This window comes from Panthera onca, chromosome A2 (assembly GCF_046562875.1).
Source record: "Panthera onca isolate mPanOnc1 chromosome A2, mPanOnc1 haplotype 2, whole genome shotgun sequence".
Lineage (NCBI taxonomy): Eukaryota > Metazoa > Chordata > Mammalia > Carnivora > Felidae > Panthera > Panthera onca.
In genome coordinates, this window is record NC_138340.1 from 89,196,310 (window position 1) to 89,268,398 (window position 72,089).

The window sequence follows — 72,089 nt, forward strand, 5'->3', positions numbered from 1 at the left end:
AAAGACAAGTAGGACCAATTCTCGATATGTGTCAACTCTCTTTCTCTTCTCTGATTCTCCTCTACTGATCGCTCATCTCTGCTGAAGGCCTTTTCCTGGTCGAATTCACCATTTCCCTCTGTCAATATATTTTAGAAAGGATTCGTGCAGCCCGCACCATTTTCTTTTGTATGATACTTGGATTCTTAACATCAAAGCACTTCAACAGAGCAAGGATTGTGTTTGCTGGAAAACCCCCAGCCTCCGAACAGCAGTGCATGCCTGTTAAACTAGTATTTTTGAAGCAGACTACAGGGCTAAGCGGTCCTCGAGTCTGGGAAATATGGCACCTGTGTGGTCTCTCCCAGTTTTCAACTTTGATATGGGCTTAGGCTAAAAAAAATAAAATCGGGGCACCTGCGTGGTGGCATCTGGTTGAGCGTCGACCAGCTCAGGTCATGATCTCACGGTCTGTGAGTTTGAGCCCCGCGTTGGGTTCTGTGTTGACCGTTCAAAGCCTGGAGCCTGCTTCGGATTCTGTGTCTCCCTCTCTCTCTGCCCATCCCCTGCTCATACTCTGTCTCTCTCTCTGTTAAAAACAAATAAACATTAAAATAATTAAAAATAAAATAAAATAAAATAAAATAAAATAAAATAAAATAAAATAAAATTTGTCTGCCTGCAAATTGGGTGTGCGTGCATGTATGTGTGGTTGTGTTTATGTAAACACACGTTTGAAAAATATTTCTCCTTGTAATAAAAAAATTTTAAACAGTTGGAATATATTAATCATTGTTCAATGATTTATCAAAGATAACTTTTTTGATGTTGAAACTTCAGCTTTGGTAACAAGGTTTTCTTCCAAAATCTATAATTATATAATTATTTTCAAAATATGCACTATTTATTATTTATTTTTAGATATTTTTCATTTTCATTCTATTTCTAGCAACTTTTCACCACGTGATTACATTTTAGGCAACCTATCTGTTAAATAAAAACTCATGCAGTAATGGTTTGTAGAGTGCAGAATCATAGAATTGCTAAAATTTTGCCCATAAGAAAGCTTATTTTGTCAAATATTAGAACAACTATTTTGTATTCTTGCAGACTTATTCTAGAAGTTATCAATGTACAATAAAACATATCATAATGCATTTAAGGGTTTTAATACTAATATTATTCCAAGATCAGTTTTTCTAAGATATTAAGCAATGTCTAGTACTATTTTTTTTTAATTACAGTTGTCATATGTTGGACACACCAGATACAGTCATTGCTTTCCTTATACCTATTTTATCAGTAAGAAATTTGTTAAATATAGTGTGCTTAGTTTATAAACACACATATAAAGAATTAAAAACTATTTGCAATAGTAATATGTGAAAAGACTTTACCAGACTTTTGCATAATTTCGACAAATGTCAAAAGCACCCGAGAAGATATGAAGGTTTAACAGCTGGAATTTCTTTGAAAGTATAGTCTCCGAAATTCCAATATGACACTTTTCACTTCATTTGTATGTTGTCAGGTGACTTACATATAATTGCAAGGGGTGGGGGACTGCCTTCCAGTAAGTTTCAGGTAAAGGTTTTGTTATTATTGTAATTCTAGAACATGTGTTTGTCTTTTAAAAAGTCACCCTTTAAATTCTGGGAACTATTCACTAATTAATGTATCTATAGTTCCCTGTACCCACCACAATCTAGATTTCTTCACAGATGGATAAATGATATTCTTCTCTTTAGTGCCATGTAATCCTTTAAGAATATTAGAGAGGACAGTATTCTGGGTCACTGGACAAAAGCTACTCTCCTTTTAATCACTTAATGTAAGTGATGACATTTTTAACCTTTGTGACCTTTAGTATTTGATTAGTCATAAAACTGCATTTGATACATGTGTTTTCTTTTCCATTTTTATTTTGTTTGCACAACATTATGCTCAACTTAATTTAGTTTACATCAGCAACATTTCTAGATGTGGCTCTCTTTGGCTGCCTTTCAGTCTCATGGGCTATATAAAAAAATACATAAATTATTAAGTTTAGCATCATTGAAAACATGTGCATCTATGTAAATGTCATACATTCAGTGGCTCCATCTGTGGCTGTGGTAATACAAACCCATAAACGTGCACAATCCTGTATATTGATTCAAATAAACAAAATCCAGTTGGATTCATAACCTGATATTGTGGTTTGGGTAGGTACCATTTTATTTGGTCAAACATCAAATGGGAAGAGTCATAGAATACACATATTGTTTGGGTTAGTTGGCACTTTCTTACTTTAATGAATTTGACCCACCCTTGAGAGTAAAATCACTAATTCAGTGTTGTGGATCGGTAGCCACAGGACCTTTCCCATGTTCCAACATTTGTCATCATTAGAAAATATGCTTTAGATGTATACATGGTATAATAAAAGGTTTGCATTGTTTTATTAATTGTTCCGAGGGTGACAACTCTTGCATCATTTGTTAGGGAAGGGAAGAAACAGTGATAGATACAGAGAAATATATTATTTAATTTTGGTCTGGTGAGAATGAGATGTTTGTTGCTCTATTAAATTCTTTTCATTTAACATCTGTTTTTTATAATGACAGTTTAAATGGTTATTTCTACGTATAAATCCCAAATCAAGCATTCTAAGGACTGGTCAGACTGTGCACATATACATACTTTCCTATGATTGCCTTTTTGGCCTGTTCCTATGATACGAATTTGCATTATTTTTTCTACAGAAAGAATAGGGAAAAATCAGTTTTTCTCTCTCACGGATATTTTCAATTTGTATTTCATCATTGATACTTTAGGAAAGGTCCCTTCAGTCTCATAACCTGTTATAGCTAAGGTCAAATAAACATTTAGGGTTGTCATCAAATTGGAGGATAGTCTCCAATAAGTTTTGTTTTGTTTTTCATATAAAAACTGTAAGGTTTCAGGACATTTCAGATTTTTCTTAACAGTGAAGAAGTCACCGCTCTCCATTGCCCTGCGCTCATTAACTAGGGCCTTGAAAGGTGCCTGTGCAAACCACAGGGCTTTCAGCATAAACCTTATTAGTTTCATGTTACATCTACCTCTCCGAAGACCTATGAAATAGGGTTATTGTTTCTTGCATGCCAGAAATAAGGATGCCAAGGCTTAGACACATCAAAAGATTGCCTTCTAGTATCACAGGTCAAGTAATCTGGAGCTTCTTGGATTCAGTGCCAATTTGTTTAATCGGATACCTACCTTTTGATTCTCCTCCAGTTACCTACATTTCTTTGGCTCTAGTGCTGTGATTTCTATTTATTTAAAGGTCTTCCAAACTTAGACTAAACTAGTATTTATTTTTGCTCTGTCCAGATATCACTAAGTGATAGTGGCATATGCCTGTTATCATGCCAAACTAATATGTTCAGTCATTTATTCATCAAATATTTATTTGGTATCTACTAAATGTTTACATACTCCTAGACTCTGGAAAGATAAAGATGAGTGAGAGCGATAGGACCCTTGCTCTCACACATCTTTTAATCTAGTGAAAATAATGATGAGAGATTACAGACAAATGAGCAACGAAGAAATGTGTTCTGGGGCACTTAATTCAATAGACAAGGAAGGCTGATAAGTGGAAAACGTCAATATCACAAAGAAGTGCAAGACTTAGGGAATAAAACAGAGGATGGATGAATTAGCGTGTTCTAGCTCCCAGGAATCAATATGTGAGGGCCCTTTTTGTTGTGGTGTTTATTTGCCCAGAAATGTCCTTTCCCGAAGGTGCCAAAGCAAACACCTGCCAAGGGCCAGTAAATATGTTCTCTCTTATGAAGCCTTTTTATGACCCTGCCAAGCAATTAGTTTCCTTGATGTAGCTGTTTTCTTATTTCTATATGGAGATAATTGCCTTTGATGAACTTTTAGCACACTTGCCATAAAGCTGTCATTAAATTATTATTGAGATCAGTTACTACTACTACTCTGTGTTCTCACCATTTTCATGATGCAATTGTAGCTGAGCCATAATGCTTTAATAATAATCATTAGTTAGCTAATTATTTTGCCATTTACGGATTTGTCCACAAAAGAGGAAGTCATTCCTGGGCATGACTAGTAAGTGCCTGAATAGTGCCACGTGGGTAGGAGTCCCAAAGAATCAAAAATTGTTCATTTGAGGTAAAAGGATAATCAATTATTTTTCTTTGAATGAGTTTCCTACATAAAAAAAAATGGAGACTTTTTGAAGGACCATATACTTTAATTGGATAAAAGAAGAGGTCTCTAGTCTTTTCTGATTGTACACATCTTTGAGTAAAAACTATCCGAATGCAATGTATGTTTATTTATATTTATATTTATGAATGCGTATTGTTTATAAATGATGTACATTTACTATTGTACTAAGACATTATGCACATTATAAAACATTCATGAAATAAGACTTAGGAATAAAATACATATTAATAAATAATATTTCCATATAATTTCACTTTTTCATTAAAAGTATGCCATTAACTCTCTTTGATGTGACTCCATATTTCAAACAGTCTTAAAATTTTTGATATTTTTATATGATATCGTGGCCTATCTGATGACCTCATCATTGATTTTTACCTCATGATGCATACTTCAAAGAGTTTATACTTGGGGAGGACAAGCCAGCTCTGCCTCTTTTTCTTTTGCATTTCATTTGTGTTTGTATTTGTAGTATAATCTTCAGTCAGAGCCTTAACATGAGATAATTCAATAGTCCATTTAATTTAGATTAAGATTAATATTCATAAATGTTGAAATACTATATTTCTGTCATGATCAAGCCAGGATCGTTAACCTACTTTGGAGATCAGTGTCCTAGAATTCTACTTACCAGATATAATTTGGAACTATATGATTATATTTTAAAATAGTTTTTATCATTTAGGAGGCTTCTTTGAAACACGGGAATTGCCTGGTCCCAATTACCATAGATTTGGTTCCATAGATTTAACTCAATTTTTTTTTTTTAACGTTTATTTATTTTTGAGACAGGGAGAGACAGAGCATGAACAGGGGAGGGTCAGAGAGAGGGAGACACAGAATATGAAGCAGGCTCCAGGCTCTGAGCTGTCAGCACAGAGCCCGACGCGGGGCTAGAACTCACGGACCGCAAGATCATGACCTGAGCCGAAGTCGGCCGCCTAACCGACTGAGCCACCCAGGCGCCCCATAACTCAATTTTAATGTACTCCCCAAGTGATTAAAACACCTTCGAAATTGAGAAGTAGAAAATATAGATTCTAGAATTTTCTATGCACTTAAAAAATCTCCCTCTTTCTTAATCATAGTTCATTGTAGAACTGGTAAGTAGAACATGGCCCACGTTTACCTTCTCAGTGGTAGTAAGTAGTGTACAGCCTCTAGAAGCCCAGGTTTATGTGGTGAATAACCCTAGGGGAAGGAGTTTGTAGTGGCAGCCGTCAGAGAAAAATAATGTAGATTGTTCTCTAGAGCCCAGAAAGAAAAGGAAAGGCAGAAAATCGAGGAGCCCTTTGGGGTGTGAAGAGATTCTTACTAATGAATGGCAGAAGTGGTTATGTTGGCTTCTCTGACATGTCCTCAAAATATTAGAGCTCAGAGTGTGCACTGATCACATTTTATTCATGTTTTTACTCCAAGTACTTTATTTATACATGGTACCTGTTAACAGTAACGTAAGATGGAGAACACTTTGGTTTGCTCAGCAATACATTACTAATTCTATAGTTATTCTCTACCGTATAGTAATGATATGTGAGTTCAATTTATCTCATAGATGCAACATATCTAGAAAAAACAGGTAGATAATTACATTTCAATATTTATTTTTAAATAAGATTCCTAATAGAAGTATACAGAGTCATAATTCTTGCCCCCACATGCAGCATGCACTGGTGGGAAAACTATTCCAGAAAGTAGAAGTCTTTCAATGATGTGAGTATAATCAAAATATATACTAATTATTGGAGAGATAGTAATCCTGGGAGACTATTTGCATAATTCTATAATTATACATGCAAGTATCACCATATTATTCCTAGCAATATGGTTTCACAATCTCAAAGACATAAACAGAATTTACTGTAAATAAATAAAAAATATTACTGTCAGACATAAAAATTGTTGAATGAGCACAGATTTATACAGAAATGGATAACAGACTTAACATCTGTCATAATTGGTTCATAATTTTTTTCATCAGTATCATTCCAATTTTTTCAATAGGAAGTTTCAGATCAACAAGGCTTAACTATGTTATCTAATATGCCATTAGCAAATTATCATTAAACTCCCTCTAACAATATATTTGTTTGTTTCTGACTTTAATATTAAGAAATCAGTACTTGTATTTTTTTTATTTAGTTTATGTCATCTTATTTTTTCAGGTATTATGTTCTTTATATCAACGACTGGTAATATATCCTAGATGTTCTGAGTCAGATCTGGGCATCATGTGCTGTGACTATGTACCTAAACAATTTACTTTTCTAGTGGCCTTTTGGTTTCTTGGACTATATCAATTAAGTAGCCTAGAGACATTTTGATAAAAAACAAATATGGGTGGCAGAGTTTCGGGATCCATTTTTTTTGCCGTCCAGGCAAAATTTCATTTGTAAATTTATGCTCAATTTATCATTATGCTATTTCTGGCCACACTTCTACCCCTAAGGGGAAACAAAAATTGTTTATTGTTTCTCTGTCTTCCCTCATTTTCATTCACATTTTATAAATGGCTCAAGTCATCGATTTGTATAGATTGAGCCATATGATTATTGGGAGAAAAACAATTAATGTTTTCTGAATCAAAAACCCTGAGATTATATCTCAGTTCGTCAACTTGCCTACTGTGCAACTTTGGGCAACTCATTTAACCTCTCTGGGTTTTAGTTTTCTTGTGTGTAAAATTAGAGTGACAGTAACACCCATCTTATCTTCATTATCTTATTGGTAGAAAGAGTTAGAAAGACAATAGATATATACGGACTTTGTGACACCTAAAGATGACTACAGTCTTAAAACTAGTGTTTCATTTTTGCCTAATAAAGAGACAATGCTGTTTGAAAAGCAACTATTGAGTTGACAGAGAACGAAAGGAACTCTCTGCTTCTTTGATCCAAATATAGTGATCATTTAAACCCATGATACAATCAGTTGGTTCATGTCAGAGGGGCCAGGACCTGATTATAGAGAACCATGTTGCAAAAACTGTAGGACAAAGAATTCAACAGAAAACTGCATCAGAGCAGTAAAGAAGTTGAAGCAGTAAATGCCTCTTTTAAAAATATATATGAGGGTCAAGGTCAGGTAGAAAAGGGATGGGGAAGTCCAGGGGGCCTTAGCTTAAGATCTTTTCAAGCAGACCTGTGCTCCTACGTTGTGACCCTAGCAGAGAAACAGGCAAAATTAGCATGGATCCCATTGAAACATTAGAGAAGACATGATGAGTCCATTGTTCAACTAGACAATGTCATTTTGGACAGCAGATGCCCATGTTGGGGAGAGAGGAAAACCGTAGTAAAAAGCAGCTTAAAAAAAAAAAAAAAAAGAAAGAAATGATTAAAATGCAAGCTAAAATGCCAGAGAGGTAAAAGAGAAATTCAGGTAACACTCTATTCTTTGAAGTGGAAACTGTTTTAAAGACTAAGACTCCAACACACCCTCACTATGCAGCTGAGAAAACCAGGGTTTAAGAGGATAGAGCATATGGCAAAGTTCACACAGACCAGGATTTGGATATAGTTTTGTCAGGTGTCAAACCCCGTGTTCTTGAACCCCTACATCATACTCTCCAAGATGATTATGAAATGATTTGGTATCATTTGGTCACCAATGATAGTTTATTACATTTAGTGCTCTCAAAATATAAGTAAATATAAAACAGATCGCTATGTATGCAATAGCTCAATTTATCGTGTTGTCGTCACTCACATAAAACATATACACAAACATATACAGACAAATACGATGTTTCATGGAACATGTCAAACAAGGTTATGGGTATCCTTAGGAGAAAGCAGGAGGGAAAATTTATATTAAAATAAACTTTGCAATCAATGTTATAAATAGGACCAAAAAAGCGAAGGAATTGACTTATGATATTATTATTAAGGTATTGACTTAGATGTCAAATTCTCCTTTCATAAAAGCTACATTCTATATTTATAGAATTTCAACCTGGATTATTTTATGCCACTCAGTTTCATCACATCTAGGTTAATAGCCATCAAACAAGTCTTTCCTGAAGGCAAGAACAGAGGCAAACATAATAATCATTGCAGATAATAAGACTGCCAAAGGTTGCAGTGAGGTTTAGAAATCCCCAGTCAAATTTAACTATCTGTTCTCAATATGTGTACATTACCAGTCCAATTATCCTAATGTGTATCCTCATTTATAGAATACACACCCTTGAAACTAGGAGAAAAAAAAAAAAAAAAAACATCTGAAAGTCTTTATCTCTCAAATTTATTTTGCTACCACTTTCACCCCTTGAGAAGCTAAACATTTCCTTGTGTTTATACTTTTGACAGTGAGTTGACATTTTATTTAAACAAAGCCCATTTCTAAGTAGCAAGAGATAAAATGGGAATTTTGTATTTAAATGTCAAATTACGTTAATGGAAAAAATTACCTAAGGTAGGTGTTCGGAGATAGGTAGAAACTAACCATTCCAATGTAATACACATATTAGTTTTTAAAAAGACTCCCTGTCTCTCTTTCTCTCTCTCTCTCTCTCTCTCTCTCTCTCCCCCCCACACACACACACACAAATATACAGACACGTGGTTGTGTGTTTGTGTGTGTGTGTGTATCTATTAATGGCTAAGAGTTAAGTTCCTTTTTTTTTAACATGAATTCAAGTGATTTACTTTTCTGTATATGGAGGATCTGAGCTGTTTTAAAGATATAGACAGAATTAAATGATGCGTTCAAAGCCTAATTTGAGGAAATTTTCGTCCTCCTGCCCTTGACTAGTCATGGCATTAGCAGTCTTTTTTTCTGTCTCTCAGAAGGAAAGGCATTGCCCTACATTTCAGTGTCTCTTGGAGCTTCTGCCTGAGAGTACATCATCAATGAGGAATGTGACTCTGGCCTTGGGGCTAGGAGCTAACTTTAAATTTGCACTTTTGCTGCCCCTGCTATGCTGTTCACAGAGAGGTTCCTTATACTACAATGATAAGTGAGGAAAGGGATGGGGAAAATGTCATGGTCTCTTAAAAATTATTTATGAGTCAACAGGTTTGTACCTAACTTCTTGATAACACTTTATAAACGAAGTTTTATAGAGAGAGATTGTCTATGCACTTTACTTAGACTGAAAGACTGGTGATGATCGCTTTTCGTGTCTATAAAATGTACACAGGCTGGACTGTTTATAGAATTGCTGAATATTAGGGCTTAAAGGAAATCTAGAGATAATTTTGCCTTTGTTTTAACCTTAAACGTGAGGCAGCTGAGATTCAGAGAATTTAAATAACTTTTCTGAATACCTTCCACCATCTAGAGTCAGGGCAAACCCTGGACCTATGGGGGGGGGGGGGCACTCTCAGTGCTGAATTCTTTACTCAAATGCATTCATCTTAGATGAATTAGTGCACCTTGTAACCTAAAATGCATCACTTCATGTGTTAGTGGAAATACGGAATGGGGATTTTATAGCTGTCAGTGTTCATCTGGTGAAATTTCTTATTTTGCAAGTAAGAAAACCAAGGCCCACAAAACTTGCATAAAGCAAGAGCAGATTTGCCTTGAGCAAGAGTGATAGATGCGAAACCAGAATGTGCATATTTTTGCTACCAGTCCAGTCTGATTCTATCATGGCTTAGTGTAGCACTTTGTCCACACATTAGCAAAACCCCAGTCACATCTACGCTCGTTCCTTTTCCTCTTCTCTTCCTGTGCTCTATTTTCCCCCTTGCTCAAAATCATTATTTGAGTAGTATATGGAGCTGTATCGCTAAAGTAATGACAATTTCTTAAATAAACTCCAAATTTCTGTGCCTTAGCACAGAAAGTAGTAGTATTAGCAGCAGCAGCAGCATGTACATTTGTATGTGAACCTGAATAAGTCAAACTGCCATAGGTAATAGAGAAGAGAAGTTGGAGAAGGCTTTTGGATTCTCTGCAGATGGGAGGGGCAGCGGTCAAAGCCCAGTAAAACACATATTAGAACAATCTCACTCTAACATTCATTTCTGTTGGGTTGAGGACAAAGCCTCGCAAAGAGACCTCGGGGTTTTATCTGAGAGAGTCACAGCCTCCTACTACAAAATTTCATGGTTATAGCTCATAATAGAAGTGTACAAAATTATCTTCTCACAATTAAAAGTAGTAATTCAAGAGAATGTTTATTTTAGTAACAGTTCGAGGAAATATAATGAATGTTAGAGAAAATAATCGCTTAAATCTCACCTCGTGTTTACTGACTGTATTCCAAATTTAGAGCAAAACAAGAAGGTAAATAATACTAATATTGTTTGGGGCTGTTTAGGCACCTTAGTATTCTGGATCTAACATACAGAGGGCGTGGCTATTTTTCATTAAGTCATACCCCTTTGTCTGTAAGTTAGAACAGCATTCTTAACTCCCCTTGATAATGTGTTGTTGTTTATAATATAAACACCTAAACCAACTTACAGAAATTAAATGGAACGGAATATAGCTATTGATTTTGAAACTGTGCTCACAAGAAACATTAAAATAAAAGCTAGTGTATACCAGTATACATGAACATGATTCTGTATTTAAAAAAACAAATGAATGTCTGTATATATTTGTGCACACGTAGATAGCAAAAGGTCTGACTGGGTACAGATGAAAATGTCTTTATGTTCTGGGGTTAGGATTGGTTTTATTTTTATTTTTTGTCGTTTTCCCCCAAATTAACTTTTGCTCATTTTTTTCTCCATTTCTTCAACAAATATTTATTAACTCTATCTTATTCCAGGTTGAAAGAGAAAATTTTATTTCTTTTCTTTAAATAAAGGTAGCATATCGATACCTCAATATTCTTTCTAGCTGAGTACATTAATGCCATGTTTTCTTATTTGTTCAAAAAGGCATCTGACAAAACATCCTACAACACCTCAGTTTATATGCTGAGTGATTTAAGACTTGAAAAACATTAAAAATACATGAAACACTGAGGGAGTCTTTTGAATTTTACCTTTAAAAATAAGAAAATCTAGGCAACAGAGAGGGAGAACTTTTATCTCTGAGCATATATACAATTCTCGGTCCAAGAAATGGTGGCACGTATTAGCTTGAACTGTAGATACACTGTGGATCATTCAGCAAATCAACATCTCTCTTTAGCTAGACCTTGATTTCTAGCATAAAAAATTGTCATCACTGGAAAAATGTTACTCTGCCTCGCCAGACCAATTTGAAACACAGTACACTGTAAATTTTTTACATGATCAAGTAGATTAATTTGAAATATTAATGCAATGCTTACTTGTATATACTAGGTTTTTACTCAAGATGATAAAAAACAGTTATTTCCTAATCAATATCTGAAATTGTTTTTAATATCATATGATATCCCATTTTGTGGCTATGAAACAATTATTCATCAATCTTGTATTGTTGGACATCAGGTGTTTCCATTTTTTAAATTTTATATGGCCCAATTATCTTTATTACCATAACTAAATACTTGCATATGTTCCAATTTTCTTAGGAAATTTAAAATAAATTCTTGAAATTGATGACTCAAAAGACATATTGTAGCTCTTAAAAGCTTTTTTTTCATTTTTTTAATGTTCATTTATTTATTTTTGAGAGAGAGACACAGAGACAGAGACAGAGTACAAGCAGGGGAGGGGCAAAGAGAGAGGGAGCCACAGAATCCAAAGCAGGCTCCAGGCTCTGAGCTGTCAGCGCAGAGCCCGACGCAGGGCTCGAACTCACGGACGGTGAGATCATGACCTGAGCAGAAGCCGGACACCTAACCAACTGAGCCACCCAGGCACCCCTTTTTTTCATTTTTTTAAAGTAATGTCCAGTGGCACTCAAACTCAAAACTCCGAGATCAAGAGGTGATATTCTACCAACTGAGTCAGCCAGGTGCCCCTCAATTATTTCTTAGCTGAAGCAAAGCATTATGATGTAGCCTTTTGTTGGAGTTTTTATATGTGGAAATAGCCACAACCAAATGCAGGAGCAAGGTTCCTAACTAATGTGTGAAGAAACTCCCCAACTCCCAAGTTACTCTATTAATAATAATCTACTTTAATAATGGAGGCATTGTAGCTTTCCATTCTGTTCATTTCTGATTTGTTCAAGTATTTTAGATACATACATTCAAAAAAAATAAGAAAACAAAAACAAGAAAATGACTTTCTAAAGGTACCCAGATACCTTCATTATAAAAGAAGCTTTATGATATTAAACATTATACATATACACATACATATATAATGATATTAAACATTATGTACAGTGATGTTAAATGTGTATATATAGAGACAGAGATTAAAAGGGAGAGTTAAAATTTAAGGGAATTGAGGATTTCCTGGTAGTGAATTATTTAAGGATCATATAACTATCTTTCACCCTACAATGCTAATAAATATTGGGTGGAATAAAGCCAGCAGACAGGTATTCCTTAAAAACTGAGATGTGTGTCCTCTATGGCAATATTTGAAGATCCATTCTTCATTTGGATAAATACAAAATTCTCACTTCTTTCCTCCTCAGCACAAGATTCTATCCTTATCCAAGAAAAATTTGTCTGGCTTCATTTTGACTAGTTTGTATCTTGAAAACAATATATTTGTTTCCGACTCCAAATACAGAATTATATATTGGCTATGGTTTTCAAACCACAGAATCTGTGGCGTTTCCTTTTTGAGAATCACCGCTCTTGATTTTGTAGTGGAAAAAGAGCAAGCTGTGTTCTTATGATGTGTGACTCTTGCTCTTCCCTTTTTCCCTTTCCCTTTCCCTTTCCCTTCCCCCTTTCTTCTTGTCTTCCTGAGCAATTCAGCCCTGTAGCCTTTAGGTGGGGCAGAGCATGGTTAAGCAAGGTAGGTATGAGCTCACCTGAGGGTGGGGGCCTGGTGAACAATGTGAAGAATCAAAGCTTACAGAGGGTGTGGGGAAGCCTAGTGTGGGACATCCCAGTGGAGGGATCTGTTGTGGGGTTTCAAAGGCTAAGTAGGGTGGGAGGTTGTCTCTATGTGGGATGGATGAATGTAAGATATTCAACCCTGAATGAAGTGAAGATGGGGTTTATCCTGGTACAAGAGTTGCTAAACAAGTTGTCCACACAGGGGATGGGCGGTTGTGGTAATGAGAGATCGGTCAGTGTAGAGGGTGAATGAGACATATTAATAAATTAAGAATAATGGGACTTGGTTTCTCACTGTGAGAGAGGCAGTTACAAATACAGAAAGGGAGGAAACTAGAAGGAACCCTGAGATGTGATTGGAAGTGGGCTGTGAACTCATGGATTCCAGTAACTGCAGATACAGAAATAAATTTAAATTGGGGCACCTGGGTGACTCAGTGACTTAAACGTCTGACTCCTGATTTTGGCTCAGGTCATGATCTCACGGTTCGTGAGATGGAGCCCTACATGGGGCTCTGTGCTGACAGCACGGAGCCTACTTGGCATTCTCTCTAGATATCTCTCTGTCCCTCCCCTGTGCACCTTCTCTCTGAAAAGAAATAGATGTTAAAAAAAAGAAATAAATTTAAATTAAATATATAATATATATGATATATATACATATAAATGTAATTATAGTTATAGGAATGACTATAAGTATGTAAATATCAATGTAGTTAAAATACATATATAGTATTTATTTACATACACCCTATATATTCTCGTGAACAGGGCTTTGGAGCAGTAAGCTAACTTCCATCTTCCATATTATGAGATTTTGAAGTCTGACAGCAAATGTTTTAGACTTCTCATTCCCTTGTTGGTCTGAATAATTCTCAAGGGTCCTTTAAAACCATCACAAGCTTCACTCTCCCTGGGAGCCTTCTTTGATATTCTCCAGACTGTCAGTTGTCCATTTCCACGCTCCCTGTGCCTGCTTCTATCAGACCATTTATTACTCTGCTTACTCTGTCCATTTACTTCTCTGATCCCACACCACTATGTTCCTCCCTTGTTTACTTTCTCACACAGTGCTAACGTAGAATGGACACTCATCAGAGTTTCTTCAACACAAATTTGAAGGTGCATGAGAGAAAAAACACATTGCAGGTGAAAGAGCACAAGCTTTGATACTCCTGAAATCTAGGCTGATATTTTTATGCTGTAATTCACTGGTTTTAAAACCTTGGAAGCATTTCCTAATTTCTCTGAGCCTGAGTTTCTTCATCTGCAAAGTTTCAATAATAATACTTGTCTTATTTTACAGTGTGTGATTTTTATTTTGGGGAATGTAGAAGAGGAAATATATAATGAATAGATACATGAAATTTACTCTCAAAGGTTAATTGTTATGTGAGTAATGGTTACTATTCCATACATGAAATAATAACTTGCTTATGACTAGACATTCAGTGAAATGGTGGTTGATTGACTATAGACACATACACATTCAATAATTCTTTATGCTGTAGCTTTGTTTTCATTTACTCTTCTCGTATTTTGAGAATTCTCTCCATTTAGTATTATAAATACTCTTTGGAGTATGAGCATTTATCTAAAAGGATAAATATTTTATAAGAAAGAGAATGAAATATACTGTGAATTACATTTCCTGAAACATGGATCTGTTTTTCACCCTCTATGTCATCTTTATGTATACATATGTACCTTCTACTTGAAAATTCATTGAATTGGCTATCAACAAGTCATATTTAGCCAACGGAAAGTGTAAAAGTTTTTCTGGATAACAATCAGCAATTTTGGTTGAGATAATTATTCCCTCTAATTAACTGAAAATTGCGGTAACAACATCAGTTGTCTTAGTCCGCTTGGGCTATCATAACAAAATACCAAAGACTGAGTCACTTAAACAACAGAAAGTTATTTTCTCACAATGCTAGAGGCTGAAGAATTCTGAGGTCAAGGTGTCAGCAAAGTTGGTTTCTGATGAAGGCACTCGTCGTTGCTTGTAGATGGCCAACTTCTCACTCTGTCCATTTATGGCCTTTCCTCAGTGTGTTGTGTGGGAGGAGAGAAAACAAACAAATGCTCTAGTGTCTCTTCTTGTAAGACACTAATCCTCTTGGAACAGAGCCCCACCACTATGACCTTTTCTAACCCCAGTTACTTCTTCAGAGGCTCCATCTCCAAATAAAGCTAGTTTAGTGTTTAGGTCTTCAGCATGTGAATTTTGGAGGGAGGGGACACGTTCAATCCATAACATCAGTATTAATAGGTGTTAATTTCTTCTTTAGCTGTTCTTATGTTTTTTAGTAATTAATTAATTATTTTTAAAATATGATTTATTGTCAAGTTGGCTAACATACAGTGTATATGGTGTGCTTTGGGTTTTGGGGGTAGATTCCTGTGATTCATTGCTTACATACAACACCCCACGTTCATCCCAAAAAGTGCCCTCCTCAATGCCCATCACCCGTTTTCCCCTCTCCCCCTCCCATCTCATCAATCCTCAGTTTGTTCTCTGCGTTTTAAGAGTCTCTTATGGTTTGCTTGCCTCTCTGTTTGAAACTGTTGTTTCCCCTTCCCTTCCTCCATGGTCTTAAGTTTCTCAAGTTCCACATTTGAGTAAAAACATATGATATCTGTCTTTCTCTGACTGACTCTTTAGTCTACGGCCATACCACCCTGAATGTGCCCAATCTCGTCTGACTGACTCTTTAGCTGTGCTTATTAAAAACAAAATCTACCAACTGCATAAATTTGCAGGTGATAGATTGAATAAATCTGATATGTCACTGAGATGTGGACATCTTTAGTCAAATTTATTTTTACAAGCAATAGTTGTCAATGATTTTATTTCTAGAAATTTATCTAATATATTCTAACAAGTTACAATGACACTTATGCTCAAGGATTTTCATTTCAGCATCAAAATGATAAGAAAAACTGGAAGCAATTTAAAGGTTTATTTCTAACTAAATGATTATGTAAATTTTAATATATCAATATGGTGGAATAATATTGATATGGAAATATGGTTAATTTATATTTTTACTGGAAAACAACATAGTTGAAGAGAATTATTTGTTTAAAACAAATGATTTGTGTATATACATTGACAATACTAAATATTAGGAAGAAAATGTATGTAAATATATATCTTAGAGGGAGACCCTGGAAAGAAGGAGTTAAGTGACAGATATTTTGCTTTTTAGGCTATACTTTTCTGTAATTTTAAAATTATGTTTACCATAAGTATACATTATCTTTCAAATAATTTTTTAAAAGATTTTCTCTAAATGTCTAGTATAAGTAGTAGGGAGTAGGATCCATGAAGCCCGTTCTATAAAACCTACTTTATTCGGTGGCTTATTTAGGTCTTACACACAGATCTATTATTAAACATATATTTAATAGCTACTTCTTTAAAACTTTGCTTTGGGGCACCTGGGTGGCTCAGTTAAGCTTCTGACTTTGGCTCAGGTCATGATCTCAAGGCTCATGAGTTCCAGCCTTGCGTCAGGCTCTGGCTGACAGCTCAGAACCTGAAGCCTGCTTTAGATTCTGTGTCTCCCTCTTTCTCTGCCCCTTCCACGCTCATGCTCTGTCTCCTCTCTCTCTCTCTGTCTCTCTCTCTCTCAACAATAAATACAACATTAAAAAAAACTTTTAAAACTTTATTTTGTCTAGAAGATGTAACTGTGAAGTTATAAGATTGGCAAAATAAAAAAAAATTGTAAAAAACAAGAATACTATTAAAAGCACAGAGAAACATCAGCCATCTATGCATTTATGCTACATCGAAGTTTATTTCTCTGTATAGACTGAATTGAAGTATGTTGCAATGGCTGTATGTTGCACTAGATGCATGATGTATGTTTTATTGATGTATGTTGCATTAGCATATTTTAAGCCTTTGATGTTAGCATGTGTCTTTAACAAGCAAAAATAGATTTATGATTTCATGTTGCAAACATAATTGCTTAAGAAAGATAGTACCTATATTGCCTTAAAATTTTTACTTACTAGTAAGTAAGCATTTATACAAATGCAATACATATACAAAACTATAAAAAATAGATTTGTAAAACATCCACATTGCACTAATTTTGACTTAAAAGCAGAAGTTTTTCCTAAATTACATTTCTCTTTTACCAGTTCATCATTAAATTGTCAAAATCCTTATTTAGCCCCTTCCCATCAAATCCCCATATTTTTCTATAAATGTATTATTAATACATTTCCTTACAGTATTAACTCTGTTTAAAATTCCATGGTTTTCATATGTTTTATTCACTCTCTTGTGTAAATATTCTTTATCAGCTTGAATTTGAATTTACATGACAGTCTATTCAATATAAAGCTTTTTCTTTTTTCTTTTTTCAAAGTGAGATCAAGAGTTCAGTTTCAAGAAAACCTAAGACATACACATTCCATTCTTCTTCTTCTTTTTTTTTTTTTTTTTTTTTTTTTTTTTTTTTGACTTCACAAATTAAAATAGCAACTTCATGCTGCCGGTAAAAATTTTAAGCACTGGGAATTTTTTCACCTCCAATCCATTGGCTATTCAGTACCCTTATTTTTATACAACTAGTTCACATTCTTATTAAATGGCACACTTGTATACTTGGTGACCTCTCTTTCATTACTTAAATATAGAATTAAACTATAAATGATGGCAAATATTCCTTCAATTTCTGTGGTTGTGGAAGGACATCAGTTTGCATATTTGCAGGTTTTGCGGGATAGTGTTGGTATGAAGAATGATTTTGAACTCACAGTTTGCTTTGATGAAATGGTTACACGACGGGAAAGGCAGTTTTCCAGTTTCAACATTGGAAGCCTAGACACTGATTTTTTTTTTCCTCTTCCTATCCAAGAGAGATCTTTGTGCCATAAGCCAAAGATTTGCATCAAATTAGTTATTATTGTTTAAAGAGAAGGTTGAACGCAACCTCTTTTTTGGTATAGAAATATTGTAGATGGCAAGTGCAGATGTTTTCAAAGTGCATGCCATGTAGCCTTTTATTGAGTTTATATTGTAGAAATTTATGATACTGTAAAGATTTATCTAGACATCAGTGTGTAACCAATAGCAAACGAAAAAACCGTATGGTTCCTTATAAGGCATGTGCATTAAGCACAATGACCTCTGTGCTCTTTCAAATAAAAATAAAATAGAATCATAAAAAGAATAATTGAGATGCTTTCCTACAGTCAATTTTTTTTGAAAAATGATTTTGAGTTAATTGACTCTTTATCCTTTGTATTTGTCTTTTACTGACAAGTAGGTATCCTGCTGGAAAATATTTCTTTAAAATCGTAAGTGTTCTGTGTATAAAGTATAAGGATTAGGACTGAAAATGTTTGAACACAATAAAAATATACACATCACTATCTTTGAAGTATTGTCAATTTATATGACATTTAATTTGAAACATATGTAATATATGTATGAATATATGTAATGCAAATATACCCATAAAAACTTTGTATTCTTTTAGCAGAAAGCAAATATATGATGATTTCATGAATTAGAGTTCTGTGTATAATTTTGTCGTGAAGCAATTTTAAAGTAAGTTACCATATAGGTAAAATCTCCTTCAGATTCTTTGTACAATAATACAGTAGTTTTCTATTTGCTTGTGATAAATAATGTGTTTTTCCAAGGCAAATCCCATTAAAAACAATGATTAATATTGGCAATAAATATGTGAATCAAATAATTTATAAATGAAGAAATTGTTCTGTCTTGCTTGTTAATATTCCTACTAATCAACTTGGCTCACAGACATAGGAAAACATTAGTTTCTAAAATTTTATTGTATGTATTAAATTTTAGTAGCCATGATACTGTGCTGTACTTTTATATATTTTACACAGGTCAGCAACATATATTTTCACTTAAAACTGTGACTACTTTCCTATGTACCTTTGAGCTTTTGATGTTTGTCATGCTGATAGGTATGTTGGGGGGTTCTATTTGTGTTTTTCTTGTCAAATGTTGCCCCATAAAATGTCAGTATGTATCCTGCATACTGTAAATTTGTGACTAAGTAATTTCAATATGCCCAGACAATAAGAGAGAAAAAAATGATCATCTAGATATTTTTCTAGACTGTATATCAATTTTCTGAATGATGATTTTATTTTCAATTTTTGATCAGGTGCTTGTCATCTACTAACCAATATGTTTATTCAGAAATGAAACAAACCAGAGATATCTCTATTCTATCCTATCCTTTTTTCTTCCTTCCTTTCTTTCTTTCTTTCTTTCTTTCTTTCTTTCTTTCTTTTCCTTCCTTCCTTCTATCATCTATCTACTTATTTTGACAAAAATCTATGGATACACAACGATCTAATATTCACTTCCAGTGTAAGATTTGATAACCTCCTCAGATAACCTGTGTTAATGCCTTTCAGGCTGCAAAGTTGAAATTTTGTTTTTTCTTCACACAATTTCTAGATTCGGTTCTTTCTTTGACCACCTGTGTGTTTCAGAAAGTTATTTTTCAAAAGGACATAGTGACCCTTTATTTTCTTATCTTTCATTTTACCTCCTCTTTTTTTTTATTGTTTTGCCATCTTAAAAACTGCCATTTCTGTGATTTCATTTTTGTGATTCCATTTTCTATGAAATATGGGACAAAGAAGAGATGGGCGAAGAAAGAGGAAGGCAGATGACTGTTTTGCAACCCATTGTTCCAAGCTAAGACGCAAAAACAACAATCTGAACAGTGTCAATGTCTTGTCACCTGTTTACAATGTTGGTAATCCTTGAGGACACCTGAGTTGTCCAGTTTATACAAAGCCTTGTCTAGCACAGCATAGTGCCGTGATATACGCTGTAAGACATCCATAAAGTAAAAAAAAAAAAAAAAAAAAGGAGTACCTGAACTTGTTTCAATGTTTTTTTTTCCTTTTAATTGGTTTACTTCCTGAATAAAATGAAGCCTCAAATTTTCAGCTTCTCTTTGAAAACCGCATTTCTTATCTCCATTGTATTTATTGCTTTTCTTATCCAAGCATTATTCACTATAAAAAAGAGGAAATGTTCAGTTATAAAATAGAGCCTTTCCATGTTGGATAGAAAGAAAATATGTGTCATCTTACTTAGAAATCCTGGAATCACATATAACCTTAAGCCTTCAGAAGGTAAATATCTTCAGAAGGTAAGGGGGAAAAAAAACCACACATTAGTTTATTAGATAATCCTTTTGTCTTAGAGATTTCACTCTCAAAGTATGCAAAATACTTTTCAAAATCTGCTTGAAATGCTGCATTATTCAATAAGTGTCTTGATTCATTGCTAATTTTAAAAATGTCTCCTACGGGCACCTGGGTGGCTCAATGGGTTAAGTGTCCGACTTCACCTCAGGTCATGATCTTGTGAATCAGGGGTTTGAGTCCCATATGAGGCTCTGAGCCAACAGCTCAGAGTCTGGAACCTGCTTTGAATTCTATGTCTCCCTCTCTCTCTGCCCCTCCCCCATTCCTGCTATGTCTCTGTCTCTTTCTCTCTCTCTCAAAAATAAATGAACATTAAAAAAATAAATAAATAAAAATAAAAACGTCCTCTAATAACAACATTTTGGTTCAATAAAATCACGTAAAAATGTTTCCCATATTCAACAAGAACATTTGATGGAAATAGGATTTACTCCATTGGATCTTGTCCACAAAAATAGTCATTGTTTTTAATAAAAAGCATTATTGCTGAGTTCCAAATATTTGTGGCATGAATACTGTGTACACTTGTTTGGTAACATGTCTAACTTTAATATGAGTATATCTTTAAGTGTCTTTGATGAAAAATCAAAATAAATGAGTAAAATTTTATAGTCCTATTTTCTCCTGCTAGCATTCCAAATGGGACACTGGAAATGATTAATATAAAAACTCTTCCAATAACAGAATTTTACGTATTTAACATATTTGGGATTTCCCCTATGACATGTCTCATCAAGCCTATTTCTAAATCTTTTAGTCCCTTATTCCTTTTGATTATTCTTTCCCAGCTACCTGCTTTGCCAGCCTACTACTTGTTTTCAACCTCATCGTTTCGATCCTGGTTTAAAATGTAAGCCTGGTTTAAAATGTGCATTTCCTTTTCAAAAAACAAAACAACAACAGAAAATGAACCTTTTAACTGCTTTAAAGGAAGCCTAGTTACCTTGAAATGCAAAACTCCGACATTGTCGGTTTCTGTAGTTCATTTATTGACATTCAATCAGTATATTTTTCCTCTTCCTCCTACCACTTCCAAATCATTGCACAACCAAACAGCTTTGATTGTCCATCTGTGTCTGTACATCTTAGTCAGTGTCCTTCTTTCCACATTGCTTACTGTCTTCATTCTCTTAAACCTATTTTTGCCACTATGAGGCTCTTTGTCTCATTCAGAAAACTTCGATCAGCCATTTCAATAATGATATTGCGCAAACTCTAAAAATCTCTTATTTCCTTCACTTGCTTTGCCAAAATCAAAACGTTAGGTATCGTTATACTATATTTTCTGTGTTGTTAGTTTGGGGTTGCTCTTTGGGTTCACCAAACATGCATGGAATTAATCCTCCAAAGATCCTCGATGTTGAAGATCCACCAAATTACCTACCAACAGTGTTTCAGATCATTTTTATATTCTGTAACTGGGCCCTACCTTTGCTAAAGCAGTCAACATATCTCCTTTTGTATAGTATAGAAATTAAGGTAATCCAATGTGAGGTGTTTTGAAATTCTCCTCCTCAATGTCTATTTTCTAGTTTTTCTTATTAAGATTGTTGCATTATATGTTAACTAACTTGGATGTAAATTAAAAAAAAAAAAAAAAAGATTAAAGGCCGAGTTAATGTCCAAGCTCCCCTTTCTCATTTAATTTGAATTTAATTCATTAATGATCACACTTCTTCCATGGTATTCAGGTATTCTCTCTTTCTTGGCCGTTTGCTTGCTATTTTTCATGCATGCTTAATTAATTCACCCCTCCATCAAAATGCCTTCCTTCAAACCTTCTACTTTCTCATGTAGTCATTAAACCTCTCTTTCCTCTCAATGTCAAAGGGCACAAAGGAGTAATCTTTACTTGCCTCTTGAATTTTCCCATCCCCACTCAGCTTTCCTTTCATCTCCTGTTGCCTGTTTGAACAATCCCAATAAGTATACTAGCTTCCCCCTAATAGTGTGGTTTGGTCCCAGCCTTTGAGCACTTTGAGTTCAGTTCCCGTGATATTTTACACCTTCCCTTCACTAAGGAGTGTTCTTTCATTGATATATTGGTTGTTTCTCTTATAAATCTTTTCTAATTCTCTCCCTATGCTTTTTTTTTTTTTTTTTTTTTTTTTTTTTTTTAATTCGTGCCTTCGTAGGTTTCTTTCCTTTCTCTGCCCTAAATGTACACATTCCCAGGATTCTATCCATGGCTTTTTCTCCTTTTCTCTCCAACCCCTTTACTATGTTATAATATTTACTACATTGTCCATATCCATCACTTCTGTGTAGACTTGTTCCAAATATGTTTCCAGGCCAACTTCTGTCCTAAATTCCAGAAACATTTTTCCACATGGCTGCTAGAATTATCAATCTTGGTGTGATGTCGGCCCTGAGAACTCAAACTCTGTCATTCCAAGCTAATAATTAATTTCCCTGAAGCAGACACTCCATTTTTTTTTGTTTGTTTTTTAAAGAATACTCTAAGTTTCCTAAATATCTAAGACTTGTAATCTCCAGGTCATTGACTTCTTTCAACCCCCATATCAAAACTAGCAGTAAAGTCCCCTTGTATCATCTTCACTGAGTTTCCTATGTAACAAGATGATATGTTGACATTTTATTTTTTATACTTTTTCCCTCCCTTATTTTATTACATACATCCTTCTTCAACTGATTCAGAGGCTTCATGTTGGCAGAGGGAAAAGTGGCACTGTCACAGGCAGAGCAAAAAGAGGGAAAAATACTTCCACTTTTTCTTTAAAAAAAAAAAAATGAAGCCTCTGTGTATCAAAAAGAAGGGTTGAAAAAAGCAGGAAATAGGTTAGAAAACAGTTGAATTGGAAAGAAAACGAAGAAGATTCATCCACTCCACTTGGTAGATTAGGAGATGATAGGAGGACTATGTGGGCTGGGTCAGGGAAGGAAAATAGGAATGGGAAAGTGGCCTACAGGAAGGAGTGCCAGAGACAAGAAAAGGGAGCAGTGGGCATTGGGAAGAGAAGCAGAGTAGCATCACATACTGCCCCTCCTGCTGTCAGTACTGGCAAATCATGTGGTAACTAGGCCAGTATCTGCTGACCATATGTCATTGCTTATAACCTCTGCAAGACTAGTTGTTGTGGAGTGTGAGTTCATGACTTGGAGTCACCATTACACCATCCAGCAGAGCAACCAAACACCCATCCCCAAACACTTGGCTAACCCTCATCTGACTTTTCCTATTTTTCTAATGACTCAGGACATTTGTACCAACCTCCAAAAACAGGTGAATGCGCTTTACCCCCAGAGGGGTGATGGCAGTGTGGGAAGGAAAAGCTTGGTATCTATGCTTGAGTAAAGGGAGACACTATCCTCTTATATATGACCCTTGATACAGACCCCTGAATTAACTTAACTCCTGAATCTTGCGCCACTGAAGTTGCCTCATGCATAAACTTTTACTGGCAGGCAAAGAGAAAGTGCATACATATACAATGTGGTTGGATAATCTGATGAGAGTGCACAGTCCAGAGAAATATTAGATAAATACTCTGCAAGGTTAAATCTGGGCTCCACATTATGTTTACTTAGACAGAGCATCTCCCTCTGCAACCTTCACTGTTACTAATCTTGTTCAGTTATTGATTTTAATGTGGAAAGGGAAGAAGGGAAAGATATGTGCCATCATCATGCAGAGGCACCAGCGTGGGAGTGGGGAACTGGTTCTACCAGAGCTGATGGCTGCCATAGAGGAAGAGATATCAATAACAACAATAAGAATAAAGAAAACAATAATAGAAGCTTCTACTCCTACAAAGCAGTAGGCTTGGTCCTGAAAAATACCATGGTTGTTTTGGGAATGCAAGCTGGTGCAGCCACTCTGGAAAAGTGTTGAGGTTCCTCAAAAAACTAAAAATAGAACTACCCTACGACCCAGCAGTTGCACTACTAGGTATTTATCCAAGGGATAGAGGTGTGCTGTTTCGAAGGCACACATGCACCCCCATGTTTATAGCAGCATTACCAACAATAGCCAAAGTATGGAAAGAGCCCAAATGTCCATCAATGGATGAACGGATAAAGAAGATGTGGTATATATATATATATATATATATATATATATATATATATACAATGGAGTATTACTCGGCAATCAAAAAGAATGAAATCTTGCCATTTGCAACTATGTGGATAGAACTTGAGGGTATTATGCAACGTGAAATTAGTCAGAGAAAGACAAAAATCATATAACTTCACTCATATGAGGACATTAAGAGACAAAACAGATGAACATAAGGGAAGGGGAACAAAAATAATATAAAAACAGGGAGGGGTACAAAGCATAAGAGACTCATAAATATGGAGAACAAACAGAGGGGGTGTGGGAGGGGGGATGGGCTAAATGGGTAAGGGGCATTAAGGAATCTACTCCTGAAATCATTGTTGCCTTATCTGCTAACTAATTTGGATGTAAATTTAAAAAAATAAAATTAAAAAAAAATAAAAATATTAAACTGTCAAAAAAAAAAAAACACCTCAGCTTCTACCACTCAAAAAAAAAAAAAAAGAAAGAAAAAGAAAAAGAAAACAGAAAAGAAAAATACCATGGTTATGAAAGACAAAGACAGGTTGCAGAACTCTCCTACATCAAAGGAGACTAAAATAGCATGGCAACCAAAGGCAATGCAAGGGCCTGGAGTGGATCCAGATCAGGAAAAATATACATGAAAGCACGGAGCATCTGTCAAAAAACTGAATGAAGAAAGTATATTAGATAGTAATTTCATCAATGTCAAGTTTCTTAATTTGATCCTTTTACCTTGACAAATGTAAGAAAATGTTGTTCTTAGATGTTGCAAACTGAAATTTTTAGAGGTAAAGCAGAATGCCATCTACAACTTTTCTTTTAAACGTTTCAGAAAAACATAAACGCTTCCACGGAAGCTTTTCAAACTTGCGGAAGCAGAGTGAGGGTGGTTTGCTGAGAGACCCCTGGAGGGCCACCACCTGGGAAGATAAAGGACTTGGTATCTAACTCTTATCTGTTATCTTTGTAATGGCCCTGGGCATGCCCTGCAGATTATGATAAAGAAGAGAAAGCTGAAACCCTTCGTGAAGTGTTGGAGAAGGGCAAAGAGATTTAAGCCCAAACCTTCTGTGAGATGAACCAGAGTAGATTCATATCATGTGGTCCAACAGAATATTTTCCTTCAGGGCTTCTGGGCCCAAAAAGAGGCAACTGTGAAACAGAAACCATTGGAAGATAAAGGAGAGATTATGCTGAAATGAGCAGTCCTGTTGCTGGTGACCACGTCATTGGAATCACTCACTGGCAAACACCTCAGCCATCTCCAAAGACAATTGCTGGAGGGCTGCACCTATATAGCTTAAGCCTTGAAAGAGCTTATGAAAGGCTCAGAAGAACTCTTGAAAGGCTTACAAGTTAATGCCTTTCCCTCTTAATCATGTATAGACAAAACCAGATATCGAACATAAAATGTATTTACACAGAAATCATGTAGAAAGGGAAGATCGTTGTTCAATAAAAAAAAAAAAAAAAACTAAAATGATTTTGGCAGCTCTCGGGGGAAAAAAAGGCATCAATAGTATGATTCACTTTGATTTTTAGAATTTATAGATTGGTAAAACAAAGTTTGAAAAATCAGGGGAAGAGGGGAGGGTCCCTTAACATCATTGTCCGGTTCTCTGTCATAGATCTGTCTGGGCAGAGCCCCCCTCGCCCAGCCCTGGTTAGCAGCCTTCAGGCGCTCAGATAAACACTGATTACTAAGAAATTTCTCAGCTGTTTGGGGAGTGAACGGAGCTTGATAGGAGCTGACACAGGTGTGCATGTCATTGACCTGGGCAAGTTCTTTAGACAGTTTAGGCCATAACTGCCCAAGGGCTGCTCAATAGCACCTCTGGGCATATTAAGGAAGAGGGAAATAACAGTGGTGATGGAGGTGTTATTTTTCTTCTGTAGAAAAATTTTCTGTCTGAGATCATCACAATTTATATATATATATATATACACACACACACACACACACACACACACACACATATGCATATATGTACACACACATACATAGGTATACACACATACACATATTTAATATGGAAATAATATAGGAATAAACATATACATATAGTTAATAAAGAAAATAAAACATATTCAATATATATGCCTTCCAAATTTACTTACTGTTATGAGTTCTTTGGGGTATATGAAAATTATTCTCGTCTAGCAGAATTTGAGTGTTCTAAACGTGTTAGAATAGGATATTTCTAAACCAAAGAGTGCCCCAATCATCATGTAAAAATTTATTTTTTTTCTGAAAACAAATCTAAATAACTGAATAAACATTATAAACAAATAAATCTGCTAATTTTACCTTGTACCCAAAGCATTTCAATTTTATGGCGATTTTTCAGAAAGCAAAGGAAGGCAATGCTTAGAAGAGGATATATGTTCAAGGGAAGGATGTTTCTTTGCTTTTTTTTTTTTTTTTTTTAATTTTTAATGGACGAGACCTGAGCAGCCATCAGCTCAGGATAAGGAGGCAGGAGAGTGGGTTAGATGTGTGATATGAACGAAAGAGAAAATAATTCAGATTGACAGAAAGTTTTTCAAAAGAAATGGAGTTCATGATCTTGAAGCTGAAGTGAAGGAATCAGGCTGGAATAGAGCAAGATAGTTTTAATTGTATGCCAAAAGATGATAACGGTGACTGTAGGCACATTTCTATGGGAGACACGTGTTTTCTGACAGAGTAGCAAGGAGTGTTGCCGTAGATGGGGACGCCAGCATGAGGACAGCGATAAATGAGGGGAACGGGATGTTATAGGGATGTTGTAATTCCTTAAAGCTCTAAACGTTAGAATGATTTGTCCTTACTAAAAACTCTTGGTTTAGGAGTTTCTTTTGTACAACTAAGATTTTGTACGTTTCGCGTCGTTCTGCAATATTTACCCTGGGTTCATGTAGGACACCTCACTTGTCCGCAGTTGCACATTGGCACCTCAAACTGGCTTTCGTATACCAAATTCAAACTCCTATGAGCAAATTCATAACATTTCAAGCTACTTTCCTGATATTCTGCAAAGCGAGAGCTTTTTACAGTATCATCATCTCTATCAGAGCACTTTTCATTCGTTTGTAAAGATTTAAATATTTGAATTTTTCAGTGCTTTGAGGTTTATGAAATGAATGGAATATAGGTAAATAAAAGTGATAACTCTAATATTAAACACAGTGACTCATTAATGAATATAAGGAGATAAAGTGGAAATAATGAGGTGTTTTGCAAAGAGCAAACCTTTGACCAACAATTGCATTACAATTTGACTGAAGCCAGTCAACTTACCAATTTTGAGTAAAGTACTCAAGAGAGAAAAGGCACAAAATACTGAAGGTATGTAATTAAAAATTGTCTAAAGAAGGAGGCTGAGTTAATGGGTTTGTATTTTGAGATAATTTTATATTCATATGCAGTTGCAAGAAATAGAGAAACAGTGCATTCTTCACTCAGTTTTCCACAGTGCTAAATATTGCCACATTCTACTACAGAATTAAACCAGGAAATGGACATTGGCACAGTTCATTGGCATTATTTAGATCTCACCAGTTTTACATGCACTCACAGTTACTGGATTTTGTAATTTTTTTTTTTTAACTGAATAAAAATGGGATCCTTCCAATGGAATATATGTCTATGGAAAGTTTTAAATATTTGACTTGTATTTCTTTTCAGGAATGCATTGTGTATGAAAAGGTATAATATTGCTTTATCTTTGATTTATTCTAACATCCCTTATTGAAGACTGGCATTTCAGAATTTCTTTTTTTTTTATGTTTATTTATTTTGAGAGAGAGAGAGAAAGAGAGAGAGAGAATGAGAGTGGCAGAGGGGCAGAGAGAGAGGGAGAAAGAGAATCCCAAGCAGTCTCCTCATTGTCAGCACAGAGCCCAATGTGGGGCTCCATCTCACAAACCGTGAGATCGTGACCTGAGCTGAACTCAAGAGTTGGACGCTTAACTGACTGAGCCACCCAGGCGCCACAATTTCAGAATTTCTTATTTTGTAAATCACATCCGAGCAATCTCCTATTGGGAAAAAGAATAGTCAGCAACATTATAAGCTTAGAATATAACTTACTTAATTACCTAACGAACTTTTAGGGTACACTTTCTCCATTCTTTGTAATAACTTTGTGTTTATATGTTTATGGTTATAAAACATTCTTTACTTTGGTGCAAGCCACATGTAAATGAGTATAAAGTAAATTGTGAAACTACTTTGGTATGGTCCAGGGAGATATCTGGCTGTCTGGGGTAGGAAGTAACAAATAACCATGGGGGTGGAGTGGTACATTTCAGAGAACATTCAAACCTACGCTTATAATCTTCCAGGAGAAATCCTGAGCGATATACACAATCTATTACATTATTGAAGTGAAGCATGAAAAACAAACCTTCCTTTTTAAGGAATGTTGCAGCAATTTACAGTTTACACAGTCTGTTGAACATGTATATATGACAGATGGAGACACTAAACCTAATGTTCAAACTTTGGAGAAAGAGAAAACCCTGATACAAAAGCGTCGTGATTCAGCACCACGGAGTTAGAATATGGAATGGTATGGAGTTAACAAGAGGGTCAAAGGGCAACATAGAACCGGAAGGACTATAGAACGACCAGATCCTCTGAGGCTGAGGGTAGAGGTTCAGTGCCTACGTTGTGAGATACAAAATAAAAGTCCCTTACAGAATAGTGCTTGAAAAAGTACTGGTAGAAATTTGAATATAGGTTTCCATGAAAGGCATTATGTAGTCAGTTCAGGTGTCCGTATGCCTCGTTTTATGATACAACACCAAGAAAGAAAAAATCCTAACAGATTTAATCAGCTATAATGTTTGACTTCCTCAAAACAAATGTTGTCTCCACACTAGTTGAATACCTTCATTCTTTGTGTTTATTTCACAGTAAATCAAATTGAAATTGCTGTAACCTTTGTTTTCCCATCTTCTGTACACACATGAGATTTACACATTTGTCTTACCTAGGACACAGTTAAGCTTTGAATGAACTCGAACTAAAAGAGGTGGACTGATTAAATATGTCAGCAATTATCTTCTTTTGCAGAGCACGTTTTTGTTTCACAAGAGAGAAATAGGTAAAAACAAATACTACTTTAAAAGCTATAGATTATTCCTCATTATATATTCTCTTAAAAAGATTTTTTACTTAAAGTATAATTCAAGTACTTCTCACAGAATAACAAAACATGCATATGTTGTCTAGACTTGTTACCTTGCCTTTAGCTACGTCATATTTTGAAACAACTAGGTGAGATTGGAAGAATAAAAGATAAACCAGTATATCTGCTGAAAATTAAAAATTAAATTAACGTAATATGAATAACATAAATACCTGTGATGTAGAACATATGGGTAAAATCCAGAAAAATTGGAGATGTTAATAAATCCATTCATTATTTGTTCTCATAGTAATATGCAAAATTCAGCGCCGCCTCTGTATGTTATAATGATGCAGTGAGAATGGTGCTTCACCTCTGTGATCTTCCTTCCCAAACCAGCCTAATAATGAGGAAACATCAGAGAAGTATCATCAGGCAGACATCCTACAAAAATCTGATTAATAATTTTCACAATTGTCAAGGTCATTAAAAAAAAAAAAAAAAAACAAGGAAAATCTGAGAAACAGCCTCAGTCAAGAGGAATCTAAGAAGAGGTGACTACTAAATGTAAACGTAGGTGGTATTCTGGATGGGAGATCCTGGAATAGAGAAGAACCTTAGGTTAAAAACTATGGAAATCCGAACAGCCTTAAATTAATAATAATGTGTCAATATGGGCTCATTAAACGAGCTGTACTAATGTAAGATGTTAATGATAGGCATCTTCTAAATCCCTCCTGCAACCACTCTCAACCCTGTCCCTTGAAAGTGAAAACATCACTTTCTTTAACTGCTGATTTTGAAAAGCAATTGCAGATTACCAATTTTCTATTTAAGATGATTCTGAGGGCACCTGTGGCTCAGTTGGTTGAGCACTGACTTTGGCTCAGATCATGATCTCAAGGTTTATGAGTTCGAGGCCCCCATCGGGCTCGCTGCTGACGGCAGCATGGCGGAGGCCACTCCAGACCCTTTGTCCCCTTCTCTCGCTGCCCCTCCCCCACTTGTGTTATCACTCTCAAAAATAAATAAACCTTTAAAAAGAATAAAAATTAAAAAAATAAAATGATTCTGTGTACTCATATGAACCAACATGTGTCAGTACATGGTTTTAGGGAGAACCCAGAAATAGCTTCATGACTTAAAAACACCAAAGTCAAAAATATAATTTTCTCTGTTGGGTTCTTAAGATTCAAGACTCATTTCTCCTTCCCAGAAAAGTTATTCTCTCAAATAACACTCAGAAGAAATCCTGGCTTTAGTAAGTTAAGTAGAAATTGAATTCTCCAGTGGGTTATATAAAGAAATAATAGGTTAATTCTGTTGGTTTGAGAGCCAACAAAGTTAACTTAGTTAACTTGGTTAACTCTCAGAGTTATAACTTTTTTTAAATGTTTATTTATTTTTGAGAAAGAGAGAGCAAGCAAGTTGTGGCTGAGGTTATAGATGTTTCACACTGGAAATGGGACTCAAAATCACCTCCTTTGTGGTTACATCTTTACAGAAGATGGAAAAAGCTAAGAGTTAGCTAGGGAAATCAGGTTCCGTATACTGCTGAGTATCTCACCAACCCCTTCACTTTTCAATAGAGTATCAACAACTTCTAAGGAATACATAATTCAAATGAAGCTTGAGTAGGCCTAATATGAAGGTTTTACTTAAGAAATGTATTGGACTCCTGGTGGCTCAGTCAGTTACATGTCTGACTTTTGGTTGTGGCTCAGGTCATGATCTCATGGTTCGTGCGCTGACAGCACAAAGCCTGCTTGGGATTCTCTCTCTCTCTCTCTCTCTCTCTCTCTGCCCCTCCCCCATGCTTTCTCCCCCTCTCATAAAATAAATAAATAAACATTTTTTAAAAAGATATTTATTTTTTCAGAGAAGTTTCGTGTTCACAGCAAAATTGAGCAGACAGTACAGAGTTCCTATATATCTTTAGTCCCCCCAATACATGCAACCTTTATCGCTATCAAAATCTCACATCAACATGGTATGTTCGTTACAGCCGATGAATCTACACTGATGCATCATTATCAACCCAAACCCAAAGGTTATGCTAGGATTCACTCCTGGTGTTGTCCATTCTTTGGGATTGACTGATACGTAATGGTATGTATCCACCGTTGTAGTATCTATCGTACAGAATAGGTCAACTTCCCTAAAAATCCTCCATGCTCTGCCTCCTCATTGTTCTCTTCTCTCTAATTCTTGGCAACTACTTGACAACTTTTTACTATCTCCATAGCTTTGCTTTTTCCAGAAAGTGGGAATCATAAACCTTTTTAGATTGGCTTCGTTCACTTACTTACATGCGTTTAAGCTCCCTCCGTGTCTTGTCAAGGCTTGGAAGGATTAATTTTTAAAAGATTTTGAGAAAAAAAAAAAAAAAAAAGGTAATGTGAGAGAAGCAAGATAAAGGAAGGCGTTTTACAACTTTTACCCAAGACTGTCTCCACTTTGTCATAGAATCTGCACAGCAATCCTTTCTTCCTAATTTAAACACAGCTCACAAAACAAGTGTCAGAGCATAGTAATGTGAAGCTTGAAGAAAGATCAGTTCACATTTCATTTTTGTTTACTTGGCCTAGATAATCAAATAAATCAGATTGTGTTAACTCTGAAAATATCACTGTGTGCATACATCAAACTTTGCTATGGAATCTACTCCTATTGTATTCCCTACTTCCGTTAGTGACATTACCAGTCACCGATATCAGACACCTGGTATTCATCTCTGTTCTTCTGCTCTCACCCCTCCCATGTCAAATGGTTACCAATCCTGTCTCCTTTGAGCTATAATGTGGTGTGAAGGAATGAGGTAGCTTATTCATTCAGGCTTTATATTTTGCAGTGAAAATGGCAACATGAGGTAAGGCCCCTATAGGGCCTTGCATAGTAAACTCAGCTCAACAGTTCTCACCTACCCCTACGCTCTGCAAAATCAATTCAATGGCTCCTTCTTCTTTGCTTTTGTAGCCCCTCCAATATTACAGGTATCAAGGGTACTAATTATGTTTTTACTTGTTTGTACAGTGATGCTGTGTGCCAGTTGAGGGCAGGGACTGTGCCTGCTTTCCATCTTTGTAACCTCAATGGCTAGCAAATGAAAGGAGTAATTGAATCTTTTGCGGAGTGCCAGAAGAACACAAAATTGTGCTAATTGTTTTAAGAAACATGAATAAGACACTGTTTGTATCCGCACAGATTTTATAGGGCAACTGCAAAACCACCAGAAGGGCAGCCAAGAAAATGGTAACACGAACTGGCCCAGAAAAAAACCTTCTAATTCTACACAACAGAAGAAAGAAACACATACTAATACTGAGGAACCCTGAGATTCCAATTCACAAAACCCGATGCCTAACGCTATATGTGTCTGGAGTTCCCATGACGCCTCACACGCCACAGGTCACCCCTAGTTCAGCATGCCCTGTTTTGGACGGTGTATTCATCGTCCAATTGTCTGTAAAAATAAGAACTTGGCAGTCACCCTGGATTCTTCCACCTGTCTCATCTGTAACCACTCAATTGGTTACTGAGTTCTGTGATCTATACTTTACATATATTTCATAAATATGTCCCTTTACTATCTTTTGCTGACACCATTTGTTTAATTCAGGCACCTAATCTTTTTCCTGTGGGTCATTTCACATTTCTAGTTTTTCAGTCTCTGTTCTTTGCCCTCCAAACACCTCCCCAAATTAATTTCTCACGCTATCCCAGAGAGTCATCTTAAATGTAAATAAGACCACGTTGTTCCTTTGCTTCGTAACTATTGCTAATACTTGCCATGTTGACATGATGATATATAAGACCCTCTGTGATTTAGCCCTTGAATTCAACTTCATACACTCTAAGTATCCCTGTCCAATTTTTACATTTCAGCATTACTGAATTGCCTCTAATTGTGCATCAGGTCCATGTGATTATAGCTTTTGTTCTATCTCGACCTGAAACTACTTCCTGTTTGCAACTGGCTTTCTCATCATTCCTATTCTTGGCCCGCCTTACTCTTCATTAAGAATCTTGTATTCCTGAATGGCTTCTATGTGCTTCCATAGTATTCTATGCATCTCAGTACTTACTAAAATGTAACTGAAATTATTTCATTTTAGATAAACTCTGTAAAGCATGCACAAAGTCTATTCATTATTTAAATATACCAAATAGGTGTTTAAATATTTGCCCAATTGTAACGAAATAACATAAAAAGTCATCAATGAGAAGAAAAGGAAGAGATCTGGTAACCAGAAACTTTCTTCTAGGAAAATTTTCATGACTTTAATATTGATTAAGATGTTTACTTGGGGGGCGCCTGGGTGGCTCAGTCGGTTAAGTGTCCGACTTCAGCTCAGGTCACGATCTCACAGTCCGTGAGTTCGAGCCCCGCGTCGGGCTCTGGGCTGATGGCTCAGAGCCTGGAGCCTGCTTCCGATTCTGTGTCTCCCTCTCTCTCTGCCCCTCCCCCGTTCATGCTCTGTCTCTCTCTGTCTCAAAAATAAATAAACGTTAAAAAAAATTAAAAAAAAAAGATGTTTACTTGCTATAAAATATTCAATAAATTGACATAAAAATGTCTTCCTCAGAGTTAGTCTTTGATAAACAATTATCTTTTTTCTTAAAAATTTTTTTTAACATTTTATTTATTTTTGAGGCAGAGAGAGACAGAGCATGAATGGAGGAGGGGCAGAGTGAGAGGGAGACACAGAATCAGAAGCAGGCTCCAGGCTGTGAGCCATCAGCCCAGAGCCCGATGTGGGGCTCGAACTCACGGACCGCGAGATCGTGACCTGAGCTGAAGTCGGACGCTTAACCGACTGAGCCACCCAGGTGCCCTGATAAACAATTATCTTAATGCCTTGAAACTTCATTCAGTTTAAGGGTATATGCACTTTAAAAGTAGGCTTTCGGGGCGCCTGGGTGCCTCAGTCAGTTAAGCACTCCACTTCGGCTCTTAGGTCATGATCTCATGGTTTGAGCCCCTCTTGGGGTTGGGGCTGACAGCTCAGAGCCTGGAGCCTGCTTGGAATTCTGTGTCCCCTTTCTCTCTGCTCCTCCCCCACTTGCGCTCTGTCTCTCAAAAATGAATAAACGTTAAAAAAAAAAAATTAGGCTTTTGACTCTGAAATTATTTCAATAAATAGGGGAAGTTTTACTTTCAAAGAATGATGCTAGTTGCCAGGGAATTTGTAAGGCTCTTCAAGTCAAATCACTTAGATGATTTGCTTTTCTATCCTTTTAATACTTTAAATAAAAGGCTAGTTGTTTATAATGGATAATTAGCCCATTTTAAAAATCTGCTTGGTTTTTTTTTTTTTTTAAATTTTTTTTTTTCAACGTTTTTTATTTATTTTTGGGACAGAGAGACACAGAGCATGAACGGGGGAGGGGCAGAGAGAGAGGGAGACACAGAATCGGAAACAGGCTCCAGGCTCCGAGCCATCAGCCCAGAGCCTGACGCGGGGCTCGAACTCACGGACCGCGAGATCGTGACCTGGCTGAAGTCGGACGCTTAACCGACTGCGCCACCCAGGCGCCCCTGCTTGGTTTTTAAAAAGCAGAGAAGAAAAACCAGGTCAAAACATTGAATCATAAAATAAAACAGGGAGAAAAAAGAGGATTAAGAAGGGAAAATAGGAAAAGGTATAATTCTCATGCTTTAAACATGATTTATATTTTCCACGAACTAAATAAAACTACTTAAACCTTCTTCCTATAAACATGGAAACATTTTGCAATTATTAATTACAACAGTAGGCATGAATTTGTGTAGGCTAATTAAATCTTGTGTATAAGACATTATCTGGTTAGACTTCAGAAAGCCTTGTTAGGAATGTTTCCAGATGTGTTTTTTCATTAAGTTCAACATTAGGTAAGAATTTGTTTAGATTTTTTAAATCACGTAGCTTTATAATACCAGAAGGGAAGAACATTAAGCATGAAAAAACAGGTGAAAAAAAAAAAAAACATGAAAAAACACAGAACTTTAGTAACTCTGCCAGGAAATTTTATTGAGAATATTTGTATCTAGATCTCTGAATGGATAAAGTAGCTAGTGCAATTCCTGAGCAGAGGAAGAATTTTAAGTCATTATATTAAATGAAGCAAGACAATCCACAAGTAAAGTACATAAACAGGTTTCTCCCCTATGCTTAATGGAGAAGGATGAACACAGACTTTCAGGGTATGGGATCAGCTCAGGGCCACACCCTGCATACCAGAAATTATTTTACAACTGAATCTTTATTCATGCATCGGCCTTAGAATATAAAATCCTTCTGTACCTTGTGAGTACACCAGCAGAACCCGCATGACACCATTAAAAACGTATTAGTAAAACAAGCCGTTGCACGTTCTGCTGATAAAATAACAACTTAGAGTGAGTGATGACTCAATCCTTCATTTTTCTTTCAAATATCTTGCCACCCAACACACCCTTTTCTGAACTCTGCCAGAATGCAACCAGCACCCCATAGTTATAACAGCACTTACGTATCTCTTACTGGGAAGGGCAGCCCCTCGTCCTCCTTGTCAGAAAATCAACAGGTGATTTCCTATCGAAGATCCTTTACCACGGACAGACCAGGCTTTCTTCTTACAAACCCGTCCCCTTCCACGTTACATAAAACAACATTAAAAAAAAAATGTACTTTTCTGCCTCTCATGATCCTATGGTGCGAAGCTTGCTTTATTTGAAACAAATTAAAATATGAGACCAGGGACACCTGGGTGGCTCAGTCAGTTAAGCGTCCAACTTCGCCTCAGGTCATGATCTCGCGGTTCGTGAGTTCAAGCCCGGCGTCGGGCTCTGTGCTGACAGCTCAGAGCCTGGAGCCTGTTTCAGATTCTGTGTCTCCCTCTCTCTCTGATCCTCCCCCATTCATGCTTTGTCTCTCTCTGTCTCAAAAATAAATAAACATTAAAAAAAAATTAAAAAAAATATGAGACCAAATGCAAAGAACTATACTTACAAGCGTGGTTCATATTTGTGTATATAATCACTAATTTCCAGTGATTAAAATTGAAAGAGAATTATCATTCACATCTCACTCTGCATATTTAGGACAAGATACATTTATACACATTTTTAGGGAGACTGATAATGTCATTGAGATAGCCAAATAATGATTTGAGATCATTGCTTTTTTGCCTCATAGATTTTTAAGTGCCCCCAAATTATCAAAAAGATTCCTTATATAAACAAGGAGAGGTAATAAAGCAGTAATTCACAAGATATAGAGACAGCAATGAGTGACAAATAGTGAAAAAATGGGAAGCAAAAGATTTCTCAGAAATATCCAAAACAATGTTGATTAAAGCAAACATGAAGTATCAACGTTTTCATTAACTAGCTTGTCAAAGGAAAATGAAGTTTCATATTGTTGGTGATGGTATAATTAGATAGCCTTTTCTGAAGACAACTTGCTAATGTATAACCAGAGATATATTCATGTTCTTTACCAAATCAATCCAAAGATGTCATATGTATCCTAGGAAAATGTGGAAAAAATATACTAATGTAATTTTCCTTACAATATTAATTCTTATTCAAAGAAATGGAAATTGGTTTTAAAGTCCAAGATTGGTGGTGGCTAAATAAATTTGGGGAGATCTGATTAAGGTCAGAATATTACCTTACCACTCAATATTATGGGCATTATTTCTATTCTCATGACATGAAAATACTTATTGATAGTTTTCATTGATAGAGTAGTGTTCCTAAAAGTTTGCCTGGTAAATTATAAGCTACGTAATACATGCTGAGTACAAGCCAGAGGGAAGTGAACTAATATACTATTAAAGGATAGTATAATGATGGATTTCAATTAATTTTCCATTCTATTTTCTTAAAGTTAAGAGAAGGTGGTTATGGTAATCTTATAATAATAAAAAAATAATTTAAAATAGAAGAAAATAGATAGTAAGTAGACTCCAAATGTAAGAAAGAATTGACTAATGCAGCACTAACACAGTGGTAAACTGAACTTTCGCAATAATAAAGGCATAACGATGACAGTGTTTCCATGCTGATTTGAAAGGATTTAATCATCAGTTATTTGGTTTAACCACAATTTTACATTCTTTCATCAAATACTGTAAATAGCTTATTTAAAAACACATTCCTTGGCTTTGGATTGAGAGATTTGGAGAGACTAGAGCCCAGTAAACTTAGTGAATTTTATTTTACTTTGTTTTAATCTTATTTACTTATTTATTTTGTTAAAGTAATCTCTACACCCAACGTGGGGTTCAAACTCATGACCCAGAGATGAAGAGTTGCTCTTCCCATTGAGCTGCCAGCCAGGTGCCCAGTCAGTTGACTTGTAGGTGATATTTTTATTTCTGCCTCATTCTTCTCAAACTGCCACTGCTCTCCTTTTCCTCCTTCACTCTTTTCTTCTCTACAGTCCTTACTATCCTGTTAAAATTCTGTAAATGTCCAACCACACAGGCCAAAGAAACTGGTATTAGACTTCTAGGAAGAATGCCACTAATATTGACAATAAAATATTATTTAAAAGTTTATTAAAAATTATACTTCTATTGTTTTTTTTTTTAAAGTCATTTTCTTTGTCTTTCGGTTTAGCTGGAAATTTGGCTTCTTTACAAGGATTGGATTAGTAAACGTCAAAGATATCCTCTACTAAAACATGTTTTCTACACCATAATTATTATGGATTAAACTCTCTATTATATTTTCACTGACAGGATCTGACATCATGCAAAACGTTCATGAGGAAGTCTTCCCATCAAAAAATGCTTGTTTTTTATCTGCTGGAATATAAGGGACTGTCTCTTGCTAATGTCCATATTTTAATTTTGTGGATATCAGACTGATATCTTTCATTCATAGTCTAAAGTAAGGAGTGGGAATCTGTAGCAAAAGGAAACAAAAACAGCAGCTAAAATCACATAATTTCAGTTGTGTTTATATTCGCTAATTTCAAAGTATATAACTGTACTTAACTCCAGAAAGTTCACAATTTTGCTCTTATGAACTGTGGCAGGCTACTAAATTAATACAAACCTGAGATAGACATCTGGGATTTAGCCATAATTTAAAGGAGCGCATTTCATGCTGGGACTTATTTCCTTAAGCCCAGCCACTTGGTATCAAAGCCAAAATATGAAAGGGTGAGTATTAGTTTCCAAACATTTCTGCAAAATATTTTTAAATTTGAAGCTAGCTTGCAGTGGGCCATCATCTTCAGGGACTTAAAGATTGTAGGAGTTGGAGATGATCTATTCCCAATCTCTCATTTCATAAACAAGGAAATTAAAACTCAGAGGGAGTGAAGCTTGCTGGTTTATTATTATTATTATTATTATCATTATTATTATTATTAAAAGCTATGAATTGTTATTTAAAAACAAGCAATGTTTTCATCTTATAAATGAATGCATCAAGCGGCGCCTGGCTGGCTCAGATGGGAGAGCACGGAGTTCTTGATCTCAAGGTTGTGAGTTCGAGCCCCACTTTCCACGTAGAGTTTACTTAAAACAAAAACAAACGAATGCATCAATATTGTTCTTTGAATACTGTTTTTCTAAATATATATGTGTATCTAAGGAAACAGTAAAATTGGATTGAGACATAATTATTTCACCTGAAAGTTAAAAATCGAGCCCTAGGATCATATTTTCTGAGTTTTCCAGGCAAATGGCTTAATGTATCTATCACTGTAGTCAGCTTTCTTTAGTTTTCTTTTTATTGATTTATTATCCAGGCCCAAACTTTTGCACCCTGGTTAGATTTAGTCTTGGGACAATAAACCAAAGCACCTTTCTTGTCCTGGCAAAGGGTTTGTCCTATATCTAAAGCTAAGTCAATTAGATTCACATTAGAATTTGATTCTTTTTTTTTTTTAATTTTTTTTTTTTAATGTTTATTTATTTTTGAGACAGAGACAGAGCATGAACGGGGGAGGGTCAGAGAGAGAGGGAGACACAGAATCAGAAGCAGGCTCCAGGCTCTGAGCCATCAGCCCAGAGCCCGACACGGGGCTCGAACTCACAGACCGTGAGATCGTGACCTGAGCCGAAGTCGGACGCTCGACCGACTGAGCCACCCAGGCGCCCCTAGAATTTGATTCTTGAGCAGTGTCTCAAGGAAAGAAAACACTTGCAGAAGATTTATTCAGAGGGTGATGATATTCTGATGACACTGCCTTTTAAATCACAACAGCTTTCTTGGTTTTGATGTTTTAGAAGCCGGTTGTTTAGGCTGTTTACCGTCCAGCAAATTCTTGTGTTATTTAAGTTAGCTGGAGTTAATCTCTGTTACTTGCAACCAAGGAATTCTTTATAATTCATTTTCATTCACGCTTCTCAATTTCCCAGGTCTCTTTGAAATATGGGACAGGTATGGCTGGCAAAACTCTCTTGCCCTTACCTGAGATAATTGAATAGAAGTATAAATAAGAGGAAATAGATAGCAACCATAAAGTAAGGACTATAGACTGAACGTTTATGCCCACGAATGCCCCACCAAATTCATCCCTAACTCCCAAAGTAATGGTATTTGGAGGTGATTAGGTCATGAGAACAGAGCCCCCATGAATGATATTTGTCCCTCTATGAAAAGAGATGTCAGAAAGCCCCTCACCCCTTCTGTCATGTGAGGACACAGCTAAAAGATGGCAGTCATTATGAACTAGGCCCTCACTAGATATTGTATCTGCTGATGCCTTGATCTTGGACTTCCCAGCCTCCAGAACAATTAGAAATAAATGTTTATTGTTTATAGGCAACTCGGTGCATATTTTGTGATAGCAGCCTGTATGGACTAAAACAGCATTAGGTGATATGTGATAACTGAAGTTCCACAGACTCCCCCAGTCCCCCATTTCCTAAGGTCCTTCACCTTATACTTGGTGACTGAAGAGGCATACAGATTTTGTTCACTGACTCTGTTGCCCGTTGTTTGCTACCACCTTCTTCCTCACGTCTTAGGTCTTAGCTGTGGATATTCTCCTGTTGGAGAAAACAGGGACCCTTTGTTGGGTGAATGGTTTATGAATTGTTTGAAACCACTTTTCACAAAGGAACTGTTTTGTAATTATCTTGGTAAAATGTTATCATTTTGCTCTCCTATGGCGCTATTTTTGTTTTTTGTTTATTTATTTATTTTTAGAGAGAGAGAGATTGAACTCACAAGGCCAGGAGAGGGGCAGAGAGAGAGAGAGAATCTCAAACAGGCTCTGCACTGTCAGTGCAGAACTTGACGCAGGGCTCGAACTCATTAACTGTGAGATCATGACCTGAGCCAAGATCAAGAGTCCAATGTTTAACCGACTGAGCCACCAGGCATCCACACAATAAGGGAATTCCTAACAATAACAATAATTATCAAAAGAGCTTTTTCTTATTGTTTACTTCAGGCTCTTTCAAAGACATTCTTTCAAAAAAATGTATTTTTTCACACATATATATATGTTTTTGTCTTAGTGCCCTCAAAGGAGGTATTCTAAGGTATCATCATTATTCCTATATTGTGGATGGGGACACTAAAGTTTAAGAACCCTTCTAGAGATCAGCGGTGATTCCAAAGTTTTAACGTACATCTACCCAATACAAAGTCCATGGGCTTTGTCTATAGTCAGAAAAGATAAACTGGAGATAAGGGAAGGAGAACGATCTTCAGATTGTTAAATTTATTTATTTATTTTTATTATGTTTTATAAATTTATTTTGTGTGTGAGAGAGAGAGAGAGAGACAGAGAGCGCAAGCTGGGGAGGGGCAGAGAGAGGGAGAGAGAAATCCCAAGCAGGTTCCATGTTGTCACTGCAGAGCCCAATGCGGGCTTACACTCACCAACTGTGAGATCATGACCTGAGTCCAAACCAAGGGTCAGGCACTTAACTGACAGAGCCACCCCAAGAGCCCCAAAATTGTTAAATTTAGAAAAGAACCACAAAACATTTATGTGATTAGACATTTGAAATAATAAACTAATCTCTGAAAACTCTGATTAAGATCATCGAGGAGTCAAGATTTGCATGAATATATTTAGTTAATCTTAAGCATTCTTGTTTTGAAAGAGACACTATGGGGAAAGAAAAAGAGGTAGTTAGCTATGAATAATAAAAAGAAATCCTGAGGGGACTACTCAGTAATGTCCAAAGAAACAATGCCCAGAGTATTAATAGTGTGTCCAAGTTAAATATACAACCTATGGGGAAGGATGTGTTAAGTTGTTCAAATCTGGTGCCATTAAACATATGAATCACAAAACAGATTCCAATTATTCTGATTCCAGGCTCATCAAGATACTTTTTATTTTAATTTGACTTTGCATGTACCAGGACAAAAAACCAGAATATTCAGATGAGGTAAGCATTCTCGATTATTAGCCAGAACTCCTGCTACAAATGACGGAAATAGAATTGAAATTGGCTTAGAGAAAAAGAGATTCATGGATTCATGGAACCAAAAAGTTCTAGGCAGGTAGAGTAGCTATAAATCGGAGTGAATGGAATCACTCATAAGAACTCATTAGGACCTGATCTCTCTGCCTCCGGGATCTGCTTTGATCTGTACTGGCCTCTCTCAGGCAGCTTTCTTCCTGTGGTGGCAAAAACATTCTCTGATAGATGTACTTTATATCCCACCAGTTAGCATCTGTTTCCTGATGGTTTTGGAAAGTCCCAGGGTTGATGACACCTTTGTCTGTCTTGGGTCATGTGTCCAATTACAGAGCAAGGCTTTGGCTTTGGCTTTACCTCATTCAAAGGAGTTTTTAGGAGGCTGAATTCTCCAAAGGAAAATTGCATTGTTTTTGCAGCCAGCCCACAGGGGTGCAGGAGCACCTGGCTCCTGGGGTCCCAAACAGACCATGTTCAGCCACATGCCACTGACAAAATCCAAAGGCAGAGAATAGAGTGGTGGTCAAACAAGAAAGGAATTTATTTCAGTGAGGCCAACACCAGGAAGACATCAGACTAGTATCTCAAAGGCTGTCTCCAAAGTGCTGAAAATACTTTCAGCTTTATATAACGAAAATTTGGGGCAAAGGAGGGCGGGTATGTGCAGGTAGGCAGTGAAGGTCAAATCCATCATTATCTTTATTTTTTAATTTTTTTTAGACATTTATTTATTTTTGAGAGAGACACACACACAGTGTGAGCAGGGGAGGGGCAGAGAGAGAGGGAGACACAGAATCTGAAGCAGACTCCAGGCTCTGAGCTGTCAGCACAGAGCCCAATGCGGGGCTTGAACTCACGAACCGCAAGATCATGACCTGAGTGGAAGTTGGACGCTTAACCAACTGAGCTATCCAGGCGCCCCGATCATTGTCTTGAAGTCAATCATGTGCTGGCTTTTGCTTAGGGCAGTCCTTTTTACTTGAGGGGGGGTAGTTTTGGTTCCCATCATGGGATGTTTTGCCTGAGTCTAGAGTTTCGCTAGAAAGAAGAACCCAACTAGAAAGTCTGAAGTCAAAATACAGTTAGCTGTAGTCCTCTTTCATTTTTACCAAAACCAGGGTGAAAGTGACAGAGTGTAGGCAAAGACAACAAATGTCCTCTACTGCATGACAATTTAATTTTTAATTATGATGGAAAAACAATATTCTCATTAAAATAGCAGTCTCTATTGATGAGGGAGCATGAGGCAGGCTGAGGGCAAGGTACAAGCTAGCACTCACCCCCCCTCCACCCTGGGTGGGATCTGTGTGGTATTTCTTGGACACTCCTGGCTGCCCAAGAACAAAGGAAAGGGTTTAAGTACCTCCCATGGTAATGTGGGAAACTATGGCAAATGAAAAATTTAAATTCCCTTGCTGCCCATTGACAAGTCCTTGAAACCGGCAAAGTGACCTCCCTCCAGGAGCTCAGTCGCCCTAAGGATGATACTTTGCTAGGGGCAAAGGAGACCGAGAGCAGAGCCTAGGTTTAATGTTGTCCCAACCTTGAAGGTCCTGTAAGTCTACTTCCTTTATCTCACTGCCCCAGGTTATATGCTGGCAATAATACTCTAAGCTTATGCACATTGCCTCCCATATGCATCTGAAGTGTCTCCTGACTGAGGTTTCATTAAACAGTGATAAATGGTGTTTCCCTAGCAATAGCTAGCCCCTCAAGGTCCTGGAAACCTTGCTTTCAAAATTCCTTACAGACTTAGTCTATCCCTGACCCCCTCCTAATCTGAGGGTATATAATGAGTTACCCATCAGGTCCCCAGTGCAGCTCTTCCTGCCTATGGGTCCTGTCCCCTTGCTTTTAATAAAATCACCTTTTGCACCAAAGACATCTTCAAGAATTCTTTTGTGGTCACCAGCTCTGGACCACCCACCATCATCCCAAAACTTCATCATCTATGAGCTTGATTAACATGGTTATATCTGAAAAATGAAAATACATTTTAGGATACTACCAATACAAGTTGGGTAGAGTATTGAACACCCCTTGTACTCCATTTTCTCAGCCCTCCAACCCTCCCACCCCCACCTTGAATCACTGTTCCCTCAATGAATTCTGTATGCCTTGCTTCTCTAAGATAAGGTCTCAGTGGGTTCCCACTATTCACTTCATGGAAAGAACCTGGAAGGTGAAGGTTCTTGAACCCTATTCCAGTTTATGTGTACAGGCTTACACACACAACAAGCAGCAATTCTTTGGCACTGCAAGGTGTCTCAGTGTCTCAATTCAGCCCAGTTCTGACACTGTCTATGCAGAGATAGAATCACATTCCACAGGCAAAGGGACCACTCCCCTAAGACCATCCTCCACTTCAGAAGACAAGTCCAGGTGGTTACCTGTACTCCTGACAGACTGATGTGAATCAGATATTCCCAGGACTCACCCCTGAGATTCAATTAATTTGCTAGAGCAACTCACAGAATTCAGAAAAACATTTTACTTACTAGATAAATTATTATAGCTAATTATAAAGATATAATTACAGATATATTACAGCTTATTATAAAGATACAATTCAGGAGCAGCCAGATGGAAGATATGCATAGGGCAAGGTGTGTGGGAAGGACACAGAGCATCCGGGCCCTCTTAGAACACATAACCCAGTCCTCTTTGTTTTAAATGGAGACTTTACTGCCTTGAGGCATAAGTGATTAAATCACAGACTGTTGGGGCGCCTGGATGGCTCAGTCAGTTAGGTGTCGGCTTTGGGTCAGGCTCAGGTCATGATCTCATGGTTTGTGAGTTCGAGCCGGGCATCAGGCTCTGTGCTGACAGCTTGGAGCCTGGAGCCTGCTTCAGATTCTGTGTCTCCCTCTCTCTCTGCCCCTTCCCCGCTCATGCTCTGTCTCTGTCTCTCTAAAAAATAAATAAACATTAACTACAAAAATTAAATCATGGCCTATTGACAGCCAGACTCAGCCTCTAGCCCCTTTCCCCTCCCTGGAGCTGGGGGAGTGAGGGGTGCTGAAGGTTCCAACCATCTACTGGTTCAGTGGGTTCTCCCAGCAACCAGCCCTCACCCTTAGGTTACCTAAGGGCTTTCTATAAGTCATTCATAAACATAACAAAAGGCATTTTTATTGTCCTCACCACAAGAAATTCCAAGGGTTTTAGTAGCTGTGAGCCAGAAACCCTAGGTGAAGACCAAATATATATAAGATAAATTTTGGCCATCGGAACAACCAAATATCTATTGCTTATAAATCAGTATTACAAAGTGTGAAGGACAGTGCATGGGGCAATCCTTGATCAATGGAGCAGAAAAGTCTGTGGCTAAATTCTCCCTTCTTCTGCCCCTGAATTCTCAGGATTCCTATAGGACTCAGCCTCAGTTGCCAACCGAGTAACAAGCTTGTTAACACACCTTTGATTTAACTGGCTTTCTCCTCCTCTCCAGTTTCGCTTTTCCCACTACCCCGGCTCCTGTTCCCTGGGACACTTCCTAAAATAACTGCCTGTACAAAAGCCCTTGTTTCGACTTGTGTTGGCCGGAGGAAACTCAGGCCAAGACAGCCGCTGTGCTAAATTCTGCAAGGGTTCACAGAAACCAAACGCAGAGCCTCTTGCCGGTACCCGGCTTGAGCAAAGGAAGCTTGAGCAGGGCAAAGGGCCCCCAGCGACTCCCGAGCTGAAGACACAATGGGCTCATTAAGCCAGAGACCCTAACTGCCCAATGGTCTACGTACGACCAGGCACAGTTTCTAAGATCACCAAGAAAGGGAAAATTCCGTACATCCCCCTACTCCCTCACTCTGCCCTATCCTCTAGACCCTCACCACTGCCTCCTGGCGGCAGACAGTCTCTCCTCTGCGATCCTGCGCGCTGCTCCCCTGCGGTGTTTTCAATAAACTTTGGTCTCTTTCCTTCCGCCTTGGGTGAATGTTCTCACCGCCCGGGCCACGGGCCCCCGCCCAACCCTGACGCTCCACACTGAACACAAAGTTTTATTTAGCACGTACATGGTGCCAGACTCTTCCCAAGCACTTTGTAGTCTGCATATCACATCGTTCACGATGTACAATATTTAAACTTTACGATGTTGCAAAAGCAATACGCATTCACTAGAAACAACAACGAATTTTGAATGTTGTTCTTTCCCCAGACCTGCGGGACCCTGTAGGATATTCTCTTCTGATGCTGAGCAACTCCCAGTCGGCCCGTGATCACAACGGTAAACAATTGATACATTTATAATCATACAACCATTCTGTTTTCCACCTTTTTTTATTTAAAAAAATTTTTTTTTTAAATTTTTATTCCTTTTTGAGAGACAGAGAGAGAGAGACAGAGCGTGAAATGGGGAGGGACAGAGAGAGAGGGAGACATAGAATCCGAAGCAGGCTCCAGGCTTCTAGCTGTCAGCCCAGAGCCTGATGGGGGGGGGCTCAAACCCACCAAACATGAGATCATGACCTGAGCCAAAGTTGGACTCTTAATGACCGAACCAACCAGGCACGCCCCTGTTTTTCACTTTCAATACAGTATTCAACACATCAAGCACATTTAAAATTCCAAACAGTTATAATTATTCCCATGTTAAAGATGGGGCACTACAGTTTAGGGAGGATTGTAGTCCCTGGTGCTGTTTCCGAAATGTCCATTTTTCCTAGTTTTACATTCATGGTAGGATTTATTTCCCTATACCTTCTGAAGCTGGGCGTGGTTATATGAAGGAAGGAAGACTTTAAAAGCCGGTTTCTTTTATTTATATATTCTTCCCACCACCACACTGCAAAGGATAAAGAGTCCATCAATCTGTCTTTGACAACAAAAGAAACAGATTTGAACCCCTAGGCAATCTGGTACAGACATAGTAGGTGAGAGAATAAACCTTTAAAACCACTAGATTTGTGAATCGTCTGTCACTTTGGCTTAACTTAGACTCTCCCAACGGGTATGGATTTGTACCCAAACAGTTGGAATTCAGAAATTACCCTGTGGATTGCTGTCTAATTCTTACAGGACTTGAAATGCACATTACAACATAAGTCAAATTGAAGTAGAAAATTTTCCAAAACAAAGGGAGAGTACATCACTAGACCAAACTCAGGAATGTGGCTGGCAAGATTAGCGTTCAGGAGCCTGATGATAAAGTTGGAAGTAAAGATTTGTTTAGGGGAGGAACCTAAGTTATGCTTGGTGAGATAGGATTGGAGCCAAAGTTAGGAGGGCATGGGATATTACTCTAAAAATTGTACTTAGGAGTTCATGTGAAGCTCTGAAGGTTGGTTGTTTAGTACAGAAAAATTGCAGGTATTATGAAATTATTGGATCTATTGGCGTAAGGCACGTTTCAAGAGTGCTTGAGGAAGACTTGCTTGGTTCTAGGGTATAAGACGAAGAGGTCAGTGAAGAAGTCTGGGAATGGAATCTGAAAGATGGTCATAGTAATGGGAACAGGGCCATTAAAAAAATTAATGCTTATTTTTTGAGAAACAGAAGGAGACAGTGTGAGTGGGGGAGGGGCAGAGAGAGAGGGAGTCACAGAATCTGAAGCAGGCTCCAGGCTCCAAGCTGGCAGCACAGAGCCAAAAGTAGGGTTTGAACTCACAAACCATGAGATCATGACCTGAGATGAAGTCGGACCCCTAACCGACTGAGCCACTCAGGCACCCCAGAACAGAGCCATTTTGAGGGGAGAAAGTGATACAGCACTTTTCTACTACTATGGGGGAGGAATGGAGCCAGAAATTACAGAAGACTTAAGTCTGGGTGTCTAGAAGGAAGTTAAGGGTATTATTACAAAAATCAGGAACTAAAAAGGAGGATAATTGGGTATTAAAAAGGAACGTTTTGACAATTTTGAATTGGAGCTCAGGACAAAAACCAACACTAGAATATAGAATTTTTTTTTTTTTTTTTTTTTTTTGACCCAGTGCCTGGCTTTTGTGAGTCGTGTATAAAAGCTATTTGAACGAGTGGACAAAGAATAAATCAAAGTAAGTAGGCAACTTCTTCAAGGTGAGAACAATTTCTCCTCCCATAAACCCTAAGGGTATGAAATATGATATGTGTTGTTTATCATTAAACACAAAGGGTTAAGTTTATATGACTTGTTCCTGTCTGTCTCCTAATTTTCAGTGAGCATGTATCATAAGTCTAAATCAGTGAAAATGGAAAACCCAAAAAGCGGCTCTATTTTTTTTTCTAGTTCTGTGCCAACTATCATTCCATCTAAAAATATAAGAATACTCTGGATTAAAAACTATCCTTTAATTATATAAATGTCAAATTCATTTCCTGGTTATTTTCCATTTAAACACCATTTTCCCCTTCAGATTTTGTGTAACGGAAAGAATTCTGTGTCTACTTGAGTTCTTTGTTAGGTAGAGTTAGTCATAAAGATCTGAAAGTTGTAGCTGTGAAAAGGATAGGGTAGGAGAGAATGTCAGTACCATTGTACTGGAGATACAGGGGTGAGATTAAAATAAGAATGCCTGTTGGTAACATCAACTGAGGCTCAATGTACATTCCTTTGTTTTCTCATCGTTCTCCCAAAGGCCAGTAACCTTAGCTCCCATTAATCAAATGTGTTGCACAAGGTCTGGAGACAGCTTTCATAGGACTCTTCAGGCTCCTTTTACATTTATCCTCAGGGGGAAAAAATAATTATGCTCTGCTCCTGTCCAAACAGGTACCCATTAACCTTTGCTGGAAAATAGCAATTTGCCATGAGATGCATGCAGAGATCTTAGATAAGCAGCTTTAAAAAATGTTTCTGGGATCCTTGGTAAAAACTTTATCTGCTGGATCTTCCATACTCTAAGTAGGTATTTACTTCAGGAGTTGCTAAAAACAGGTGAGGCATAGTGGAAATGGAGGTGCATTTATAACAACGGGGCAATTACAAGCTTGTCAAAATATCCACCTGTATCTAAAAAGCAAGAGAGAGAATTCTACCTTACATCTTTCACATCCCAAGTCATAGAGACATCTGATTAATAATTTCTATCAAAAGAAAGCTATGGGATAATCATGTGAGGTGCTATCAATCCCAGGATGAGAGAGAATGATGTTCTCTAACTCCGGGACTCTACACAATGAAATGGTACAAAGTCAGGGCTAAGATAGTATCAAGCCTCATTCAGGGGAGTTATGACTCTATTCTCACACTTTACATCTTGAATTGTACAACGGAATTGAAAGAGGAAATATTCTTTTATTCTTTGCAATCTGTCAAGCAGTACCTATAGTTAAAATGTAATGCAAAGTAACATGGTGAAGTGGAAACACATTGCCGTGGAGTCCTGAGACATAGATTCTAGATTTCTCTCTGCCGTACCTCACTATGTCACCTTGGGCAGACCACTTAAATCCATCTCACCTTTCCAAGAATGAGTTTCTTCACTTGAGAATTTAGAGGTTTGTATTAAAGAATCTCATATCACTTCCTATTCAAAGAACCAAAGATTTTTTTTAAGTTTATTTATTTATTTTGAGAGAGAGAGAGAGCAGGGGAGAGGTAGACAGAAAGTGAGAGAGAGAGAGAGAGAGAGAGAGAGAGAATCCCAAGCAGGTTCCATGCTAGCTCAGAGCAGGAGGAAGGGCTCAAACTCACGAACCCACAAGATCATGACCTGAGCCAAAATCCACTGACTAAGCCACCCAGGCACCCCTTAAAGATTTTTTTTTAAAGATTACATTAGATAATTGACTTTTATCCATATGTAAGATCTGAGATGGATTTTGAGCACCTGTTCAAGTTGCAAATTCTTAAAGAATATAAAGTAGGAAAAAAATGAAACTACTCAGTTTTACAGTTATGAAATGGAAATCTTTTCTGAAATATCTACTTGAAGGAAAAACAAAACAAAACAAAACAATTCCAGTAGTTCTTCCTAAACATTTCACAGATAAGGTAATATTTACTAATAGCACTGAAACCACAGACAAAAATCAAGGAAATTATTTGAAGTTCTCTTGTCCTGGTGATGATGAAAATGACACATTAGCAAAGACAGAAAAAGTCTTCCAGTAGAGAAAAAGAAAAAGGACAGATGTTTGTCAGACCTAATTGTATGTGTAATATTTGATAGATTTCTCCCTAAACTAAAGCACAGGCAGAAAAAAGAAAAGTATAGTAGTTCCCCACCCCCATCCACAGTTTCGTTTTCCTTGGTTTCAGTTCCTGTGGTCAATGTGGTATGGAAGCAGGTGACCCCCTTCTCATGTATGGTCAGAAGGTCAGAACTAGCCTAATGCTATGTCACAACGCCTACATCATTCGACTGACTTCTTCTCATCAGATAGGCATTTTATCATCTCATAGCATCACAAGGAGAGAAAGGGTGAATACAGTACAATAAGAGATTTTGAGAGAGGGAGAGAGATAATACTCACATAGCTTTTATTAAAGCATATTGTTATAATTGTTCTTTTTTACTAATCTCTTAATGTGCCTCATTTCTAAATTCAACTTTATCATAGGTATGTATCTATACGAAAAAACGTAGTATATGTTGGGTTTGGTACTATCTGCGATTTCAAGCTTCCACTGGGGTCTTGGAATGTATCCCCCGTGGATAAGGCGGGACTACTGTATCAAAGAAATGAATTCACTGCTCACTCTATCCACCTAGTGTTTCCATTTATGTAGACAAATCTACTGTGAAATGTAGAACAGAATACATTTCCAAGTTTAATGCAGAATTTTAGAGAGCAATGCAAAATTTGATAGCAATGAAAAGTTAACGTAAACATTTTCAAGAGTCTGAATTGCTGTGATAGCCATGATACCACTCAGTGAGGTTTACCTTATAAAAGTTCTGCATTTGCCATTTGAATTTTGACATGTTCCTAAAATATCATGATTCTATTATGACTATAATTCTCATTACTTCTGGGTATTTTAACCTTGTATTTCTCTATTTCTAATGACACGGGTGGTTACATAAACCAGAAATGCATGCGATCTGTGAGATCCAAAAGAAACTACAAATCTTAACACAGAGTTATTTACTTCTATTGGGACTAAGTTATAAGCAAACTTTAGCTCAGCGGTCTCCAAAGAAGGGTTTTGGAGCCATGCATTTATTTTGTAGAACTCATATAGAATGTCAGCCCAAATTACCACAGGAAAATCTTAAAATCTCTAAGAAGAAGTTAAAGTTCCAGAAGGCTAATTTGGAAATTAAGGTCCAATGGGACTGGTTATATAGTCAGGTCTTTTTCTCTCTAGTCACAAGCCTTATCGAAAAGGTACTCAGCAGTGTATTCAAACATAGGAATCAAACTACAATAAAATATTTCTTAGATGATGCATTACAATTTAGACATTGCAAGATAGGATACTTTGGGAGAAAACTTTATTGAATAAATTATAGAGATTGTATTTAGGCTTACTACAGAAAGTTTCTTCAGCGCATCACCCGAATAAAAATAACATATATTAACTAATGTTGTAAACTTTTTACCATCGTGGAACTACTTTGTAAGATGGAACTCAGTTATATGGCAGTTACAGTTCAAGTTATGGTTTAATTTTTTGAGACTAAATTAATGCTAGAATAGCATCCATATAGCTATGGTGAAATTGTACAGGGAAAATTGTTCAAATTGTAGAGTAAGAACTTAAAAGTAGCAGTATGACCGGGGCGCCTGGGTGGCTCAGTCGGTTGGGCGGCCGACTTCGGCTCAGGTCATGATCTCGCGGTCCGTGAGTTCGAGCCCCGCGTCGGGCTCTGTGCTGACAGCTCAGAGCCTGGAGCCTGTTTCGGATCCTGTGTCTCCCTCTCTCTGACCCTCCCCCATTCATGCTCTGTCTCTGTCTCTAGCTCAAAAAATAAATAAACGTTAAAAAAAAAAAAATTAAAAAAAAAAAAGTAGCAGTATGACCACCTGATTAATTTACAATGACTCCCAATGGCACTGATGATGAACAAGAGAGAATGTCCTCTGTTTGTCCTTTTGGAATTTATGATTTACGATGATAACCGGCTCTTTCGAAAAAACACTGGCCTTTGTAAGAAGATCTCAATCTTTCCGTATGAGTAGGACTGGTCTGACATAAAGACACTAATCATAAAGTGGAACACAGTTAGAAGCCAACAGCCTATCCTGTAAAGAAACAAATCATCTTCCCCAAATAGTAACAGTCCTGAATGGTCCCTCCTACCTATCTGTGAGCACAGACATTCCCCAATTTTAAGTTCCAGTCTTACAGCAACTTGGAAAGTAGTATAGATAAGGCTCTGGGTGAATGAATGCTCCAGGCAAGACACTAGACTGTCAGTCCCCGCAAGGTATGACCACTGTCAGCCTTAATTTACTTTTCTGTTCCTGAAATGAAAATCAGAACGAGGAGAAAGAAAAATGGTAGCCAGTGGAAGAAAACAGTACAGTATGAGGAAACTCATTTCTGCTCTACCACAAGAATGAAACACAGTAAAATCTTGGATTGCAATGTGTTCTGTGAGCATTCCTCAAGATGAGCAAACATTTCTAATCAATTTTAACTTGATAAATGAGGGATGTCTTGAAACATGAATGGTACGTGACACCGAAGGTCACGTGATCACAACCAGCCAATGGTTCCTCTCTCTCTCTCTCTCTCTCTCCCCTACCACGCCTCCCAACCCATCTTTCTCTCTGCGGGATTGTGGGTGATCATCTCCCATGCTCAGATGCTCCGTCTCAGGCCATGGTGTTTGGCAGAAATCAGTGATTTTTCAGAATGTTGGAAGGTGCCCGCAACTGACACTAGTGTATTTTTTATCATTTCAAAGCACCTATGGACAGTCCTTTGCTTCTCCATACAAGAATAAGTTTAAGAATGCTTTGCTTCATTCTAGGCAAGGCTGCCTGCAAATATAGACCCTTTCCTCTGCTTCCTTATTGCCAGTTACATCAAATACAGTGTATGACAAGAGTTTATTAATATTGTACCTTAGTCAACATCTGTTAATGATAGTGAAAGTCATTCTATACGATAACCTTCCTCTCTCTTGTCTTCCTCACATCAACCATGAAGGTTTTCAAATGTAAGTGTGGGTTAATTTATTTGTCTTTATATTTTGTATTTTCCTTATTATTTTGTATTATATTAACGTATTTAATAATTTTTATATGAATATCTTTGGTTTGTGGAATGAATCATCTGAGTTTCCATTATTTCTTTTGGGGAAATTTGCTTTGATATACAAGTGTTTTGGATTAGAAGCATGTCTCCGGAACGAATTATGCTCACAAACCAAGGTTTTACTGTACTTGGTTCCAAATTAATTATAAATCTATTGTATGTATAATCATTGCACATACATAGATATGTTCAGTTCCTGAAATTCATATTGATTCTATTTTCAAAATGCTGAAAAAATTACACTATGATTTCTTTTCCACATAAAGACTGCAAACTGATGGTTTATTGACATAATCCTGTCTGATGTACTTCTGTCTAGATTTCTCTGGATGTATAAACAAAACAGAACTTTTTATAGATTTGGGTACTAGCCCTTTGTCCGATAAACCCATGGAGGAGGGGAAGGAAAAAAAAAAAAAAGAGGTTAGAGTGGGAGAGAGCCAAAGCATAAGAGACTCTTAAAACTGAGAACAAACTGAGGGTTGATGGGGGGTGGGAGGGAGGGGAGGGTGGGTGATGGGTATTGAAGAGGGCATCTTTTGGTATGAGCACTGGGTGTCGTATGGAAACCAATCTGACAATAAATTTCATATATTGAAAAAAAAATAACAACAACAAAAAATAAAATTTAAAATAAAAGTCAAATTCATCTAAAAAAATAAAAAAAAAAACAAAACAAAACAGAAGTCTGAACCAAACAAAACAGTAAGTCAAAGCCTTTCTTGCAGGAAGACAGATCTATGGTGTGTTTTACTGAAACTCTTACTACTCAGTATATTTTCTTTGAATCAAAATTCTTTGCTGATTGATAACAATTTCTTTTCAAAGATATTTTTTCCTTGCTCTGTCAATTCTAATGCTTTGTTATGGTCAAGGGTCATTCAAGCACGTGCCAGGTCATGAAACACACTGAATAACATGGTTTTTGGTTTTGTGGTTTTTTTTTTTTGTTTTTTTTTTTTTAATGTTGAAGATTCCTGTGTAGTTATAAAGAAAACTGATCCCTTTCAAAGGTCAATTCTCCACCCCATCTCCTGTCACCTCACAACTCTAAAGAACTCACTGGTAAAGCACTGAAAGCTTTTTGAAAATAGAAATTTGGTCTATAATGAGTGTAAAAAGTATTCATTGAGAGTCAGATATTTTTAGAGTAGAGGAATGAAAAAGTGATTATTGGAGTGTTTTACTGGGTTACCAGAAAGATGCCCTTGATACTTTATTTTGGTAGTCAAATCCACTGAAATCAACGTTCCTATCTATAAGCTCATTGCTATTGCTATTGCTGAGACAAAACATAAATAATGAAGAGAAAGTGCATCCAAAAGAAAACCTTGGTTTTGTTCGCACAATTCATTCTTATGTCACCATTTCTGATTGTCGAAAATGAAGTAATTAACGGCAATACACTTCTTTAGCCTAAATGATAGATATGAACTCCAGAGGAACTTACGATAGAGCCAGTTTTTGAAATTCTAGTGCCTAATTTCTATCTGTCATTGTGCTGTGCTGATTTATTTAGGATTAGAGACTGATTTGACTCCCCCCAAAATACATTATCTAATACAAGTGATGGGAAATGACCCCTGGCAAAATCTATCGTTCCACCTCTCCCAGACACCACCGCAAGGTCTTACTTTTGTCTTATAATTTTCAAAAGATTTCTGTTAAAAGAACTTCATAAAAGAGACTTGCAACACGTTTCATGTGGAAAATTCTGGTGAAAGGCTGGAGCTGGAGTTTAAGTATAGGATATTTATATAGGACTGAAATTCTAAGTCTGATTTTCTAAGAAAACATCCTAGGGAAATTGACCATGTCTCCCTTTAAAAAAATTATTTAACAATATTCTTTTTAGCCCCTGTTAAGAGTATCACAGGTCAAATCTGGCTGCACATTAGAATGAAAAGAGGAGCTTTTAAAAAATACTGTTACTTGAGACTCATTCTTTACTCTCTCTAAATGATCTGAAGTAGGAGTTTGGTCACCCCTACAAATGACTTAAAGTGTAACAAGGGATTAAAAATTCACTATTCTAGCAGCTGTTAGAAACCTACTTTTAACATGAGTGCACTAAAATATCTCCTAGACTATATATACTTAATTAAACAGCTACTTGCATAATATTCATTTTTCCCTATCTTATAATTTCAAAAAAAAATATATAACTAGAGTATGGCAGGAAAGTAAACAAAAGAAACTAGGAAAATACAAAAGTCCTAGCAAAGAAAAGAAATGGGATGAAAGTTAGAAAACAGCGATTAAAAATAAGTTTGTCTATATACTTAATATGTTAAATCTCTTATAGTTCCAATTTTAGTATTTGTGCTGCCAAAGCAAGGACTATGTTAAATTATTTAGTAAATATAAAAGTGCCCCAAATAATTTTGACTGCTCTTTTGTTGTTGCAGTCATGTTCATGAAACTATTCATAACATGCATATCAACATTTTTTCCCTCCAATATGTGGACAGATTTAAAAAAGATAAAGAATTAATTCCATCAAAATAGTCTATTAAATATAGGTCACAAATCTGAAAAAATTCTTTCTTAAAATATCCTGTTAAAAGTATGTGTGAAAATATCTTTAGAAGATGTGGTAAGTAGTTATTCCTGGACGAAAATCTTAATGTGTAAGTGATAAGGGAAATACGTCTTTTGTCATGGAAGTACTTTTCCTGCCTATCTCCAGGGTTTTCCCATAAAACAAACAAACACACACAAATTCTGTCAGTTGTGAAAACCGTGGCAGTGGGTAAACGTCAGGCGGAAGGAGAGCCTGAACCTCTGTATTAATTGGATTCTGTTAGTTTCTTTAATGCTCTTGTCTTCAGGTCTCCCTGTTTCAGCACAGAAAGCAAGAGGTGACTAGGCCATTAGTCTTTCCTCTCAGGAGAACTTGCCTTGGCAATGCACACAATAAAATGACTCCATTAACTTAATTCTATCTGCAGTTTTGTCCATGACCCAAATCACCTCAGAGTAAATTATGATTAGTTGTCCGAACCCATGAAAAGAGCAAGGGCTAGAATCAGGCTTCGGGCCCACAGGGGGACGGTAGAACTGGAGGGAATGTGCGTAGCACCTGCCCACGCGGTGCCCTGCTTGGTCAACTGTATCTCCATGGGGCACTGGAAGGAAGGCTGGAAGATCCCCGAGAGCTGTTTACACAACTGGAACCATTCCACCTCAACTCAAGTGAAGCAAACAGCGGTGAAAGGGCCCTCTATTCCAATCATCCAGCAAACACAATATGAAGTGGACATCTTGGGAAGTAAATCACCAGGAACACTAAGACATCAGGGACAGGAGAAATTAAAAAAAAAAAAAAAAGGTAGTTTAAGTAAGCAGGTTTTATTAAGTGTATCTCCAATGTTTGCTGGGGATCTATTACTTTCTCTAGCTATGTTAGAGCAAGGGAAGTGATAGGAGGGTAGTATCTATGCATAAGAAAGGGACCGAAAAGTCATATACGAGTTATGACAAAGGAAAATCTGTTTTTCTTTTCTCATGACATGGTTCATTGAACAGTTTCTTTAATTATTCTCATAGCTTTTTGCAGCCTTTTGTATCTGAAATTCCCAAACACAGAAGCTCCTTAACCTGTATCCTACAACCATTTTACAATAATCTGGCATGGATACATTTCCTAAATAAAAATGTAGTTAAAATAAAGTGAATGGATTTTTTTTTTTTTCCCGGCTCTACTACTAACTTTAAAATCCATGATATTCTTCTCCTTTAGATCTTTGTAATTCTTATTACAAGCATATATTTTGTTATTGGAGTTATTTTTTAACACTGCACTGAGAATAGTTGAAGGCTTTCACGTTCACGGTTACTTGCTTGGTAGAACTGTATGCTCACAACAAAAAACAAAGGCAAACAAATGCTGCGTTAAACACCAAACTTTAGATCCATCACTGCTTCAAAAATGGAAATAGCGGGGTGCCTGGGTGGCTCAGTCGATTAGGCAACCGACTTTGGCTCAGGTCATGATCTCACAGTTTGTGGGCTCGCGCCCTTCATCGAGCTCAGTGCTGACAGCTCAGAGCCTGGAGCCTGCTTTGGATTCTGTGTCTCCCTCTCTGTCTGCTCTTCCCTGCTTGTGCTCTTTCTTTCTCTCTCAAAAATAAATAAACATTAAATTTTTTTTTTTAAATGGAAATAATTACCATTTACTTTTTATATACAGGTACTGTGCTAAATGTTTTATATGCATTATCTCATTTAAATCTTACAACACCATGAAGTAAATATACACACATGAACAACAGCCATATGCTATCCCTCCCTGTTTGGCAGCAGAAAAAGTAAGGGCTGGATAATAAGAAATAGTAGCATCGTTGCCTGAGGTTAAACCAGCACTGAGAGTTGGACTAGAGATTTGAAACTGGTATTTTGAAATTCAGAATTCTGTCTTTTATCCATGACTTTATATTGGCAATTACCTGTAACTTTGGATATGCTTTCTAATTTATCAAATAAATGTGATTAAACTGTAAAAGGAAAAATCTAGAAAAAAATATATCAAAGAAGCAGAGAATTGTGGAAGAAAATGAAATACAAGGCCAAGTACCTGATAAACGCAAAATGACAACATAAAATATCCTAAGGATGAAAAGGAGACTCTTCCAATTTAGAACTTTTCCAAAATCCTCAGTTAAAAACATGTAAACCTGTCACTAGGTGAGTGTGATATCTATTACTATATTTTCAGGTCATGTTGGAGAGGAAACGTAGCTGAGTGGTCCAAACTTCAGCTGTTGGAGTCAGACTGCCTGGGTTCAAAAGCCACCTCTTCCACCCATTAGTTTTATCATCATGAGTAACTGTGAGGTCTTGATTTCTTCATTAGTAAAATGAGGGAAATAATTACAACCTACTTCTTGGGTGGTTGTGAGAATTAAATGCCTCAGTTCTCATAAAGCATTTAGAATATTTCTGGCATATATTAAGCACTACATAAATGTTAGCCATTTTCTTCTTTAGCTTTTGGGAAGTCCTTCTTTTTTCCTTTCTCTTCCCGCCTCCCACCTTCCTCCCTCCCTCCTTCCCTCCATCCCTCCCTTCCTTCCTTCCTTCCTTCCACCCTTCCTTCCTCTTCTTCCTTTTCTTCCTTTCACTAGATCACATAGCACACCATGTGAGTAGAGCAATGAGGGGATCTGAATTAATTCAATATGGTTAATATGGAGTTCTTAATTGCCTTAGGATATCTACATATTGTTGTGTCCCTTTAATATTTGGAGAGTTTCTAGCTGCTTTGAATACTCTGGTTCTAATAGTAATGATACAGTAACAACTTTGTCAAGGAGCTGATTAAGATGGAACTCAGCTATGATAATGATGTAAGCTCATGACCTAGATAGAACAATAAGCTCATGCTATTGATAGTCAAAAATAGCCCAAATGAGCAAGCGTGGGGGACCAGTATGTGAGGCTTGAGATAAAACTTATTGACGATTATCAGTGCCATATTCTTTTTTCTCAGATTAGTTAATATTCCCGAGAAATGAATTGAGTTCTTAAAATATCATAATGTGATGTTTTGGTGTATTGAAAAAGGACAATTGTATCAACAGTAGGCAGATTTTATACCCCCAGGATGATGAAAGCACTGTTTGGAAGCAATGAAACATTGAAACACTGACGTGATTAGCAGAAAAACACAGCAACAAAATGCTCTCAGGGGCACACAGCAAGCAGTGACTCAGAACAAACACCTCATGCTGATGATCAGATTCACAGGTATTTCCACAGGCAGACCCAGTAAACAGAGAAGAGTGAAACAATGCAAAGACAGACTGCAAATTCCTGTATATGACATTCAGGTATATAATTCTCTTTGCTTCCTTAGACTCTTTCTCCAGAGTTTTCTTTCCTTGTTAGGAGAAGCTGTAAGTGACATCTCCAAAAAACACTGTCAGTTGTTTGAAATGTGCAAAGGTAACCTGTGATACCCTTCCACTAGAGAAAAACCATGTATCTCAAATATATGGAAACAAAGCTTTCAAGTTATGTATGAAAGCTCACCCAGGCATTGACCTCTCCCCCGCTTCTTATCCCTCTTATATATACACAGAAATAACAGCATAAAGATTCTTTTTAATGATAGACATTTACCCTATGATTGTTTTAATAATTTATTCTGCATAGCCTGCTTTTTCATCTCCTGTGATTCCTCAGGCAGCTATCTATGAAACAATACAAGGAGGGATATTAGGAAATCTTAGCATAACATAGATTGTTGCCAAATTGTCAGCTGTTGCCAGATGAATAGTAAGACCAAGACATATTTTTACCCCTTGGGCTAACCATTTTAGAGGATACATCTGTATACAGTTGTCCAGTTAACATTTGTAGAAATCCTCCCTGTTGACACAAATAATACAATTTACAAAACGAAGGGCGCAGTGATGATTTTCCTCTGGAATGTAATGTGGGGATTATAACCAAGACAGTTACTCTTGTTGATCAATCACAAAGGCTGAAGCTAGTCCATGGGGACTGTTGAAAGCATTGCTAATTCTTCATGCCTTGAGTATGTAATCACATCCTAGGGGCTTGAGTTACATACTGATAACAATTGCTTCTGTTCTAGAAGACAAACCACACCAAGCATAGAAGAAGAGAATTAAAATACCTCTCCATAAATTTCACGTGGACACGCTCAACAGTGTTTGTATTGAGGGTTGTCATCTGCTGCCATTGTCAATGGTCTCCTCATCCAGAGACAACTGCTAGCCTCCCACCCCAGGGGCCTTTTAACTTTAAATTTATGATTTCACACTTGAGGCAAGTCTGTTGTCATTTAAAAAGACAAATGCAGATTCCAGGGAATTAATTTCCCTTTAAATACAACCAAAGAAGCACCTCCTGATCTTTCCTAGTCTTTTAAAGAGGATCTCCCAAGATTAGCAGAAAATTTGAAGTCAATAGGACGGTAGAACACGTTAAAAATTCCAGCCTTTTGTGAAATAAATTAATTGCAGAACATATGGTTTTGTAAATTATATTTTGTAATGCCTAATGGCAAATGCCACCGTGTGATATTTTCATTCATGTACATTTCTTTGTAAACAAAACTGACAGCCTAGCCCCCAGTACCAAATTGAAGTCAGTATGTAATTCCATTATCAGGATAATGAGTTAGCTTAAATAGTTTAGGTCATTGTAGTTCGGTTCTGGATGATTTCTGTAATTGTCTCTGTTTTTTGTTCTTTGTTTTTAATTTAAACTTCATGTAAAGCCATTTGTTATTAAAAAAATTAGCTGTTTGGGGTAAAATAATTCATCATAAAGACAAATTGCCATATTTTCCAGTGAAGTACATATGACTTTGTAAACGTATTTAAAACTTATTTAATACTAGTGGAAACAAAACAATATAGTTTATAAGAATTTCTGAATAATTGACTATATTTGAGGAAATATCATTAAATTATTCTATCATCACTATATTTGAGCATGGTTTTGGTGATTCCATAGTCTATTTTCAGCTTAGAAATAAAGAAGGTAGAATTTTGAAGGCGCAGGCATTAAGGATCCTCATCTCATCTCTCCTTGAAAAAAGTCACTTTATTCCTATTTACCTCAGTTTCTAGATCAGTACTCTGTTAACAGGATTAATAATTTAACTCACTAATTTTAGAGTATTTGCTTGTGAATTTAGGGGACCATTTTAAATATAGAATCTCTCTTTAATAATCTACACACTATCTGTGCACTAACAACCACCGCAGAAAAAAACAGTGACATAGTGAGATCCATGAAGAAGGATTCCTGTTTGAACGGTCATGCTGCGATAAATGTAACAACAATCTAGTTGATCTAAAGCGTTTGCAGGTAAATTAGCACTTGAAAAGGCTAAGGAGAGACTGACAGACATTTTTTTTTTTTATTATTGTTCTTTGCTTCTCAGTTCTTTTAACCCATAGCCCCTCTAATATCACTGCCATGGGACCTACTTCTCTATTTATTAGTTTGTTCCAAGCTTAGTGGAGGAGGAATCTTGTCGGCAAAGTTGTGGGGAAAGTAGGAAAATGGCACCCTCAGGTGCATGCTGTTGTACCAGAAGCAACTGTAACTTCCTTCAGCCCTGAGTCTGTCCTGTCCTCACTATCCATCCTCCAGACTTTCCTAATTTTTTCACATCAAAGCTTCTGATAAAGTGAATTCTACATAGGGATGCACAAAATGAAGGCTGGCTCATGTCACAACTGTTAACCTGAGCTCATGGGAAACACCTGTCAGGGAACAGCTTTAACTAATTTACCTTACCCTAGACAATAGGATTTGTTAGCTTTATTAGGAAATCCTGACCTCGTACACAATCATGCCCTGTTTCCATGGTGCCTCTTCTAACTATAAAAGTCTCTGTTACCCACCATCCCTTGGGAAGAGCTTTTCACTGGTCCTGAGGTCTTGTGTTTTCCTGCTGCAACGATGGTTCCTTCTTGAATCGAGGATATCAAACCCATTATTATTTTTTTTTTCTTTTTGTTATCTGAGAGTTTTGGCAGCAAGGTGGGGCCCAAAAGTAACTGTTGAAATCTTGGGGACTGCTTGTAGACCCAGGTGAAGATACCACAGAGCCTGTTTTGTTTGTTGTCTCTTCGGCTGCTTTCCAGGATCTCCGGTAAGCCTCTCTCGGGTTGAGCTCAGCTGATTTTGTGTTCTGGGTTCTTTGAGTTTGTCCTAATCCTTTTGGGTGGAAAATTGGGGCGTGAGAGACCACACATTTTCTCAGCGAGGCTTAGTGGGCCACAACATTTAGATTTGTGGCCAACCTCACTTAAAAGGGTGCCTTTGGGAGGTCCTGACGGGTTTCGGGTACTGTGTGGAGGCTGCCAGAAGCAGTGAATCGGGTTGAATTAGGATTATTTCAATAAGGGAAAACAATAGATATCCTTCAATCTAAAAGTAAGATGGCCGTCATTAGGGGAGTCACAAAAACCTCAAGATAATCAGTCCACACCATAAACCACTGGCAGACTTGTGAAAATAAATTAAGTCGGGAAATTCAGACTGTTTTGATCCCTGGCACATAAAAATCTAAGTAGGCACAAATCAGACTATTAAAATCCCTTAGATGACCCACAGCTGGCCAAAAAGTACATGAATAGGTGTTCAACATCACTAATGACCGGGGAATCAAAATCACAATGAGAAATCACTTCATATTTGTTCAAGTGTCTATTATCAAAAAGACAGAAATAATAAGTGTTGGTGAGACTGTGGAGAAAAGGAAGCCCTGGTTGGGTAGTGGTGGGAATGTAAATTGGTACAGTCACTATGGAAAATAGTATGGAAGTTTCTCAAAAAATTGAAAATAAAACTACCAGAGGATCCAGCAGTTCCTAAAGTTAAATGGTTGTTCCAGAATGAGAATGAGGGGAAAAAAAGGACAAAACTTAAGAGGGATTAAAAAAAAAAAAAAAAAAAAAGCTGGAGAATGTTTATAAAAAAGGAATCCTGAAAGGAATTTTATGTGTGGTCAAGCAGGCTAAGATTGGAATAGATTTAAATTAAAAAAAAAAAAAAAAAAAAAAAAAAGTTGTAATGTCACAAGCACACTGGTACAAATTTAGAGTTTGGTTTTCTAAGAAACAACATTTTCTTTGATTATTGGTCTGCTCTTAATAAATGGCAAACAAAGATTTTTCTGTATCTTTTAAGTAATCTGCAAAGATTTTACCTTAACAATTAGTTGACTGTGCTTCATGTCGTGTTTATCAGGTCTTTGATTAGTTAAGAAAATCCAATCTTCTCAGTATTAAAAGAGCTAACTTATATTCACATCCTTATACCCTTATGTATTTGCCTTGAAAATCTTCTGTTGTCACTTTGGTTAAGTACTATCTCCTAATGATCCGTGATACTATTGAGTCAAACCTTCAAACCTTTTGATGTTGGGACGACTTCCCCAAGTCCAGTTTTAGATGGAGTCTTTCTGATCTCAAGGTAAGTGAGAGTTCCTAGACTGTTGGTGGAAAATTTCAAACCATTTGTGTGTCACCTGATAAAAGATGTTCAACTACTTCAGTTTATTTGGTATTTTAATTACATGGGAAGTATCGTCCAATGAGAAGTGATGATAGACCTTCTTAGGTTATTTCTGAACAGATATGCTACTAATGAGGTATCCCAGAAGTTGTTTGAAGTTCCTAGAAGCTCATCAATACTCTCATTGTCCAATTAGTATCTTTCCTTATTGTATGACCCAGAAATAACTGAGCATAACAAAGTGAGGAATGGAAATGCTATTATTTTTCCTTTTTTCACCTGGGTTTTGAAGACTGAGATCGTTGAAAGAAAGGAAGTGCTTCTGAATGCATGCCATGTCTTGTGATTTAACATTTTTAAATAAAAAAGCAACAAAAGAAATGGAGAAGTTTGTTCCAGAGAACAAGGATGTTTTTCCTTAAGATTGCATTACACATAGACGGCTTCTCTGGTGTCAGAGGACCGCACAGCTGTGTACATTTGTGTTCAAGATTAGGGTTATTGCTTTTAGCTTGCTGTTCCTTTACATTTACTCTTCCTCAGCTGTCTGTCTTCCCATCTCCCTTTCTCTGTGGAACTTGCAAAGAAAAGCAGAAAGATATTAAATGAACTTGGTATTTCTTGAGTGTAAGGATTTTGAGTAATAGAGATGTGCTCTGCTGGATGTTGTCTTTGATGAAATTAACCAAAACCTAAAAACGGGCATCGGGTTAACTGCTGAGGATATCTTGTTTAAAAGCACTTTGAAGGAAGTCAGACAATAACGAACATGGATGGAATTAAAATGCAAAACATTGCTCAATGAGGCTAATTGGATTTCAGTTTTTGAATATGGACTATTAAAAGAAACTAAACTTTTTCCCTCCTCTCATTAATATCCCTGTTCTCTGAAATCAGTGCATAACACAAAACAACAGTTTCTCTGATTTTTACCCTTGGCATATGATTCCTTGTTACCTGATTAAGGTGAATTAACTTTGCTTTGGCTCACTTTTTATTACTAAAAATGCATAAATCTACAGAATGTGCACATTAAAATAGGTATTTCATAGATGTACTAGATTTTGAAATAATAAAACAAAGATATCCTTGAGATTTGTGTATATATATTTTTTTTCTGATTTTAGCTCCTTTTTTGCCTTTCCCCCTCAGTGTTATTCGTACCTGGTCTCTGAGAGATGATTAGAATCTACGTGTTCCTTATTCTCACGCAATTCACATTTCCTATCAGGCAAAGACCTGTAAACCCAGTCTTCTCAGGCAAAATTTAAAAATTAATATTGTCTATTTCGCAGAAAAGTATTTGTATTTTGTTATCACGTATAATTACTAATAGAATTCTAAGCGTTAAAAAGCTAAGGTTAAAAGTTGCTTCTGAGGCACCTGGGTGGTTCAGTCGGTTAAGCATCTGACTTCAGGTCAGGTCATGATCTTGTGGCTCATGAGTTTGTGCCCTGTCTGTGTCAGGCACTGTGCTGACAGCTCAGAGCCTGGAATCTGCTTCAGACAGTCTCATTCAGCCTGTGTCTTCCTCTCTGTCTGCCCCTGCCCTGTTCATGCTCTGTCTCTCAAAAACATTAAAAAGAATGTTTTTTTTTTTGTTTTTTTTTTTTTTTTTTTTAAAGTACCTTCTAAGAGATGAAGAATGGCCCTGTGCCTGTAAAGGAGAGCACAGTGGAGGGAGCATGCCCTGAATCACAAGGTCCTGCCATCTTCCACTTGGGTATGAGTGACAGCTTAGTGTAAAGGAATGAAGGCGGAGATTGGTCATGTTCCAAAATCAACTCTAAACTGACAGTTAAAGTTTTGGATCTATAGTTGACTTCGCTAATGTTGGCTGTGTCCCTGCAGTTCATTTTTTGCTCTTCAGATCAAACTTCAGGGCTCTTTGAATTTCATTTGCTCCTCTCAAAGGTTGATAAACCTCAACTGTCATTACTATGAAAAATTGAACACTTTATAGAAAAGGCTTGTGTAATTTCATGAATATAACTATTTTCCTAAAATACTTAAGATTTTAAAAACAGAGTATATAGTTTGGATTATTATATACCAAGGAGCTTAGTTTGAGTGGAAAAAATATCCTATGTTCAAAATTCATAAACCTGCCACTATATATCAAGCATAAAAAGATGATTGCTTTTTTTGAAGATCAAAGGATTTATTGCTACTTGAGGTCTTGTAAATACTGCATCGTGAATGATGTATGTGTTACGGGTTGGATTATGCCCCCCACCCCCCAAGTTATATTGAAGTCCTAACTCTGGGTACCTCAGAATGTAACCATATTTGGAGGTAGGTTTTTGCAGAGGTGATTAAGTTAAAATGAGGTCATTAGGTTGGGCCCTAATCCAATTTCACTGCTATTCTTATAAGAAATTTGGCACAGATGTGTACTTTGGGAAGATGGTGTGAAGACAGGGGGGAAAGATGGCTAATATAAAACCAAGCAGACAGGCCTTCCCTTAAGGCCCTGAGAAGAAATGGACTTACTGACATTCTGATCTCAGATTTCCAGCCTCCACGACTGTGAGAAAACAAATCCCCGTGTTGAATCCACCCAGTCTATGGTATTTAGTTAGGGTGTCCCTAGCAGACTACTGTAGTTAGGAAATAACCAACTTTTTACGGACAGAAAAAATCCTATGCAGGTGAATTTAAATTAGATAATTAATGGAAAAATTTGCTGAAGGTTTTCATTGAATTGCTTTGTGGAGTTGCAGGGTATGGGTATGTTTGAAAGAGAGGTTGATCACCTTATTTTCAAGTGCCACTTCCTCTAGTTAATGTTAACGGAGTATAGATCTTGGCAAATGTACATTAAACATGTATAATGTTTCAAAAAAATAAAGTAGGTCAATAAAAGAAACAGAGCTTGATTAATCCATGTATTTAAGCCTGGTTTACCAAGGCACTAAGTACTATTTCATTCGATTGGCAAGGGCTTTTACCTAATAAGAACCATCTTACTATTAACTATAGACATTCAAATTTTTATGAAAAATTTTTGGCAAAAGTTACTTAAAAGGCTTATTTCCAACAAGAGTTTGTACTACTTAAAAAAAAAAAACTAAAAAAAAGCAAAATTGCTTCTCTAATTTTGATGTTTTTGTGTGTGTATGATACGTGATTTTTTTCTCTAATTTTGATTTTTACATACTAAGGTAGAACAAGACAGGGATTTGTTACTAGCATTTTACAAATACAGTAAAACCTTGGAATGTGAGTAACTTGTTCTGCGAGTGTTGCGCAAGATGAGCAAACATTTCTAATAAATCTTAACTTGATAAACAAGTGATGTCCTGGAATAAGAGTAGTACGTGATGCTGAAGGTCCCATGATCACAACTGAGCCAATGTCTCTTTCTCTCTGCGACACTGTGGATGATCATCTCCGATGCTCAGTCTTAGGCCACAGTATTTGGCAGAAATCAGTAGTTTTTCAGAACATTGCAAGGTGCCCACAACAGGCACTAGTGTTTGTTTTGTTTTGTTTTGTCACTTCATCTATGGATGGTTCTTTGCTTTTCCATACAGGAGTAAGCTTAGGAATGCTTTGTCTTATTCTAGGTTAGGCTCCCTGCAGTTATAGACCCTTTCCTCTGCTGCCTTATTGCCAGTTACATTAAATACAGTACATGAAAAGAGTTTATTAATACTGTACTGTAGTCAGCATCCGTTAGGGATAGTGAAAGTCGTCCTACACAATAACCCTCCTTTCTCTTGTTTTCTTCACACCAGCCACGAAGGTTTTCAAAGGTAAGTGCGGGTTAATTTAGTTTCCTTTATATTTGTATCTTACTATTTTGTATTATATCACAGTATTGTAATGATTTTTATAAGAATATTTTTGGGTTGTAGAATGATTCATCTGAGTTTCCTTTCATATGGGGAAATTTGCTTTGATATAAGCGCTTAGGTTTATAAGCATGTTTCTGGAACGAATTACCCTCTCAAACCAAGGTTTTACTGTAGATGTATTTTTTTAGACCTTATTTTCAAAATTGATGCCCCCGTGAAAAGTGAAGGACTTCATACAGAAGTGCTATTATTGGCTTAGGACTACCTGTGTATGTGGCACTGAGTAGGTAATTTAGGATTAACCAAGATTGGAGGAATCCCTCCTGCTTTCATATTCTTCTTACATAGAAATGTGGATTTTTACAATACGAAAAAAATAAAATGAAAAGAAAAATAAAAATTTGATATAGAAGACTTAAGAAAGCAGTTAATGATTTTTTTACTAAGCATATCCCCAGTGGTTTAGAGAGACCATCTTGTTACTGATACTGTTATTTAATCAATTTAAACAAATTAATACTCAGAACTAGTTACGACACTGGTTTGGAGAAATTCAGAACGTTTTAAAGGAAGGTTATTTTGAGGTTAACCTGTCAGACGTTGTTCAGGCTTCAACGAAATCTATCAATGGCTCTTAGCTGCATGGTGGGGCTTGAAACAGACAATCCACTAACACATGGGTAGACTCAGCTATTTGAGCCCAATTGTTCAGTCTCTGATTTGCTGCAAATTCAACATTTTGGGAGTCAAATCAGTGCTGTGCTAAATAAAACAATGACAACAACCTGAAGAAGACATAAAAGTAGTTTTTCAAAAGTGAAGATGGGACTATTTTTTTTTTCCCCCTAAGTAATCTCTATGCCCAGTGTGGTGCTGGAACTCAAAACAGAGAGATCAAGAGTTGCATACTCCATGACTGAGAGAACCAGGCACCCCAGTGATGAGAGACATACAAAGAGAAGTTTTAATATGCAGGAATACTTTGCAGTTAGAATCAGGCCTGAGGGGACTTGTATTGGATCCCCTTTATGCTGGTATAAGGAACCACAAACTGGGTGCTTGTAAAAAATAATTTATTGTCTTCCAGTTCTGGAGGCTACATGTCTGAAATTAAGATGTCACCTGAACTGTGCTCCCTCTGGAGCCTGTACAAGAAAATTCTTCCTTTCCTCTTCCAGCTTCTGTTGTTGACCAATAATTCTTAAAGTGTCTTGACTTGTAGATAGATCATTTCAATCTCTGCTTCTATTGTTAAATGGTGGTCTTTTTGGTTTTTGACTCTTGATTCTTTGTTTCTTCCAGTTTGATCTTTGTTCTTCTAAAAAGGACTGTAGTCTTACTGAGGTAAGGGCCCACCCTCATCCAGTGTAACTTGATCTTGACTAGTTACATTTGCAACAACAGTATTTTCAAGTAGGTTCCCGTTGTGGTGGTAATGGGATGTAGGACTTCAACATGTTCTTGTAGAGGACACTAATATATAACAGAGTTGTTATAGGAAACAGAAAACTCAACGAATTAGTTTTCTTTTGCTGCTATACCAATTACCACAAATTTAGTAGCTTAAAACAGTCTGGAAGTCAGAAGTCTAAAATAAATCTCATTGGGCTAAAACTAAGTGTTAGTAGGCTGTGTCTTTTTATAGAGGCTGTGGAAGAAAATGTATTTCCTTGACCTTTCCAGCATCTGCAGACAGGCTGCTTTCCTTAGCTTGTGACCCCTTCTTCTATCTTCAAGGTCTCACTGTCTAGCAGATCTTTCCCCATAATGCCATTTCTCTGGTTCTGCCTCTCCTGTCATCCTTGTCTGCATTTAGAAGACATTGCCATTTAGTAGAATATATTCACAGCTTCCAAGATTTAAGACACAGACATAATCTTTGGGGAGCCATTCTTCTTCTTCTTATAACTCAATGAAATTCCTCTTTGCTCTGGAAAAAAAATTTCTTGATAAATGGATAACAGAAAAAATGTTGTGACCAGAGAGCCTCTGAGTTCCCCTGTATATCAATTCATGTATCGATTAACTGAAAAGCGATTCAGAATGCCTATTACATGGCAACCCACCAAGCAAGCCTGAATTCTTCCTTTTGAGGAGTTCCCATTCTTGATTAGGAAACCATGTAGGAATAATAATTGCAGTAAATGTGAAGTTTTATAACTTAGTCATTCACTGTTGACGGGCAACACAATGAAGGAACACGAAGGACTTTATCTGACAGGATGTTGCAAATTTCTTAGGCGATTGAAAAATGGTCTTATGTGAGTAAAAAGTAAACCAGGTAGAGTGGGGTCCAGGAAATCAGAAGAAGAACCTGTATAAATAGCGAAGGGGAAGAAACTCGAACTGGCCAATGGGGAATTAGTAAACAGTGATGACGTTTGTAACGTAACTGGTTTTGTGTTCATAACAAGGACTCTGGCCTATGAGTGGAATTGAGAAGGATGAGTCAAGTTCCCTATTTGAATAGACCGGTTCCCAAATACCAGATGAGAAATCAAGAGCATTAAAATAGTAGCATTCTGGCTAGTTTACTATTAAGATGAACATTTTAAAAAGTTCGTCCTTGTTAAACTGTTGAAGAAATGAGACTATATGAAAATAGTGATAAAGAACTTGTGAAAAGGAATTTCAATCAGGAATTTTAATCAAAAGCTGGATTCAATACTTTGAATCAATGTTAATGGGTGAAACACAGATTATCTAAAAAAATTTAAAAACGCACAGAAAAAAATTACAGAAAGAAAATCAAGAAATACCCAGTAGTTTTACAGAGGTGTAATCCATACAACATAAAATTCACCTATTAAAAAATAAAACTCAATGATTTTTAGTAAATTTATTGAGTTGTGTTAGCATTACAATGATCCAGTTCTAGAATCTTTCCATCACCCCCAAAAAGTTGACTATTGTGACTGGATGTAGATGATCTGTGCTCATACACCCCAGCTTCAAGCAACCATGAATCTACTTTGTTTCTATGTATTTGATGTGGTCAATTTATTGTTTAGTTCTTCACATAAGGTTTCTTTCATTTCATGGAACTTTGACAATAGCTGTTAGAAATTTTTGTCTGCTAAATCGAACTTCTGGGGACACTGTGAGACCATTTCTTTACTTGGCTTTTTCCCTAGAATATGGGTGACAAATTGCTGCTTCTTGACAAATGTCACAGTCTTGGGTTAAAAACTATTTAAAACTGCATATTGTAGCAACTCTAGATTCAGATCCACACCCCCTCCCCACCCAAGGTTATTTGTTAGTTGGTTGACTTCTTTATTTAGCAATTTGTTGTGGCAAAGTCTGTCACCCTATGATGTGTGGCCACTGATGCTTGTATTTATTTAATTTAATTTTTATTTACTTAATTTTAGCGTCTGCTCTTCTAGGATTTGTCCCTGTGTCGACATGACTTAGTCATAAGCCAATGTTAAAAAGAGGTGGTGCTCATGCACGCAGAGACAGTGTGTCTTCCTTCTTGCTAAATAGTCTGTGTGAGTAGGGGAGTGTATTCCGGTTGTGATCGCCCTGGCTTCTACTCCTCTGGATTCTTTGCTGTTTCCTCCACATATGTGGCCCGTCTTAATTTTGACTAAGAATGTGTGGCTAGTTGAGTCCTTGTAGGTCTTTGCATGTATGCAAAGTACGCATGTATGCACACTCAGGCAAGAAGGGTTGCTTCAGTCATAAGCACAATATAATCACTTCCACCAATAATATTGAATATGGTTATTGTTTACTATCTATTGTCTATGGCTACTGTCTACTGTTGAAATTTGAGTGTGTTCCCTTTGGCTACACAGGCAAAGCAGCCAGGCGTCATGGCCTACCTTCTCGTACCAAAGCCTCGGTGCTTGCTAGGCTGGGGATGGTGATGGGCGCAGCCCCGAGCAAAAAAAAAAAAAAAAAAAAAAAGTCATGGAGTCCTATTGTTCTTACTTGAATTTTAGCAGTCTTTGAAGCAAAAATGCTTCTCTGATGGTTCATGACCTTTGTTTGATACCAGAGCATGAGTGTTTGATTTTTTTTTGTGCAGTTTTATGGTTGACGTTTGGGGGAGAGAGGGAAGCATTTGCCAATCCTTTCATTAGGCCATCACTGGGGATCTTTTACTTATTGGTTTAGGTCTTTCTTCCATTGCTATACTTACTCATGCATGTGTAAAACCATGAATATTGTATTTTCTCGAAGATCAGTCAATTTAGAGAGCCTGCTTCCATGCTTTAGCTATAATTTTATTGTATTTTCTCTCAGGATTCTAAATTATATACCCTTACCACTTGTTCCATTTGCTCAAGACTATTGAGATAGGATTAGTGTCATTATCTGTATTTTCTGACAGATTAACAACATTCTTGGCATGGTCAACTGCTGGCACCAACACAGTTAAGTGACCTTTGTATTTTCTGAACTTCCCCAAAGCTCTTCTGAACATGGGCCATATGGAAGTACTTAAACACTTACACAAAACAGGATAGGGAAAACTACAGGAGTTATGAGGACAAATGGAGAGATTAGGTCACTACAGCAAGGAGTAGCTACTATGTTTATGAAGTAGAAAACTGCTTTGTAATACTGTGAAACTATAAAACACATTGCTCACACACATATTGTGATATTAATATCAATAAAATTGTGCAATACTACTTTAGCAATATTACTTTTAGATAAATGACACATATAGAGAGACCCCCATTCCTGCAAAATAATGTAAGGAAAGTTGTAGCTTTCTATAGACTATATATTAACTTTGCATTAGCATAAATTAGTGTAAGTTAAAAAAATTGCTGAAAAAAGCAAAATTACATAGTATGTATATATTAAAATATAATTTTCTCATTAAATTGATTCACACAATCAGCACTTGAAAAAATCATCTTTGTAGAGTCAACTATTATATTAGTGTTTGGAGGCATAGATGTAAAGAGGAATCATATGTGGTCTTTGTCTTTCATAGACCATTAAATATTTGTGGGATATTATTAAATAAAATTCCTATGGAGTACTTAGAACATGCCAGGAATTGTGCACAGAACTAGGAGATCACAATAAAAGGCCAGATTCTAGAAATTCTTCAAATTCCAGATATATTCCCTATTTTTAATGTTTTAAAAATGAAAGTATCACTAGAATTACAAGAACTTTTTGGCCTACCAATGCTATTCTACTCAGAGTTAAAATAACGGCTATTGTTCACTTATTTTTTAAAGGTTATTTATTTACTTGGAGACAGAAAGAGAGCAAGCAGGGGAGGGTTAGAAAGAGAGGGGAAGGGAGAATCCTGAGCAGGCTCCAATCTCAGTGTGAAGCCTGACTTGGGGCTCGATCTCACCACTGTGAG